Below are 56,955 nucleotides of genomic sequence, written 5' to 3' on the forward strand. Positions count from 1 at the left end.
AGGCTGGCCTTGGACTCCTGATCCTCCTGTGTCCATCAACCAAGAACTGGGGTTACAAGTGTGCATCATCACACTGGAGTTATTTGGTACTGGACACTGTTCAGTCCCTGCAGATGCTAGGCAAGCATTCTACTGCGATAGGTGGCCCTGGATTCTGAAGAGATCTGAGTGCCAAAACAGCATTCATTCCTCTTATCCATATCATACCATACGTTTTCTCACATTATTAAATGAAAGTAGTTTTGCACCTAAACAGTCCTGGCCTGGTATTAATTCTGGAGAGGGAGAGAGAGAGAGAGAGAGAGAGAGAGAGAGAGAGAGAGAGAGAGAGAGAGAGAGAGAGAGAGAGGAGAGAGAGAGAGAGAGAGAGAGGGCCCCAACCCTGGTGCTTGTGGGCCGCGCATTGATACCAAAAATAACCACAAGGGGGCGCGACGCCACTTCTGATGTCTGACGGGCTTTTGGTTTTGGTTTTAATTTTTATTTTCTCCCCTGAATTTGCTCCTATGGTTAAGGAAAATCCCCTAGATTTTTGCAGGATTCAGAAATAATTTCACTTCTAGCCTGGGTTTCTTAGTAATAACTGTAATGTTGTTATCTCTGGCCTACACAGGTTAGCCATTTACTCCAGGTCACTCTAAGGAATGAGAAGGAATTCAGTTCAGACTGATCCATTGGGATATCTATTAAAGCACACCCCTGAGAGTAGAGTCCAGCCAAGTCTGCAGATAACAAATTGAGAGTCCATCTGTGTCCTGTGGCTAGACTTTAGGGGCTATGACCCTAGCAGGGTCTTTCACTTAATCTTCAGCAACCAGGGTGCAGGCCCTGAACAATGGCAGTAGATCACATGGGCCCCAGTGCTGGCTCAGCCCAGGATTTGTGGACTCTTACAGCCTTGGCGAGCAGCAGAGATGTGCTGCACCGATGTCTCCTTGGAGGGGTTATACCAGAACCGTGCTGCCTTCAAGTGCCAACACGTTTTCAACTGAGATTTACCTGCCACGTGCTTGTGCTGGGACCCTTGAAGCGGCAGTCAGGGCCCTTGGGAAATGTTAGGGATGTGAATAGTCCTCTTCTTTTGAGCCTGACAGGGCCCCGTCTATTGACCCTGGAAGCAGTCAAGGTGCCTTGGAGGTCTGGGGCCTTGGGATACCCTCGGAAGTAGAGGTATCAGGCTTGGTGCAAGAAAGCAGTGTCAAATCCCCAGAGCCTGCACGGCTGTTCAGGTCACCTGTAGGGGGCTCTGGCTTCCTCTCCTGTGATGGTACAGTCAGTTGTAAGGATGGCCCTCCCGCTCTGGCTCAAGTTACCCTCTCCCGGCTCCCCTCCCCCATCCCTGATGAGCATGGTCGGTTGGTTACTCTGTCTCTTTGTTCCTTATGCCTTTTTAGGCACCGCCCCTGTTATAGGACTCGGCCTTCTGGCCCCATAATCTGTTTCCATGAATGTCATTCTCATTAGATTTTGAAGTTTAAGTCCCAGTAGGTATAAAGGGTCTGTTAGTTATAAACACTAGCATTTTATACTTTTACTAACTAAAGACAAATACATGTGAATTCATGAACTAATTAATCCAAATCTGAACACAGGTTTCCTTCAGTGCTCTGCTCCTCCGAGTGCTCACCTACGTGTGTGTATAGGGGCATCCTTGGCAGGGGTTCTCAACCTTCCTAATGCTGTGGTCCTTTAACACAGTTCCTCATGTTGTGGTGACCCCCAACCATAGAATTATTTGCATTGCTTCATAACTGTAATTTTGCTACTGTTGGGAATTGTAATATGATCTGTGACCCGAAGGTTGAGAACCACTGCCTTAGAGGCACACAAAGACACAAGGAGTGGTCCCCTAATGTCCCCAGAGGTGACTTACTACTATTTCATCCCACCCATTGCCATGCTATACTGGGAGATATTATGGTATTAGCCCCACCAGACACCTTTTCAAGCCAAACCCTACCTCCTAATGTTAAAACATAGTCATCCAATACAGCTCTCTTGGAGACAGATGAGACACACATCCATAAAACAAGAAACGGTCAAAACACTCCCTCTGAGATCCAGAAGATAACTTTATCAGCAATATCACAACATCTGAAAACACTATTTATTTATTTATTTATTTATTTATTTATTTATTTATTGGAGCTGTCGTCTGAGTCCCTCCACATAATAGGCCTACAAAAGTTCTGCATAGAATCTGGTTCAGCAAGACCACATACTTCTCTTCCAAAGGAATTCAAGTCTCTGGAAGCTAGGAGGGCCACCCACAGCCCTCTGCCATTTTCTTCCCTCCAAGGAGAAGCAAATCTTTGTCAGTCTACAGACAACACGAATGGCTCTCCAAACTCCTGAGTCATCTGGGTGGCTGGAGGCCAGGTGAACCTGCCAGGTTCCCAAGCTTCCTCCTGGGAAACTCCCAGTGTGTGTTAGCTCACAATGGACTACAGGTTGCTCTGCTGGTGACTCCGTTGGAGGCAGGCGGTCATGTATCCCACCCACAGGGAAACGTGCCTCCCTTCAGCTGAGCCTGAGAACTTACGGGTGCTCTTCCCATGAGCAGAGCCTCCAGGGGTGGTGGCTTCTGTATGACCCACAGGGAAACAAAGGACATCGGTGAGGCTGGACTCAGCACAATGCAAGACTCATGTGAGGTTTTTCCCAGCCAGGTGCAGATGAATTCTGGTAAGGGATGTCCCAAAGACCGGGCAGCATTCCAAGGCACACCCAGCTTCATCCCGCATCTGCTTTCTGTCACTGTGAGAAAACACTGGAGGAAATTAACTTTTCTCCATTTGTTATTTGATTAGCATATGGGGTATCACTATGACCTTTTCAGACAGAGTTTTTTAATGAGTCTCTTCCCTCTTCTTCTCCATCCCTGCTGCCTTGATTCCTCCTTGTAACCTTCCTCCTATTGTCGTCCCCTCTTTCTTGTCCCACGAGCCCTCATCTTTCCTCTTCCACTAGTCTTACTCTCTGGTCTCTTTTCTAGTTTTAACCACTAGAGGAAAACATGGGAAGTGAATTTAAAGAATCAGCCTTTAAAGAGGGGGGGTTGTTTGGTCTCAGACATTTGGAGGTCTTAGGCCATGAGCTAAGGCTTTGATAGTTTTGGTCTGATAGGTAAGACAACAAGGAACATAGGAAGCAAAGGCAGGAAGAGAGAACAGGACAGCCCTTAGAAAGAGGAGGAGGAGGGTGAGGAAGAGGGTAAGGAGGAATATGAAGAAGAGGTAAGGGTGAGAAGGAAGAGGAGAAATATGAAGAGGAGAAAGATCTTGAGCAGGAGGAGGAGGAAGAAGAAGAGGAAGAAGAGGAGGAGAAAAGAGAAGTGATGGGAACAACCAGTCTCCTCAGAGGCATGGCCCTCACACTAAGACCCTCTCACAAGGCTCATTATCACAAGGGTCCATTATCTCCCAACAGCATCCCACTGGCCCTGAGCCTTTCTAGCTGTGGGGGAAGCACTAGTCACTCATGGCTTATCTAAGCCCTTTCTGCTACAGCTACTGTGCTAAGTGCTTTCCACAAATCTCCCTCAGGTCATCTACAGAGTGGCATGAGCATGTCCGAAATGCAGACAGGACACCTAAGTTTTAGACATATGAAGTCCCTTACCCACAGCCACAGAGCTTCTCTGTGGGCAAGCTCAGTTCCGATCTGTCAAGGAGTGGACAGGGACTTTTAGCTTGATTACATTAAAGCGTATGTTGAAATCAATTTAACAATATTATGTTTTTAACAATCGGCATGGGACACACTCGTTTATTTCCGTATTGTCTACTGTTGTGTTCATCTTACACTGGCTGAGCCAGGTAGGTACAACATGTGACAGTAAAGACTAAAGCTTTTAGCTCTTTACAGGAAAAAAAAAAAAAAGGCCATAACTTGAGGTACGGGACTTGTCACTGGACATGCTGGCACTCAGTAGATAGAGTTGAGTTGGTAGATTACCTGTGGCTTCTGTATGGTTAAGAGCAGAATCTCAGTTTGAATCTCACTATTACTGGAGGGAATATACTTGTCTAAACCAACCCACAACACACACACACACACACACACACACACACACACACAGACACACACACAAAAAAGAAAGAGAAAGAAAGAAGAAAGAAAGAAAGAAAGAAAAGAAAGAAAAGAGGGAGGGAAGAAGGGAGGGAGGGAGGGAGGGAGGGAGGGAGGGAGGAAGGAAAAAAGACATATAGCTATGACCCTTTGGAAGTCAACGGTGGCCTTAGATAGATGGTCCCTTATGGTGTTTTTTCTCACTTCATAGAACATAAGGATTGCGGTGTCTGTTCTCTTCAGAGATTTCTTAATAGATGGTGATCGTGAAAATCACATGTGTTTGGGGGCACAATGTTAGTGGAAGACTGTGAAGTTCGAATTCTGTTTCATCCATGTGCCTGACTCTGAAGACAGATGAGTCAACGGCAGATTCCAGGGACAGGGAGATGGATGTCTCAGTTAGGAAAGCAGTTCGTGGCTGGGCAGCTAACGATGTTGCAGAAAGGGAGCAGCCTGTCCGCCATCTTCCTTTGGTGGGTGTGTGTGAAAGGACTTTGGTATGTCTGCCATACTTTGGGTGTTTCTAGATTTGCAAGGCTGGAAAGGAGCCTGGAAAGTCACCTTAAGCTGCTTCAGGGTAAGGGCCAAGGAACTCATACACTATCTTGGAAGTCAAGGGGGAAACAGACAGGTCTCAAGGTGGCCCAGAACACTGAAGATTTTTTTCCTGTTATTGCCTGGCAGCAGAAGCAAGTGGTTTTTAACCTAAGCTCCCCAGGCTCGCACAAGCAGCCAGCTCACCCTGACATGTGAGCTTCTAAAGAGGGCTTGAGCCAGTTGCTTCTAAATCTCTATTTAACACCACAGAGGAACTGAAGCACAGACCCTCTGGCATATGCCTGCTGCTGGTGCAGAGCCGATGAGAACACAAGCAGGAAGGACACTGTCCCTTGTCTCTCTCACGTCTTGGGATTCCCTACATATCCATTTTGTCAGTTATATATAACTTCCCCAATATGACCTCTGAAACTCCTCATGTCAAATCCTGCGAAATTCAGTTTTATTCAGTTCCTTAATCAGCTCAAAGCGTTTTAGATTCTTAACCTTCCATATTGTTTATTTCCTGTTGAGGCCCACATTCTGCCTCAACACTTTGCCTCAACACTTTTGGGGCTAAGTGCTCTGGTCAAGAGAGAGTGTGGCTCTTGGGGCAGGAGACGCGAAGAATGGAGACAAGACCGGGTGTCTGATCAAGTCTCTTTTCTATTTTCTCAAGTCTCGTTTATTGAAGGGAATTCTGAGGTATTTATACGCTTTTGCCACGTGCCTTGTAGGCGCGTGGATACCACGTGCCTTGCAGGTGTTGATATGACGTAAGCCTTACAGGCGTCTATAGCGTGGACAGCACGTGCACCGCAATGCCTTGCAGGCGTGGATAGCACGTGCGCCTTGCAGGCATGTATGGCGTGGATAGCACGTGGACAGCACGTGAACTGCATGCCTTGCAGGCGTGACTACCACATGCACCTTGCAGCTGGGGCCAGTAAACAGCAACACAAAATATGTGGGATATCAGAGTGTGCTTCAGCTGTTGTAGGCTATTGAAAACCAAATCTTTCGTCAGGGTATATGGTTCCAGATGGCTGCAAAGTTGATCTAGCCGCTTTCTGCTAAAGTCGGCTCCCAACAATTTCCCAGATTTTGTGCCTCTGTTTCTCATGCCCAGTGTAGTTCTGAACTTTATGATGCATTGGCCAGCCACCCTCCTTAACCTCCTTCCTCAGTGGCTGGCACATACCACAAGCAGCTATCTGCCACCGTGGGCCAGCCGCCATCTGTCCAGAAACCCAGAGTCGGACCATTACATCCTACACTGGGCAGATATTTTAATATTTTTGGACAGAAGAAAAAAAGAAGAAAGAAAAAGGGAGATGAAACAAAGGAAGGAGGAAAGGGGCGAAAAAGGGAAGGAACAGGAGTTGCAAGGAAGGGAGGAGAGGAAGGGAGGAAGAAAAGAAGAAACAATGGGAGTTACACACACACACACACACACACACACACACACACACACACCAGACTGGCATCCAGATGGACAAGACCCTCCAGAATATGGGAAGGGTCGACAAGTGCTGGTTGTCCTTCCTGTGTTCTTGTTGGCTCATTCCCCAGCAGTACAATGAAGGAACCCAAGGAAGAAGTAATGACTGCCAAACCAGGTGGCAGGGAAGCCAATGAGAGGCAGGGACAGCCAAGGAGGAAATGCTCCAAGTCTCTGGAGGATGAACCAGGGTACAGGTTACTATGAAAGTCCTCGAAGGAGACATTTCTGGGTCATAGTGTTTCTCTGCCCTCTTCATTTATAGAGGGAGTGTCTTCTTCTCACTCCTTTCACAGGTGTGCCACCCTCTACGGGGAGGAAGGCCGTGTGGATGTTAGCAACCTGGATGCAGATAAGCACTGTGAGACAGAGTGCAGATCTGGGCCTTTCCCAGTGGATGGAAGGCATTGATGAGTCAACACAGGGCTTCCTGGAATCCACATTTGCCAAACCAGTTGGAAGCCGAGAGTCACGATGACTCCCTCAGTTGGCTGCGCGGTAATGCTTGAGGCAAGGCGTGGCACACGTCACAGGTGAGCATAAACATAGGAAGCAGAAAGTGCCTCGTTTCACTGTGGCCCTCCCCGTGGTGTCACGGGGAGGAGGCTGGAAGGACACAAATTCTTCCTGCCAGCTACTAGTCAAGGCTTGTCTGTCCGCCACTCACACGTCCTCACCCTTCAGAAATCAACTTCCTCCAATGCTGTGTATGATGCTCATCCCATCTTCGAGGCTTTGAAAATTACTATTATGCCCAGTTCCCTTCGCTGGGATCTGACCAATCCACTGGTAAAGCTCCCTTGACTATTTTATCAAGATTCTGGAAAGGCACTAATTTTGTATCTTGAGGTGACAGATATCACATCACCTACGCTGCAGAATCCTGGTTCCTCCCTAGCAGCTTGTGAGTCTCCCTCAGCACAGCTGTTCTGTGACTCACAGGCAGTAAATGGGGTCTTTTCAGCAGCAGCTCTCGGAGGACAATGATAATCATCTCCCATTGCCTCAGTTCCTCAAACTCCCTAACACACCAGCCCTGGACATGCCAGATACAAACAGAAACATCTCCAGCCTTTGCTTAGAGACAGTAAGAGGCTAAAGTCTAGCATATTTACAGTGTCTTTGGATTCTAAAAGCATACACTACACTCCTGCCTGAGCCCTCTAAAAAGCTGGTTTTCCAAGTCGTGTCTGATGCGTCAGGCTCAGTCTCTTGCCCCAAAGCTATCCTCTTGCTTCATTCATTTTCTTTCTCCCATTTACTCCAGGAAGTTCCATTCCTGATTCTATTTGAGAATGACTATCTGAAGATTCTTTTAAATGACCAGACTGTGTCACTCACCACAAGGAGCAGCAGAAGAGTTGAGGGTGTGTAGTGATGCCTGTGTCAGGGAGGCTGAGCGTGACGGGACTGGGAGTTTGATGGCACTCTGTCTATAACAGCATTGGCCCAACATCTTGGGCTCCCTCCTATGTGCTTTCTAGCATGAGTGTGGATAATCTCATTTGGTTATATTATAATTATGCTGGGCAGAGTGTTTGTATCGCTCTTTAGGATGGGTGTTTGCCTTTCAGGATAGTACAGCTGTAATGAGGATGATGAGGGGGATGGTTCCCTCATTGCTAAGCCATTCCTCATTTCCCAGAGCCTGGGAAATGCATTTCGTGTCTTCCCCATTCCACCTTATAATCAGCGGGGACACTTAAAGACACACTGTTCTTCTCTTTGTATTTGAGGTGGTGATGTTGATTTGTCCAGTTAGGAGCCAATGAAATGGTTGCATCTCCCTGAGGAAGGTGAACAGAGGTAGTTCAGACATTCAGAAAACAGTAAATAAAATGTAGGGCATAAAATAATCTACCACCTTACTTATTTAACTAAATTAAAATAAAATATGTAGATAGATAAAATATAGAAATAAAAACATGTGTAAAGGAAAAGGCTTTTCCCTTTGGGTAAAGCCTGTCTCCTCATGATAAGGGGAGCTCTGTAGTATCCTCATGCTGGTGTGAAAAATGGCCAGAGCTTGAGAGGGATGTCGAATTATTGGTTCCCACCCCACAGCCTTCTCCTTAAAAGGCAGAACCCAGTATATTTTGGAGAAAAGCTAAAATATGGTTTTGGCTGCTGGCATGTCTGATGGTATGAGTAACTCATAATTCTAACATACAGAATTTACCTAGCATTGAGATTGGCTGATTACTGGCATGTGCCACTCTCCCTAGCTTTTGTGTGGGTTCTGGGGATTAAACTCAGAACTCGAGTAAGATAGCGTGGTCAGTAAAGTTCCAGTGAGGCCCCTGATTGAGGGAACAGAATATATAGCATAGATACCAGGTGGCAAGGCTACTGAAACCATCATGGAAACTGTGTGCCAGACCCATTCTCTCCTGAATGTACACCAGAGTTTAGCAAGCCACAGCCCAGCAGCTAAATCCAGATGCCACCTGTTTATGTAGATAGTGTTTTATTGGGATGGAGCCATAAGGATTTGCTTCTTGTTTCTGACACATTTTGCATTATACCTGTAAAGTCAAGAAGTTGTAATAGAAGCTGTGTGACCAGCAAAACCTGAAAGCCCTTACTGTCTAGCTTTGATAGGGAAGACTCACCAATTCCTAATGGATGAAATTGCTCAACTGTAAAGAATACAAAAGAGAGGCCATCTCCTGGTTGAGATGCCATGAGTCAATTTCTCTTCAGGGCCAGCATCCAAGATACTACAGCCTGCACTTCCATAAAGGGTTAGCTGTAAATTCTCAAAACCAGAGTTGCTCTGTGGTGTATTGAATATGTGAGGCATGTCTTCGGGTCCTGAATCTTTTTCATTCATAGTTCACCACTCATAGCCACCAGTCTTTCCATTGAGAAAATGAACTTCTGGATGTGTGTGAAAACAAAAGGGAGCTTGAGCAGTAAAGGAGGACTTTAGGACAACAGTATGTGAATCAGATGGCTTGGCCTCCAAGTTTGAGCTCAAAACTATAGTCCCATTCTTCTTACAATGCAGATTATAATACTATCTTCACATCATTTGGGTCAGTAAACAACACCTTTAAGTTCAAATTAAAAAGAAAGTTTCAGCTACAGTGCTGGGTATATAGTCACAGATCCACTGGGTAACAGCCATCATAAACAGTCAATGTGTTGCCCTTGTCTGTTGTACCATTAGCCAATAAGTTCATTTTAATAACCAGTTCTAATTACATGATTATGTCAGACATCCTATTAAAAATAACCCCTGAGGATAAGAATAGGAAAACAAGTCAAATTATCTCTATTTGCTGATAACAGAAAACAAATATCCATAAGATATAGATGTAGAAAAAAGATTTTCTGAAAAAGACTCCATTAACCAAGGGATTTCAGCCAATAGTTGACAACCCAGTCATCATAGAACTAAAAGCTTCTGTACAGCTAAGAAAACAGTTAGTAAAGTAAAGAAGAAACTCATAGAATGGAAAAGGATCTTTGTCAGCTATATATCCGCTGGAGTATTAATATGTAGAATATACAAAGAACACAAAAAGATGTCAAGGAAACAAACGACCCAATTAAAAAAATGAGCCATGGATCTAAATATAGAGAGTTCTAAATAGAAGAAATAAAATCTGCTTAAAAAAATACATTTAAAAGTGTTCATCATCCTTGGTGCGATAGTTTGAATAAGATGCTCCCCTGTCCAAAGGCTCATTATGTGTGAATATTTGATCCCTAGTTGGTGGAACTGTTTGGGAAGAATTAGAAGATGTGCCCTTGTTGGAGGAGGCATGTTATTGGGGGTGGGCTTTGGAGTTTCAAATCCCATCCATCCTCAGATAGCTCTCCCCTCTCCCCCAACCCTACTTCATGTTTTAGGGTTACATGTGAACTCTCAGCTACTGCTCCAGGGCCATGCCTGCTTGCCTGTTGCCATGTTCCTCCCCATGATGGTCATGGACTCACTCCCTGAAACTGCAAGCCCAATAAACTTTTTCTTCTAAAAGTTACTTAGTAACTAGAGAAACTCAAAATAAAACAGCTTTTTAAGAATTCATTTCTGCCCCACCTGGGGATCCATCCCATATACAACCACCATACACAGACACTATTGTGGATGCCAAGAAGTGCATGCTGACAGGAGCCTGATATGGTTGTCTCCTGAGAGGCTCTTCCAGAGTCTGACAAATACAGAGGTAGATGCTTGCAGCCTACTATTGTACTGAACATTGGTCCCCAATGGAGGAGTTAAAGAAAGGACTGAAGGAGCTGAAGGGGTTTGCAACTCCATAGGAAGAACAACATCAACCAACTAGACCCCCTGGAGTTCCCAAGGACTAAACCACCAACTAAAGAGTACACATGGAGGGACCCATGGCTCCAGCCGCATATGTAGCAGAGTATGGCCTTGTTGGGTATCAATCGGAGGAGAGGTCCTATGAAGGCTTGATGCCCCAGTGTAGGGGAATGCCAGAACAGGGAGGCGAAAGTGGGTGAGTGGGTGGGGGGAACACCTTCATAGAAGCAGGGGGAGGAGGGATGGAATAGGGAGCTTCGGGGGTGGGCCAGGAAAGGGGATAACATTTGAAATGTAAATAAAGAAAATATCCAATTTCTAAAAAAACAACAACAAAAAAAAAAACTCAACAGTAAAAAAAACAAAAGAAAACAATACAAAACAAATGAAGAAACAAACAAAAAAAGAACTCATCTAACTCCAGCCATAATGACCAACAAAACAACCAGCAATGAATGCTGGGGCAGATAGGAAAACGGGAACCCTCATTCACTATTGGTGGGAATGCACATTGGTATAGCCACTTTGGAAAGCAGTGTAGAGAATCCTCAAAAAACTAAAACTAAATCTACCATATGACCCAGGTATACTACCCGCTGACATATGCTAAAATGGTGTGATATCCTACCCCACAAATATTTTCTTAGGCGTATTTGTTGCTGCTCTACTCCTGAGAATAGCTAGGAAATAGAAACAACCTAAAGGTCCTTCAACAGATGAATGGATAATGAAAATATGCATGATTCAGCTGCAAAATAAATAAATATAAATAAATAAATAAATAAATAAATAAATAAATAAATAAAATTTGCAGGTAAACGGATGGACCAGAAAAAACACTGATATTGAAAAACCAAGATCTAGAAAGAAAAACACCATATGTTCCTTCTCATTGATAGTTTCTAGCTCTATATTCTTGGATGTAAATATCTTTGCTAGGCTTTCTATTGCTGTGGTAAAGCAACATGACTAAAGCACAACTTGGAGGAGGAAAGGGTTTATTCAGATTACTTCTACATCACAGGTCATCATCAAAGCAAGTCAGGACAGGAACTCAAGCAGGGCATGAACCTGGAACCGGGAGCTGATGCAGAGGCTAGGTAGGAGTGCTACTTACTGTCTTGTTCCTCATGGCTTGCTCTGTCTGCTTTCTTATAGAATCTAGGACCATCAGCTCATGGATGGCTCCGCCCATAATGGGCTGGGAACCTTTTATAAATTACTGATTAAGAGAATACAAGCTCAACTACAGCCTAATATTATGGAGACATTTTCTTAATTGAGGGTTCCTCCTATGATGACTCTAGCTTGTGTCAAGTTGATAGAAAACTAGAAAACAGAGCACATACAACATGGAGTAACCATAGAAACTAGGAAACTACAAAGCTACTTTAGAGGGAGAGGAGTTGGGAGAGAAATAACAGGATACACTTTTATACAGATGATATGGAAAATGGAAAAACATGAATAGGACTTCATTTGGGGAGGCAGGAAGGAAATAAATATATAAGAAGAAGGAAGCATGAGGGACTAACAAAAACTGGATTATTTAATAAATCCACAAGGAGTCGCATCATTCAATATTCATGTAAAACCAGACTCTGTATAAGCCACTTACTTAGGCTGACGGTGTTCCTTGTATAACAATAAACTAAAAACCCCAGGCATGAGAAACCTACTTTCAAATGGTCAGTGAGGGCAGTCCAAGTGATTCCCAAAACATCTAGATTATAGATGTACACCTTGGTTGAAGGCCTATCTATACCTATCTTCAAGACACTACATGCACCGAGGCCACTGGAGGACATGGAATGATTTACGCTGGATCTGAGCTATAAGTCTCTTTTCTGTGGTCTATCTTCTATGATTCCAGAAAATACTATGCAAGCTACCAAGAGAGAGAAGCAATTATCCAGCTGGAACATCTATGAGCTATGACAATTTCCAGCATGGCAAGATATGGACGAATGTGCAATAAGCACGTGTAAGCGAAAACCAACAGCTATCTGATTGGACTTTAAGGCCCACTTACCAGGAAGGAATGATGCGTGGAAATCTAGCAAGCTTTGCAGAGCTAATGGGCTCACGGACTTCAGAAAAGAACACACTGCTGTCACTTTGCTAGACCAGCGTATTTCCACACTACAATCTAAATCTTATTCGGATACCCATAGATTAGTGCAGCTACCACCCCAACCAGTGAAAAGCCTCTCTTTACAACAGAGAGTGTCACAGAAAACCACAGCTGGATACAGTGCAGACATTTCTTGGGGTCCAGCCCTAATGGATGCATCTGTGTCACAGCCTCTGCCTTAATAATGACCAAGGAACATCTCAGAAGAGAGGCCTGTAAGACTGTAAGTCTGAGAACACCAGGCATCTGCTGTGAAACAGCCTTTCCTAGAAATGGCTGCATAAACAAGACGATCAACGGCACTATCCACAGACATTTTAACACGGAAGGGAGAAGTTCTCTTGAGATCTCTCCACTAGACAAAAACCACAGGCAAGTAATGACTGCTAGGAGAGAATTAAGCTCTCTGAGAGATGCGCCCCTTTATGAGTTAATTAAAGAGCAGAGTGGTCAGCCTTGAACCTTATATACACATCATCAACAAAAACAGACCCAGAGAGTTGCATTTATGTATATTTGTGAACACACACAGACAAGCACACATCTACGTGTAATACATAATAATAGCAATAATCAAATAAAAAGAGGCTGTCAACCCCAAAGTGGGATTCAAAAAAATGTAGCCTGGAGGAGCTGGAGGTAGAAAAGTTCAGGGGAAAGTTATACAATTCTATATTCATTAAAACATATTAAAAATAAATAATTCAAATAAAAATAACCTCAGGGGTCCCACCTTTTGCCTTTGGATACATGATTTTCTTGATCCCAATCCCCAGACTATCAATGAGATGACTTCAAGACCGTTTTATAAGAAATATTTATGCCTTTAAATCTCTTGCCTTCTTGGGAATACACACACACACACACACACACACACACACACACTCCTGCCTTCTTTCAGTGGATGTGTAGGCTGTTGGCAAAATTTGCTTCATGGTGAGGTCTCTCTGGGCTGGGGCTGGATTGCGAAATGCAGCTGGGTGAGAGACAGAGCAAACCAAAAAGCACCACTGTGCATTCATCCCCTTGGGCATGATCCATCCCTGATAGATGTATAGGATGTCCTTGGGTCAACCTTATATAGAATTAGATGTATTATCCCTCACTTGATTTCAGTCTTAAGAGTCAGGAGTCAGCCCCTTGGGGGTTGGATGTGATTTTGAAAACTATGACAGACATACTTAATCACTGCTAAGTTTCAAATTCTTAAACTAGTTTCAGCATGTTAAAAGTGGCTGTGACTGCAAACAGAACGCAATGCAAAATCAAGCCAGACAAAAAGAAATCTCAGCATGTCTGAGCGAGGCAGTCACTAAGTTACACCTGGAGCTGACATGCTATTGGCGGTTGATGGCTACAGGAAGAGCTTGCCAGTTATCTTCAGAGTTGGGGCACGGAAGAGAATAACTGTGCTCCAGTAGATGGCGGTTTTCCCCATGCACATACTGGCAACACTGAGTGAACTCTGTGATTTTTGAAAAACAACAAACAGATGAATTATAGTGAGGGGATGATGGGGATGGAGTTGATCAAAATACATTCTATGCCAGTGTGAATTTATCAAACAAAAAAGGAGGGTGTCTGCATCCTAGCTCCCTTCCCTTCCCTTCCCTTCCCTTCCCTTCCCTTCCCTTCCCTTCCCTTCCCTTCCCTTCCCTTCCCTTCCCTTCCCTCCCCTCCCCTCCCCTCCCCTCCCCTCCCCTCCCCTCCCCTCCCCTCCCCTCTGCTCCCCTCCCTTCTCTTTTCTTCTCTTCTCTTTCCCCCCTCCCTCCCTCTCCCTTTCTCTCTGTGTCATATCTTCCATTACTATTTGCCAAGTGTCACCCTAATTTTCCGTAAAGGTACCATCATCTCTTTACGGGGTCCCTGCGGTTATTCTGGCCAGCAGGGAAACAAAACTTGAAGAGATGAGAATGAAAACTTGGTGCAGCTTGACTTTGGTCAGTCAGACTGGATCAAAACTTCTTGAGAGTCTGATCCTATGGTTTTAATCCTTTTACAAGTTTAAAACACAGTCAGACTTTGGAGTCTCATAACAAAACTTTAGGCATAGCGATCTAGAAACCTCCTAGCAAAGTCCCTGTGAACTTTACAGTAAGAATGAGTTCTATTGGCAGACAAACAGAACTCAGGGCAAGGGATGTGGGAGGAAGGATTTGTAACGAACAGTATAGATTCTATTGGTGGAGGATGCAAAGTATGTGAGGCCTCTCATAAAGATGGTTTTTATTCACTGAGAGACAAAAATCTCAGGATCAGGGCCTGAACAATGCTCAGGATATTTGAAGACTCAGGAAGGTGGACTCTGTAGAGTAGCAAAATGATCACTGGGTTGTCAGACAACATCCACTCCAACCGACTGGGTGATCAGGCGCCATTCATCTCCTATCATTGCATGATTGACATCCTGGTTTCCCCAGTGCTTACTCTAAGCAGTACTTCCTACACTCATCTTCCCTGTGTTGTGACTAGAAGCCAGGTAGTCTTCATAGCTAGCTTCTTTTCATTACTTCCTTAACTCAAGCTTCTTCCTTCTAAATGACTCCAACTCTCATGTTCATGTGTTTGTTGCATTGGCATTGGAATGGGACAACTACTCTTGCTTGGTCTCCTGGTCTTCATTTCCACAACCATCTAGCCCGCCTTCTGTATCAGTTTATCTGTAAACTTATTTCTACTTGATGTACTGCTGTAAATATTTTGTGCAATTTTAATTATCCGATTAAGGTCCCTTCATTTACCCTCCCCCTGTCCCCACCCCTCCCTAGGAATTAGTTGTCTTTAATAATATTTTTCTTGGAGTGTCTGAGGTTTCAAAATGGTCCTGAATTTCAGAGTAAGGGGAAAAAAAATAGGACATTACTTTCTCATGAATCCAAGGAAACAAAGACGGAATCTATACAGATTATCAGAAATGGGTACAAGTAACATAATATACCCACTGTGCAATTGGCAAAAAGTCCAATTGCCATACAAGCTGCATTCTGAGTCAGCTCACAGTACTAAGTGGTTCCTTTTAATCACAATGACAGGGTCGTTAAGACTTGATATTTCAGACAGACTCTGAAGATTATGCAAACCACCCTGTAGAAACAGTCCTATGGATACAGTAAGTGATTGCATTTGAAAAATTAGAAAATAAGAAGGATTTTTAAAAGGACTTGAAGTTCAAGATTCCATAATCAAGAAAACTGGGAAGTGCAGATGAGAGAGGTGCCAAATACTAAGCCATGCTCCTCAAGTAGGTGTGAAAGCCAGCCAGAAAGGTTGGGAAACAATCTCTCCCATATGCTAATATGTGTGTGGTAATAAGAGGGGGAGCAGAGAAAACCTCATCTCCAGTTGAGAGTGTGGGGTATTTTATCATCTTCTCTAAGTCTCCATTAACTTATCTGTAAAACACATATAAATCTATCAACCTACTGAGTGATTCCAATGGAATCTAGGCGTTTATACTGTTTAACATTGTGTGTGTACTTGATAAAGACTGACAAGGATGACAAGACCATGAGGAAGAAAGGGATTCAAATTCTTAAAGATGTTAATGTTTCTAAAGATTGTCGATAGGAGAAAGAGGAGACAGTCCATGAAGAATTAAAATCAGCAACCAGGACTGGAGAACAGGGAAAGTGTACTGCCTTACCACATCAATCTCTGCGAGTTTTCCATCATCTAACTTGGAAACAGTGATGGACACAGATCCCAAACACCGAATACTGTTTATGTTCGATCCTTGTACAGTCTCAGTTCCTAAGATCCCAAGAGAGAGTGTGTTAAATGTTTTCTGGGTGTTGAGTTGAAGTAGAGGGCACGAATATATTCAGGCACAAATATACTCCCATAGGTCATATGACGTAAAGAGACCATGTAAGGTGCTTAGGCAAAAATTCACTGGATTGAGTATGTAAAAACACTGTTGAAGTTTAAAAAGAAAACTTGGGTGGTTTATTGAGACAGATGCCAGGAAATAGTAGGTTTATGGGTAGTTGAGTGAGTACACAATAGGTATATACATATGAGTAAAGCCTCTATTGTGGGGAGCCGACAGAAGGCGACTATTATCCTTGCAGCCATCTTGAGCCATATACCCTGACCAGAGACTTGATTGCATTAGCCTACAACAGCTGAGCACACTCTGATAACATCTTGCTTTAGATACCCAGGATTTTCCCTTGAGTGTGTGAGACTTAAAGGTGTGTGACTTAAGGGTGTGACTTAGAGATCAGATTTAGAGACAAGACCTAAGGGCATGATTAAAGGTGTGACTTAGAGGCATGGCTTAAAAGTGAAACATATAAAAGGTGAGAGGCAGACAGAAGAGAAGATCAGAGAATCAGACACTTCACAGAATACAACTTGGCAGTACAACTTGGAACTAGGAATTAGGTTAGAGAGTACAACTGGGAGTACAACTTGGAGTAGGAATTAGGCATTGAGGAAGAAGACACTTGGACTAGAGAACTCGGAAGAACTAGGTAGTAGGCATTAGGCACTAGAACTTGGAACTGGAAACTTGGAAGCACTAGGGACTAGGAACTAGGGATTTGAAGAGAAGAAGAGAGACTGAATAATAAATGTGATTGAATCACACTCTGTCTGGTCTCCATTTCTCGAGTCCATCCTCACTCTCTCTCTCTTGCTGAACCCTGACCCACAGACCGGAGCAGCTTGGGGCAGAGCAGGCTCTAACAGTTTAGCCCCCAAGGCTTTTGGCAGTGCGGTTCCAACACTGACAGAGTGGCCTGTGACATTTTGGCCCCCAAACATAGGGCAGCTCGGGCCGTGACACTCTATAGATGCAGAGAGAAAGTGATGGGGGGAGGGGAGACTGAACAAAGAAGAAATGGAGCAATGGTTTAGAGTTGGATTCCTGGGGTACAAAAACACATCTGCAAAAGGAAATTATTTTCTGAGACAAACAGAATAAAGAATGGGTAAAAAACAATTTTTTTTTTGAGCAAGAGCCCATATGGAGATTTAACTGGGCACAGTGGTGGGTTCTGGCCCCATTAAGCTAAACCACTTAAAAGAAACTGTGCTTGGAAATGCAATCAGGCTATGGATGCATTCAGATATTTCAGGACTAGCTACTTATACCAAGAGTGAGAAATCCTGGGTCCCTGGGCAGTGCTTCTCTGAATCTGTTCTTTGTGCTTGCATCAGGAGCCTCTGACATTCACCAAGGTCTCTGTATTTCAGAATCTATCAGTAGGACCCTGTCTCTTTCACTCTTACAAGAAACAGTGCATGACCAGCTGCTGCAGCATGAATCTGGAGCCTGGCGCCACTTCATCTCCCAGTATTTTGAATCATGTATGCTTTATCTCTTTTCTACCTGGCAGACCTCTTCATTTTCATCTTAATCACAAGTCCTGGCCAGTGAACAAACAGGAGGAAGCAATTTTTAGAAGCCTGTATAGGCCCTTCCCATCTTTTTTCAAAATTATGCCCTGTGGATTAACTGTTTCCTCATATAAATCATAGTCTAGATTACCCAGGGAACCCTGGGCCTTCTCTACAGTGATCTGGTCTCTCATCTCTGTACATAGTATTTACCTCTGGACAGCACAGTCTTCAGATTCCACTCCCTGTAGTCCCTGGAGGGCCCATCTCTCCATGCAGTTTTGGCTTCCCCCATTCTTCCTGTAGTGACTTGTTCAGGAAATATAAGCTAAGCATGACACTTTCTGGAAAGGCAGCCATAGAGGGCAATGTGAGGGTTTGGACCAATGATCTGGCACTCTGTGGAGTTGGTGACCAGTAGGAATGTTTTGTTAATCTTATCGCTCATTTGAAAGCCAAGCAGCATGTGTCTGCTAAACACCAGAGTAGGATTGTGGGTGCGTGGAAATTTAAAAGGAGACTTTTACCTTAAGCATAATCTTTGTTCTAGAAAGAACACAGAAGCTCTATCAATGAAGCCTCAACAATATAGCTACCCAAACAAGATCTGAAGAAAAACAACACCAACACACATGCTAACATGCAAGGGAAAGGGAAAAAATCTCACTGGGATCCAACCCTAGACCAAGAACTACAGGCAACTAAGGGATATGCTAGGCATAGAAGAAAGTAGTCTTCCTTGAATAAAAAGCCGTCTACTTGGTTATCCAATTCCAAGTGGTCAGCTCTGAAAATATCAGCTCTTCAGATAAAGCACATTCACTCTTCTAAGAAGAGGATCAGAAGTGGTAGTGGAGGGAAACTATAGTATTCTACCAAGCCTGAGCTTTGTTGACTCCCTGTGAGACCACTGCATCACCTGAATGGGCTAGAACACATCCTTAACAAGAGCTGGGGCCCCGCCCTGCTGGCATAGGGTTGTTATCACTAACAGAAGTACTTTTTTTTTTTTTTTAAGTATAGAATAGAGTTTATTCAGGGCATGGGGAGGGGGGGCCAGGAAGGTAGTAGAGGGAGAGAGAGAGAGAGAGAGAGAGAGAGAGAGAGAGAGAGAGAGAGAGAGGCCTGCCATGACCACGTGGAGAGAGGGGGAAGGGAAGGGGGGAGGGGACAGAGAGGAACTAGAGGCAAGAGAGTAAGAGATTAAGAGAGTAAGAGAGCACAGAAGTTCTTAAGCTGTGGACTCTGCTCTGGACCACGTCTTTGCTGTGAGGACTGGACGGCGAATGTTCCAGACCAAGTGAATGTTTCTAGGTTGAATAGAACATCCCACAGTGGTCAAGCTCCAACAGCCATTGGATAGCATTATATACAGGGAGACTATGTAAACACAAGTCTTTTTTTTTTTTTTTTTTTTTTTTTTTTTTTTAGATTCATTAGCTAAATTGTGTGCATTGTTCCAGGCCATCACCTCTGTCTTTATTTAAGAAGTTATTGGTTAGGTCAGAGTTTTAGGTAACTTGAATCTTAGTTTTAGTCCCACCATACCAAGCTTCGTTAATTAAATCAAACACAGACTTGTCCCAAATCTTGGCCACTATTTACTGTTTCCCAAATGCTTCTGCACTTTCCACCTCTGATCTTGCTTCTGGGGACAAATCATGTCTGTGTGACTGCTTGCACTATTGACTCTGCCATAAGGTGAGTCCTATGACTCAGGAGAAGCCAAGAATCCTTTGTGGTAAATTTTTATCCCTGCTTTGGACACTCCACCCTCACCTTCTCTCTCTGCCTCCTCATCCTGATGTAGTGGATGAAGAATAATATCAGCGTTCAAGTTTCAGAGGTGTTTAAGCCATAGAGACTTCAGTGTGTATCCCTACATACAAGATACAAAACCTCGGAAAAGCCTTCAGTCTGACAATGGCACAAGCTGTTGGTTAATATAGCCTGGTGTTGTCACACAACTCAGTTACCCAGTGTGAAGCAAAATCCATGATCTCCCTAGTTTGCCTCTGCTATTGTGAGTTAGCCTTCCAACTTTGCCTTAAAGGGAGGACAGTATCTTCTAAAGCTTGGAGCACAGCCAAGATGTCATTGAGAGATATGAAACCACAGGAATACACACAGCAAAACAAACAGAACTTGTAAGGGGGTTAACAAGGAAAAGTGACTTCTATTCCTGGTGAACCTCTTCTGAGACAATGGCGGAACCTTATAAAGGCCTCTCAGCCTTCAGTGGCCCATGTCATAGCCAAAGGTTTGCCTGTGGAATCTGTTTTCCACATGGAAAAGCAAGTCACCTCCACTTTAACGGAGTGATAGGATGTCCCTGTGACACATGGTTGAGATCTGGTGGTTTTCTGACACCCAGGGCAGTCACTGTATCTTTTGTAATATACAAGATATAGTATGCTGCCAAGACAACACCCAGCTCACTCCACACTCATCTACTTCCTCCATTCCAAAACATTTCCCACTGTCTCTACAGCTGTGTCACCGTCAGACCAGAGACTCTTTAGAGGTTTTGTATCTTGTATGTAGAAATACACACTGGGGCTCTATGGCTTAAACAACACTGAATTATTGCTCTCCATCCACTATATCAGAGTGAGAGAGGCAGCGAGAGAAGATGAGGGCAGAATGTCCACCATGTAAGAGGAAAACTAGATTTTAAGAAGACAGGGTCTATAAGCTCCTAAAGTATTCCTAAATCCACAGCTCTGAATCTACTTCTCAGTATGAGCCGCTAGTTTTTACATTTTTACAGCCCTGTGCTTGAGTATATTCTTACTTGTCAGCACCTATGCTGAGTGGAACATCTGCTCATAGGCTTGAACCCACTTTAAGATCATTGAGAAAAGAAATCAAACTTTGTCCTTCTTCCCGTCCTAGGTATCCCAGTATTTTGGACCCAATCCACCCTAGAACTAACATACCCAGGACCTTGAATTCACTATAGTTGCATTAACACATTGCAACAGCTGGTGTATGATGACTTGACCACCTGACTGAATAAACAGATTATCAATAAACATAAAATGGTAATAGAATTCCTCAACATTTAAGTGTATTAGTCAAGAGTCTATTGACTCTTCAGCTACTGAATTGATACCTAGTAGAATTAACTGAACCTTGGTCTTCTTTAACAGCTCATGGGTAAAGAAAACCCCAAAGTCTTCAGTGTCTTTGTAAGCCTCTCTGGTACAGAGAAAAGATGAATATGTATCACTATGGTTTCTCTCTCTCTCTCTCTCTCTCTCTCTCTCTCTCTCTCTCTCTCTCTCTCTCTCTCTGATAAAATGAAACACCCCAACTCATGAATCTAGGTAGTTTTCAGACAATGATGAAGTATAAGACAGGTTTTACTTAAACTAAAGAATATCTATAGCAAAGGCCTTTCTATATAGTCCAAGTTTCCTCTTGTCTTTACTACCTAAATTCTAGTTCTGTCTCTCAATTATGAATATGTCCAAAGTTTAACTGATTTGGTTCTCAAAAGACTCTTAAGTCTCTCTTGGGATTTTAGATAGCTACAGAAAGCATAAAATTGTATTCAAAGTAAATTTAGTCCTAAGCTACATGTCCTGGGGCTATCCCCCAAATTAATGTTGTGTTCATATCGGTTCTCTCTGTACCCACAGCCAGAAATTGATCTGGAAACATGCTCAAGATGACCTCAAGAGAGTCCCAAGAAGCTTGACTACACCCATTAGGCTTGCACCCTGGGTGAGTGGGTGTATTCTTTGCGGTGAGAGACACTGGAAAGACACATCAGGAAATATGTCATACTGTCATCACAGTGACATTACAAGAATTGTAATCATAGCTTACCTTGTTATATAGGTGGACAAGCACGCGTTTTGGCCCAGTCTCAGCTTGTTGGGAAGCAGTCAGCTATGAGGCTTCATTATCTGCTATTTGTATTCCTCGTCTTGTTCTTGGTGCCTGCTCCAGGTAAGAGGGGTTGGGAAATAAGGGGTGGAAAGGGTTCATAACATATAATTTAGTCTGATCTTCTCTGTTCTTCTGGGTGAGCATGAAATCAGGTGGATTTGCGGAATGAAAAACAAACATCACCAATGGTTTCCTCCAACAACAGTCAGTAAGAGTCTTAAAGCAGGCTTCTGTGTCTGTCCTGTTCCACTCTAAAAAGACTAACAACTTCCACAGATGCCAACTCTCCACCCACCTCATCACTGGAATACAGTTAATGAGACCATAGAGAGCTGATGTGTAATTTTAATTCTGACAGAAATGAACAGTTTGATCTGATAATCACAGATATCTATTCCAATGGGCTTAGTGGATGGAGGTAGAGAGAGACAGGCTGGGCTGCTTGAAAGGTACTAGGGACGATGGTAGACTCAATCCCCAGTCCTTATGTGAGGATTAGAGTCCAGGCCACTGTGTATGTTCACAGCTGAGATACAGCCCATAGAGACATTTGTGTGTTTCCTGCTTAGACCTCCTTTTAACTTTACTTGAGATTTTATAGAAAAAGAGAAACAAATAGAAAACGAAACTAATTTGGTGATGCAGTTTGCTAGATCCAGTGTCTCTCTAATACTCTTTTCCTAAAAGATTCTTTTCTTTTTCTCTTGCAGGGGATGCATTTATCCCGAAAAGCCTTCGAAGATTTTTCTGCAGAGTAAGAGGCGGTCGGTGTGCTATACTTAACTGTCTTACATCGGAAGAACAAATAGGTCAATGTTCTAAGAGAGGTCGAAAATGCTGCCGAAAGAAGAAGTAGAAGACCCAGATTCAAATCGAGAATGCCACCACCGTGCAGGGTGAGGGTGGGGGAGGTCTTCCTGGGAATGTATAAAAGTAAAATCAAGTTAATATATATTTTTTAAAAAACTAGTAGCTTAATCTCTTCGAATGTTCTGTTCATTGTTAATAAATAGGCAACTCAGAAAGTCACTAGACTCAGTATGATTTGAATGAAGTGGCATCTCTGCAGTGGGTCACAAGATACCTAAGCTTATTTCTGAAGGCCAAGGATGTCAATAGGATCTGTGTGCATATGTGTGTGTGTGTGTATGCATGTGTGTGTATGCATGTGTGTATGCATGTGTGTGTGCAAGACTGTTTGCATGAGTGTACATGTATGCATGTGTGTAACATGTATATAAATATTGTGGATATATGGAATGTACATACATATAGACAATCTATAATTTGTACATTTTATGCTCTATTGAAAGTGGAGTTATTATCTCTCGAAATAACCCCTTTGGGTCTTACTATAGATATTTTGAACTTTCTGGCCTTCTCCCCTTCTCCCCAGATGCATTTTCCTGAAACTAAAATGTTAGTTTACCCCAGGTCAACCTTAACCCCGTCTGAAACTTTTGCTCAGAGAAATGGGATTTCCTGTTGCCCTGGCCTTTACTCTGGTGCTTTCTGCCTGGTCACACTCCACCCACACATTTCTCAATTATAACGTACTCCCCAGGAGCTGTCTTGTAGTCCCTTCTTCCTCAAAACAGCAAGCTTCCCAAATAGGAGCAGTCTTTTCCTAGATGTGCCTGCCACAAAGTCTGACTATGTCCTCTATACGACTTTTACTTGTTTTTTTCCAAGATAATGAGTTTATTGATTATTTGGAAATTTCACATTATGTACCCCAATCACACTCACTTCCCAGTCTTCCCAGGTTTGCTCCCACCCTTTTGATCCCTCCAAAAAGATGGAGGAGGAGGAACATGATTAAACTCCTAGTATCCATACCCTTAAAGAAAAGCAAGTCCTCCGCCACTCATACCCCCACCAGAGCCTTCAGTTGTTTTTGATCTGTGGACATTCCCATATTGCCACCTTTCACATTTTGTTGTATGATGCTTAATTTGTTACAGTGTGTCCTTGGTTTCTATTTCTAGACATTTAGTACCTTGTCCTGACCATGCAACTGGTTAACAAATGCTTTGAGTCGAAGGACATTCATACAGCTTAGGGCTGCTTTCACTTTATTTGCCGTTCTCTAGATGTTGATACAGAGTGATTCAAGTACACCCAGTCAGTAGTCTTCCCTGACAGCAGCACACAGTTACAGGAGTGTACAGATTGCATAGCTGGGCTCTCAGTGGGGAGCACCCTCTGTTAGAGGATGCACAGACAGCATAGTCAAGATCTTAGTGGGGACCACCCTGTTAGAAGGGTACAGACAGGATAGCTGGGCTCTCAGCAGAGGTAGAAGAACCACCATGCCTCACAAAGTTTATAGAACTCATCTTCCAACAAAAAAGGAAGACGAGAAAGCTGTTTCCAGACTAAACAATGACCAGTGTAGACCTGTGATAGAAAGAAAGAATGATAGGCACCTTTACCACAAGGGCAGTTTCTAAGCCAAGGTGTAGGGAGGCAGAGTCCCACGATCAGCAAGCTGTGCTGTGTCAGGAAGCCACTGAGACAAACTCAGATTATGATATACCCCCAGTTCCCTTCAGAGGTTGGGAAAGGAGGGATAGGGCCTCAGGTGGACACAGTGTTTGCAAGCTACAGTGGAATGGAAGAGGGGACTTCAGGCCTGGTTTGAGTGGTGACGTGGGACACTTAGAACAAAACATCATATGCCAGAACAAAATAAAAAATGCATGAAAGGATGAAAGGGAGTGTGTGAATTTCCTTTCTTGGAAAGAGCAGCAGGATCCCGTTTCTGGAGAGTGCTGGGCTGGAAAATGCATTCCCATCAGCAAAGTGGAGAGAGGAGAAGGAGAGGGAGAGGGAGGGGGAGGGAGAGAGGGAGAGAGGGAGAGAGGGAGAGAGGGAGAGAGGGAGAGAGGGAGAGAGGGAGAGGGAGAGAGGGAGAGGGAGAGGGGAGAGAGAGAGAGAGAGAGAGAGAGAGAGAGAGAGAGAGAGGGAGAGAGGGAGAGAGGGAGAGAGGGAGAGAGGGAGAGAGGGAGAGAGGGAGAGAGGGAGAGAGGGAGAGAGGGAGAGAGGGAGAGAGGGAGAGAGGGAGAGAGGGAGAGAGGGAGAGAGGGAGAGAGGGAGAGAGGGAGAGAGGGAGAGAGGGAGAGAGGGAGAGAGGGAGAGAGGGAGAGAGGGAGAGGGAGAGAGGGAGAGGGAGAGGGAGAGGGGAGAGAGAGAGAGAGAGAGAGAGAGAGAGAGAGAGAGAGAGAGAGAGAGACCTTGCTAAAGTAGTGCAGGTCACTACCAAGTTCTTTACCAAGATTTCCACTGCTCACTGACAAGTTTTCAGAACCACTAACTGCCATGGAAATGACCAGATAGGCAGAGAAGCAGGAGAAGGATACAGTCTACTACCAGAACAGAAGTTGTGCAGTAAGATGGACCCACTGAAGCTGAGACACTAGAATTAGCCAGCAGAGATGTGAAAGAGTTACTGTAAGCAAGACCTAGAGTAAAAAATGTTTCTGTGGAAGAAGATGAAGCATATAAAAGATCAAATGGAGCTTCTAGAGATGAATAAATATCTGAATAAAAACATATGCTGAATTACAGCTGTAGAAGTAGCTCAGTTGGGAGAGCGTTTATCCGGCATGCATGAAGCCCTGGGTTTGATCCCCAACACTGACTAAACCTAGGTGTGTCGGCTTGTGCTTGTAATCCTAGCACAGGGGAAGTGATGGCAGGATGATTCAAAGACGAAGGTCATCAAACTTGGTAAGCAGCCAAGGATGACCTTCATCTTAAGGGGACATGGACAAAGGTTCACCACAAGGTGGCAGTAGCCTGCAATCTGACTCCTGGCAAATTCAGTCTGGCTTTCTATTCTCTCAGGGGACTGGTGGATGGCAGTGCCAGGTAAGGGTGGTATTTGGTAGAGTACCCATCCAGCTCTGTGCTGCAAATGAGGGCGTAAGGTCACCAGGACACCTAGGTCATTGAATGGGGGATTAGCAGCAAAGACTTTGAAGACAGGTTGACTTTGTTTTCCAGTGGCAACCTGTCACTCAGTCTTAAGTCCTGAGGTTTTCCCGTGGGAAGTTGAGTCCTTCTTCTCTGACAGGTTTGTGAATGAGGATTAAATGGCATGACTCATATTCAAATGGTCCGAATAGAGCCAGCTACAGATTGACAATGCTCAGTGTTAACCAAAATACAGCCATCTAGGCAAGGGTCCAGGGAAGGAATTTATAGCGAGAACAAGATGATAAAAAAAAAAAACCAAAACTTTATTCTTTATTAACATTTTATAACTTGTGAAATGTAATAAAAAGTAAGAGCTTCGGGGCACTAACAGCAGGGGCTTGTAAATGACTAACTATTCTAGTTACAAATTTGTTTAAAAAAATGTCCTTAGTGAAATATATTAATTATTGATGTGTGATGTTTCTTAGATTATCTACACATACTTTGAATCATTTATACATACTCTGAGCAACTTAGCTGCTTTTCTATTAGGATCAGGTGATGTACTATGGGGGAGTGAAGGGTATTTTTCAGGCTATGGAAATATTAGGACAAGTTATTATGAAACAAGGATATTTCTATATCTAGAGATGTTGATTATTTTTTTAAAAACTAATCTAAATTTCCTTGATGATTTTATATGTAAGTACTGTATTTACATCATTTCCATTTATTCCTATGACTTCTCATAAAATTCATAACTCCTTTAATTATTAGTGTTAAATAAATATACACACACACATATGAATGCAGCCATCTGGGTTCATTTGATGTTGCTCATGTGTGTGTGTTTAGAGCGAATGACTTGGAACTGGATAACCTATAAGAAGATTTATTTCTGGAGAAGATTCTGTCTCTCTCAGCAGCCTCTTGAGATTTCCCACATCCATATTGAAATGCTAATTAGTATTGTCAGTGTGCAGCACTTGTTTAGGTAATCATATTATTGAGATGTCCTGGGTGCAGCTTCCTTGTCACATATAGAAAATACAACTAATAGCTGATGTCCTGGCCCTCTGGTTCTCACAATCTTTCCACCACTTCTCTGGTGATGATTCCTGAACTTTAGGTGAAGGAGTGGTGTTGCAGGTGTATCAGTCTGGCATGCAAACATTGCACATACATCTTGAAGATGGCGATTCTTATAAAGATTCTAATATTTAATTCTTTAAACGCCTCAATTTTGTGTAAATTTGAATTTAATTTTACTTATTTTCTTTTAAGACTCATTTATTTTATGTTGTGAATATTTTACCTGCATGTCTATCTGTGCACCATGTGACCACAGAGATCAGAAGGGTGGATTAGATCTCCTAGAGTGATGGAGGTTTGTAAGCCGCCATATTGGCGCTGGGAACCAAACCTGGGTCTTACACAAGAGATAGACAAGTGCTCTTAACCATTGGGCCACATCATTGGCTCTTGAATTTAATTTTAAGTGAAAACGTACATCGTGGGGTTCTCACATTTCTGCTCGCTCTTTGTGTAGGTAAGGTGGTGAACTCAACTCCCTGCTATAGAATAGTTTATTCCCCATTTGTTGCTGGATCCAGTTGCTTCATTCTCTCCGTGAAGGAAAAGTGACAGTTAGAGTCATCATTCTTGTTAACAACGGAATTATCTGAACTGTCATAGATAAGAAAACATTCTTCGATGTTGACCATCTCCATACATTTAATTTCCATTTCTAAGACTGTACTGAGCTCTTGAAGTTTCTAAGATCTTGTAAGAGTTTTAACCGTGCTGTTTTTTTTCTGTCCCTTTATATAGTCACATCTGATTTGAGTTCATTCCTTGACTGTTGCTGGGACCTTTGGTATTCCAGCCTAGAGCTCGGGTCAGAAATAACATTTGTGTACATATTCTGGGACATTTCTATTAATGGATAAATAAGTAAACTTTCCAAAGTTGGCCCACATGGAGACCATTTTTTTTTTTTCCAGAGCTGGTGTCACAACTACCATGACCATCACCAGTCTGGACCCTGGCATTCCTAGGCTGTTTCTGAGATGCTCAGAACAGCCAGCTCAGCCTTGCTGTCTGGGCTCGAGTCTGTGTACTCCATCTCCAGAAATGTCCAGTCTTGGCAGTGCTTCTCCATTGTCTTGTACTTCACTTACAAAGTGTCAAGTTAAGAGAAAAGAAATAGGCTAAAATGACAGCAACACCAATGAGTGTCACACCAAGCACCACCCTCCTTCCATTCAGGGGAACTTTTAAAATGGTGAGACCTTCTCTTTGATGTATTTCTAAAACCACTTTTAAAAAGGAAACACTGAAACCATCGTGCTGAGACATTTTATTTTCTGCGATCAAATCCAGGAAAGACTGAAAGCCCATCAGTAGGTTTTTCCTTTACTGGGTGGCTGAGCCACTTCCTATGGAGATGTAGACTCTGTTTGCTTTTGCCTGGTGTCCATGAGAAGTGTGGGGTGTGGTCTTTATCTCCCTTTAAAAGAGAAAGGTCTGAGTCTACTCTCCCCAAGCTCGAAGCTTTGACGGTTACTATTGTACTCACTGCATGAAGCTCATAGAAAACTAAAACTTTAGTTCACACATGTCCTCACTCCAAAAGCCGCGCCATCTCATCTCCAGGTTTTGGTGAGGAATCCTTGTTTATGATGGTTGTGTGGTCTTCCAGAATGACCACTGGTCATTCTGCCTTTGAGAAGAAAAATCCATTCTGGAGGTCTCTTTCAAGTGGACTTAGGAAGAATGCAGCCACAAGAAGTCACCTTAGCCCATGGAAAGTGAGAAGCATGAGATGCAGCCACAGGAGTTCCTGGGGGACATTCAGCCCCACTGTCCTCAACAGCTCTGCTGATGTCTCCATCTCCTAGATGAATTTGTCCTCAGAGGAAGAAGGGAAGGGGCAATGCCTGCTCCCTCCCTCCCCGTCTCCTCAAGTGTTTCAGATTATCTTTGCTCCCTTTTGAAATCAAGTCCTACCTCATTCAATGAGTTCAAACCAGGATAGGCATCATCCAGGAAAGTGCTACTGGCTGCTCCCCGGGATTGCAACAGGACTTTATGGGAAAATTGCATCCTCGTGGATGGATCTTTAAATGACAGAGCATTGTTTTGATAGTAAAGGGAGGCAGTTGAGTCATCCGGAAAAGGATGAGTTAGAATTAATGCTAAGCAACCACTACCTTCTCTCAGCCTCTAAGCCCAATAAAGCCTCTCCCTATGTACCAGAGTTCCTTAAGGTTGCTTGTTCAAAAGTAGAGCAAAGTCAATGCACAAATGGTCACACTAACCTAATTCAAAGTGTGTGTTTAGATTTAAAATGACCCAAGTGGAAAAATCAATAGCTCATGAGATCCTACTTGTAACACCGGGAGGTACAGGAATACGGACCAGATACTTCTTCATGTACATAAATACATGTACAAGGGAATTTTCCCTAAAGAAACATATGATGAGATGATTAGGGAAAGGTTTGATGGAGTTCCGTGATTCAGGATTTAAAAAAAACAAATAAATAAATTCACCAGGTGGTGGTGCACACCCTTGATCCCAGGACCTGGAGGGCAAACAGGTGGATCTGTGAGTTCCAGGACAGCCTGGTCTACAGAGTGAGTTCCAGGACAGCCTGAACTGCACAGAGAACCCTGACTGAGAAAAAAAAATGTTTTTTCTCATGGTACTAGGGAGTGACAAATAAGCCTAATGTGTGATAGACAAATGCTATCCAACAGGAGGGCCGCTTCCAGAATGCCTTTTCCTCATACCAGTTTGAGACATGATTTCTAGAGGTTGCTCAGGCTGGCCACAAAGGCTGGCCACAAAGGCAATTATGTAGCTCAAGTGGCCCTCCTGCTTTAGGACCTCTGAGTAGGTTATTCATTGCTATACCTGGCTTGGCTGAGATCCTACATGCTCATCACCTACCTGGTGGCTGGAACCAGTTACTCATGAGTTTTTTTTTTTTTTTTTTTTTTCAGGTGGGCATGAGGTCCCATGTTCAGGTAACATGTTACCAACTCATCGCTTTCTCTGAGACAGGAAGCTGAACATCTATCTGACTCCATGTGCATCACCCTGGGTGGATGGTGAGTCGCTGGAGGTTTTTAATAGTAAATGCATTTCACCATTGTGTAGTAACTTGTAGAAATCTATGAGATTGAGGCCCATGTTCTGTCTTCAAGAAGCTTGTGAAACAGTTACTTGGTTCATTCTGTTGAATTTAGCAGCTAAGTGTGCCCAAGCCCAGAGGGATCGAGGTGGAATTAGCTCCCATTGAGGCCTCAGCCTGTTGCCAGAGTCTGAGATGACTAAGTCACGTGTCTGAGGTACAGGCAAGTAAAGTCTAATTGTTATCAGTAAGTCTGTCCCAGGACTGCATGGAAGCCTTGCACCTAAGAAGTAGAGCAGAAAGCTGCTTTTGGTGAGCAGTGCAGGAAGAAATCATGAGACTGAGTGTGCTCTTAAAGGGCCACTCCTTGACAAGAGAGGTAAAGTGCCCTGTGTTTCATAATTGTAATTCCTGGGATTCTAGTCAGTGTAGAATCCTATGCAGGAGGCAGCTCCTGGCACTATATAAGACACCAAGCTCAAGTCCCTCTGAATCTCTGCACCTCACCAGCTTCAGTCATGAGGATCCATTTCCTTCTCTTCTCATTCCTCCTGGTGCTGCTGTCTCCACTTGCAGGTGAGGCTGGGAATAAGGTGGTTCCAAAGTGAAATGAGAAACATCTCCCAACCAAGTGTGTGTGTGTCTATGTGTGTGCCTTTCTGTCTCCTTCTCTGTGTCTGCCTGTCTGTCTCTGTCTACCTCTGTCTCTGTCTCTCTCTAATCCACTTATTGCCTGCCTGCCTTCCTTCCTTCCTTCCTTCCTTCCTTCCTTCCTTCCTTCCTTCCTTCCTTCCTTCCTTCCTTCTTTCCTTTTAAGATTATTTTAGACAATATTTATTGTGTGACTGCTAACACAAACCAAGGACCCTTCCTTTTTACCTCGTAGGAGCCTAACATAGACTCACATTGAGCTGCTCTGCAGTACCTGACTTCCATTTCCTAACTCCTGGTGCTAAGATTAAGATTATGAAATAAGTTTCTTATAGGTAGCTTAAAAATAGTAACATGAAGAATGTTTGATTCATATCTGAAAAATATATATTCAATTAGAAATCTTTATATTTCAGGAGTAGAGTCTCTGCTTACTCTAGAGAATCCTTCAGAATAATCAGCCCAAGCTCTATTTGAGAACTTCTTCTGTGCCTATCCATAGAGAAGACCCTGAAGCACACATTGTCTGCAGGGATAATGACGCTCAAGCTCAGGGAGGCTATGGATCACAGCTTCCCAAACTCTGTCTAAATTTTATTTTTTAGAAAAGGTTTATATGTTTTTAAATTATGTGTACATATCTGGATCTGTGTATGGGTATGTGACAAGCACTACAGTACCCACAGAGGCCATAAAAAGACATCCAATCTCTCAGAGATGGAGTTGTAGCCACCTATAGGCTACCTGATATGGTTCTAGGAACTTTTCTCGGCTTTTCTGCAGGAGCAGTGTGCACTCCTAACTGCTGAGCCATCTTTCCAGGCTCCAGGTTGTACTTCATCCTTGACATTAGGCAAACAGAAGAAAAAGAGATACACAACTCAAGAAAGGGAGCTAAAACCAGGAAGAGAGAACATGAAATGAATGAATGAAGCAAAGGCCTCAAACTTTATCCAACAGAAATTATGGAGAGAAAAACATAATTTCACTAATTTTATTGATGGGTTCTGGTTTACAGAGGACCATCTTTGTTCTATGAGATACCCAAACATTTAATCCATCTGACATTTAGATGAATGTGAAGAAGGAGGGAGGGGGGAAGAAAGAAGGATGAGATTAAGACCTGGTTTTAGACATTAGAACCTATCAAAAAAGTTTGTTTTTACTTTTGATTTTCATTGTAAGTTACTTAGGAATCAAGTTATCATGAAGCAAGTCCTATACCCTGAACTTGGGGTCCAATACTTAGTTTGAAATAGGTACCTGGAAGTTAAAATACCTTAGTGAAAAACAGGAAGATGGCTCAGTGATCAAAAGTAATTGTTGTACAAGTATGAAGATCTGAATTTGTATATTAGTATCCATGCAGAAGCAGAGAGAGTTTCTGGTGCACGTTTGTAATACTAGCACTAAGAAGGATCCCAGAGGCACACTGTCCAGACAGACAGACAAACCTACTCAGTGAATTCCAGGTTCAGTGAGAGACTCTGTCTCTAACAATGAAGCAGAGAGCAATTGATGAACACATCCTATGCCAACCTCTCTACCCTCTTTATGTGTCTGCACGCATGTATGTACACATTCATACCCACTGGCTGTTTCTGATACAGGAACAAGGGACTTGTGTGTGGAAAAGGAGAGTAAGGCTGCGGTGAGGGCGCTGAGGACTCACACAGAATCTTTCCTGAGATCTAACCTGTTGGGCCTGAAAGTTCCAGTCAGTCAGGGGTGGAGCAGACCCTTCAACATTTGGGTCCTAGGAAAACCAGAATGCTTTACATAGCAGCTGTGGCCAGAACTGGATTCAGTCCTGCTAAAACAGACATTGCAGGTTTGGGGATGGGGAAGCCTGCTGGGATTTACTCAGCATAATAGCACAGTGATCTGTCTTTATGACCTAATGCTTTCACATCTAACATGTGTTTTTCTTATTTATTCCAGCCTTTACCCAAAGAATCAACAATCCAATAACATGCATGAACAATGGAGGCATATGCTGGGGACCATGCGCTCGTGGTTTTCGACAGATTGGCAATTGTGGCTTTTCTAAATTCAGATGCTGCAAGATAAAACAGATAAAAAGACCAAGAACCAGTGAGACAAATAAATCGCCAGAATTTGCTCTTCCATGAAGATGCACAAAATAAACCAAATTAATGTTCTTTGATTACCTTCTCTAACTCCAGTTCCAGGAGACACAGCGGCATCTTTTGACCTTATGGCAACCATTTACGCAGTACATACAGAAAAAATATCATACAAATAAATTAATAATAGTAGTAATAATTATAATTTTAAAAATAGAGTCATTGAAGAAAACACTCAGCCTTTACGTACATGAATACATGTATTCACCTGACCAAGCCAGCTTAATCAGTCAACAGGTTCTCCAGGGCAGGAGTGAGGACCAAAAAGAAAAAAAGATAGATTTCAATATACTAATACGATTAGAAAGTGTGCAACCAATACAACTTACATTAAATACCGCAGAAGAAACACAAAAGTAATGTTAACATGGCCAATTATTAGAAGATTGGGAGCCTTAACACATGCACTAACACTTGTTCGAAATCCAGATCCTGTCACAATTTTCTCTATAGCCAATGTAACTTCACAGAGAGGTACAGCTAACTTCAAGATGTGCTGTTGGAAATGGCCTGCTTCTGATTGCCAAAGGCCTATCGACATCTCCCTTTGTCCAATGTTTGATTGATTGATTCCTGCCCAATCAATAACTCGCATTTTATTAGAAGCATTAAACTACATTGAAAGTTGACTATAACATTCTTTCCATCTAATAACTTTGTTAAATGCCAGTTCCACATTCTCTGTGGGTTCAGACCCACAAGGTCACATCTCATGAGGATCAGGGCCAGATCCTTCATAATGTTTAGCCATGCCTGTCTCTATGCTTTGAGTTAAAGTTTGTGAAATGTTTTTCTTCCAAATTTGAGGAAACCCTGAAATACACCCATACTATTCTCCACAAAGCAAACAGGAATCACATCACCAAATGAATTGAAAGTCATTATCTTATTCTAAGTTGCCTCCACTGTCCGGGGAGATCCAAGAAGTTGAGTATTATTACTGGTTATGAGAATCTTCAGTCTGAATCCCACTGCTGAATGTATCAGTGGAGGGTCAGGAACACAGGTCCAGTGGTCTTCAGAATGTGAGATAACCATCATCATTTCAGAAAGGGAATCAGCAGGAGGGTGGGGTTGTTTCATTTGTTGCACTGACCTTTCTGGCAGACATCGAACCCCATGTTCTTCCTGTGAAAAAACACAAACATGCCCTCTTCCCCATATGAGTACAGGGTCGGGTTCATGTCATTGGCCTGTCACAGGATCCTTCCGTTTCACTGAAGCACACGTAGTGGAAGTGTGAGGATGCCAAAAATACTTCGCAGCCGAACATCCATGAAAATCTAAATTTTAAAAATTTAAATAAAAAGAGCATGATTTACATAGTTTCATGGTGTATGGGAATATAACTCCTTTTTTTTCCCCCAAAGATATTGTTTTAAAGTTCCATGGGCTTATTCCACAATACCTTGTCCTTGAGGATTATAAGGAATCCCAGTAATATGGGTAGTATTAAATTGTTGGCAGAAAGTCTCAAGTGCTCTGCTGCAATAGCCAGTTCCATGATCTGTTTTAATCTAATTTGGAATACCAAGCATTGAAAAACTATGTAGCCAATGACTAATTACATTTTTAGTTTCTTCTCCTGTTAAAGAGGTTGCAACTAGAAAGCTCAAAAAACGTTATCAATAGTCACATGTATATATTTTAATTTTTCAAAATCAGAAATATGAGTAACATCCATTTTCCATAATTAATTAGGTACCAGTCCTCAAGGATCTACACCATTATGTGGTATAGGAAGAAGCTGAGGACAGTGAGGACAAGTCTTTCCAGTTTGACCTGTGCATTCTCTAGAAATAACAAATAGTTGTCTCAAGCTGTTACTATTTTGATGATGCAAAAATAAGAATGTTTGGCTAATTGTTCCTGTGTAAAGCCTATGATCTGCCTTTTATGCAAATCTGCTGTGGCACTGCCCTCTCTATGGGGTCCAGGAAATCCAGTATAAGCTCTTAAATATCCTATAAAGTAAGGGACAGTATGTTCTCTCAAATTAAGTTGTATTTGTATAAACAATTGCAAAGTTTGAGAATTAGTATCTAAAAAAGGAACAGTTTCAAGCAATTGTAAACATACTGGCTATCAGTATACAAATTTAAACCTTGATTTTTCAGCATTTCAAAAACAGCAGCAAAAGCACATAGTTCAGTTATCTGTTCTGAAGCAGGGAGAAACTCAAGAGAATGACCATGTGATCCAGTTACATATTCTGCCCTCCCATTAGAGGAGCCATTTGTAAATAGAGTAAGTGCATTTTCTATGTGCCGAATGAGACAATTTAGTAAATTTAAAGGAAATACAAAAACATGCATAGAGGCAAATTGTAACAACTTGTCTTTTGGATAGTGATTATCAATTCTGCCTGACAAGCTTGCGCTTGCAATAGTCTGGATATCAGTACTCTGCATAACCATTTAATGCTCTTTGGAATAAGGAACACATATTTCATCAGGTTCTGTCCCAAAATACTTTGGAGGGTCTATCCTACAATCCTGTATCAACATGGCGACAGCTTCATAATAGGGTGTTAACACTTTCTTTGGGGAAGAAAGATGAATCCATAATAAAGATCCCTTTTGCCAGAGAACTGCTGTGGGCACACAAGTTGCAGCAGGGATGCAAGCAGCCAACATGTGATTCTAACTTATATACTGTATCTGTTGTTGACTAATATCTTCCTCTACTTTCTGAAAAGCCATTTGTTTCTCAGCAGTTAATTAGGGAATTAGGATTTACATCCCTCTTGAGGAATATCAAGCAGAGGCTTAAGCTCTCCTGTGGTGAGCTTAAGGTGAGATCTTAGCCAATTAACATCTCCTAACAACTTTTGAAAATCATTTAAAGTAAGTATGTTATCTTTTCTTATTTGAATTTTCTGCACCATGATCTGCTTAGGATATAACTGATGATCCAAATATTGAAAAAGATATTGTCTTCGAAGCTTTTCAGGAGCAACAACTAATCCCCGAGGTTTTAAAGCTTGTTGTATAAGAGCAAAGGACTGTAGTAAAACTCAGTGATCAGCTGATAAAATATCTACATAACGAATAATATACACAGAAGTGCTTAAGTCCTAACCTCTTGTATTGAAGCAGCAACACATCTTTGGCACAGTGTAGGGCTATTATCCATTCCTTGAGGCAAGAATTTCCAATGATATCACTTCATGGGTTCTTTAAAATTACAAGCAGGCACACTAAATGCAAAACTTTCACAGCCATCATGGTGCAAAGGAATAGTATATAAACAATCTTTCAAATCTATGACAATTTTATACCTATGTTTTTGGAATGGCAGCTGGAGTAATTAAGCCAGGTTGTAATGCCCCCATAAGTTTCATTAACCTTTGATAAATCTTGCAATAATCTCCACTTGCCTGATTTTTTTGTGAGTTCCAGGAGCAACTACAAGATTCAATGTGGCCAGCTTGCAATTGCTCCTGCACTAGCTGTTGAGTGGTGAGAATTTTTTTCTGAACTGAGAATCCACTGATCAACCCATAGATAAACATCACCTTTCCAAGTAATCTTATCTGCATGGAGGGCAGGCTTGTCAATGGTCTCCACTAAAAATACTCTAGACCTGTCTTACCTTTTCTATGGGTAGCGATAACAGGCTCCAATACTCCCTGATTTTGCTTTCCCAACCCTTGGTTAGGCAAACAAGCACAATCAAACATCTGTTGTGTAACTTTATTTTTGGAGTGTACAAAATCCTCCCATGTCCTTCAGTATATCTCTTCCCCACAAATTAACAGGCAGGTTACAAACAATATAAGGTTGAAAATATCCTGGCGACCTTCCTTGTCTCCCCAATGTAAGAGATCATTGCTGTGCTCAGGACTCTGACTTTTCCCTATCCCTGCTAATTAAATAATGGTAGTTTTTTGGGGCGCCAATATTCAGGCCAATGAATAGAAGTTATTATGGACACATCTACTGTATCCTGTATCCAGCAGCCCTGTAAAGCCATTTTCCATTTATTCTTAAGACTAGTTCAGGTCTTGGCAAACTGGCTCCAAACTTAGGAATGTCACACATAGGTGACATCTGTTTCCATGACAACCCTGCATACCTTTTTGGAGCCCACTGCTCACACTCACCTATGAATAGACTAAGTCACAGCCTAGATTAAAGGCCAACCTTTCTCCACCTTCGACCCTTTTTTCTCATGTCTTTTCTTTTTCTCTCCTTTGTCCAGTTCTTCCCTAATAAAACCTCTGCCATGTGGATCTTCTTTGGCCTGGTGTAGTCTGTCTGGACACGAGCTGCCATCCAACACAACACTGGTGCCAAAACCCGGGAACTTAGCAGCAGCCACTAGCAACTGTGGCACCAGTCGTTGATGCCAGGAGCAGGCCGGGGAAGACTGCGGCCAATCGCAGCCACGTGGACCATCGCAGGCTGGCTGCTACAACTGAACTGTGAGCGAACTGATCAGTGAGCAAGGGCTTGCCACCGCTGCTAAGCTACAGCTGCTCTGGTGGAACTCTAAGACCCTTACTGTGGCCACAGCTTCAACCAGAGCTCAGTGGAACTTCTATCCCAGTCTGAAAAGCCACCCTGCCAACTGGGAACAGAGAGCATTGCAGCCCCTCAGCCTAGTCCATAGCTTGCCAGGACTGGCAGGAGGGAGTCGGGAAGAAGCACTCAGATCTGCTTTCTAACTGCTATGATTGACCAAGGCCACTGTCCGACTGGCTCCCAGCCCTACCATGGCCCACTGCAGAACCACTGCCACCTTCTGGCCACTGCAGGATTCACAATCTTCCACCATGTGAGCTGCTGCTGCTGCTGCCCCTGTGGGACATACAAACTTCTACCACGTGAGCTGAGCTGCCCCAGTCCACCCCTGTGGGGCTAGCTTCTGCCACGTGGGTTACTCAGTCGTTGAGGCCCACACCAGCCATTCAGTTCCAAGTTTTTCTGCTACCAGATTGCTAAAGTCTTCATACAGACACTGACTTATTGGAAGGTCAGTCGGCCCAGAGGACCCTAATTTCCCAGGTACAGCCTGACCAGCCTTTCTTTTGGGATAAAAGGTTGGCATTTCACAGCCACGGTCCTTATGACTAGCCTCCCAGCTGACATACAGGATAGGACATCAACCCTTGGGTGACCACATCCCTCGAAAGCGACTCTCACACCCCTCCCCCTCCAGGCTCTTGCAGCTGTTTAAAAAAATCCCTAGGCCTGTGGTAGAGAAGTCTTCTAGTAAGACTGGGTCTTACTGTGTATAGCCTCTAGGTCTTCGTGATGTCTTAGGCCTCCAGCCTGGCTGGAATTTTTGGTTATTGAATTATTCTTGGGACACCGGTACAAATAATCCAGTAACTCCCCAGTGGGTACTTCAATGTCTTCCACTGGGATATCTCCTAGGAAATCTCAAATCTCTAAAGTTAACACTGACTTGAAGGCATCAAAGCTAGTTCACCTCTGCAATAAGGTCTGGGTTCAGTACCCATTAGATAATGGTTTCAAATGCCCACACAATGGCACACTTGATTCAGTCATTTTAAGGGATCTTCATACATACTGCCAGTGCTCTGGTAAATGGAAATAGGTTTCATATATTCAAGCATTCATCTATCTTCGCTCTAATCCCTCCATGTGCTCCTCTTGTTCCCCACTTAACTTCTCTTAGCCATGAAACCTCCACAACCTCCACTAGATGACAAAACAAACCTGGATCCAGGTAACGAACTGCCTCCCTTCCGTGGCAGACCTGTTTCTATGCTGCTGAAAACCCAAATTGCTGCCTCAGTTTCCCCTTCTCATCGAGATACACCAGAGCCTACTAGCTCAACTTCTCCTACCCCTTCCCCTCCTCCTGTGCTAGCTGCAGGTCTCTCCAATCGCCCTGCATTGGCACCAACTTTTACCCCTCTTATCACATTCTCTAAGGCCACAGACAAACCCCCAAGTTTTCCTTCAGGGACACCTGACCCAGCACCAGTCCTTCCTGTAAGGAAAGTTGCTGGGGTAGATGGCTTTGTCAGAGTACATGTTCCAAGGGGGCCATGCCCTAGGTGCCTGAAGAGTTGTGAGCTCCCTTGTCCCAGCTACTTCCATCACCAGCAAGGAGCCCCAGGTAGCCATCGTGGTGTGTGGGTGGCTCATCTCTTCCTCTTGGACATTGGGGACACTTTCTTGGCCTTGATGGAGTTTTGGGGACCCACTTTCCCCACTCATTTTCCTATCATCAGGGTAGGAGGACAACTTTACCTTCCTGTTCCGCGCACCTCCCGTGTCCTCCCTCACCCGTGGGAGAGAAACACGAGAGACGTAATTCGGGTAGTTACTGCAAAATGAGGCTTTACTCTGAATCAGCAAACGTGGAAAACGTGGAAGGACGCGGAAGGGGTGAGATGCGGAAGGGGCCTAGCTTAAATACACCCTAGAGTGACGTATTCACTTCTGATTGGCTGTTCGCTCACCACCCAATATTACGCCTCGGGATTGGCCAGTGACTTGGTGGGCTCTCTGCCTTTGCAGCTGCGCAGTTACTTGTTTACTGCTGGGAAAACACGAGGCCAGCGCCATCTTGGAGTGGCAACCACTGACCACGGCTTCCTACACCTTTCTCACCAGACCCCAACACTTAATTTTATTTTTAGGGGTATGCCTCTTACCCATGCCATTTTGGTAGTACCAACATGTCCTGTCCCCTTATTGGGACGGGATCTTCTATGGGAGCCTCTATTTCCTTTGCTCCCCCCACTTGCCTAAACCCAAGCTTACCAGCAGTTCCTCTGCTCCTTCTTCTAGCCAGTCAACCTACTAACACTAACATGTTGTTTGCTTTACCAGCTTCTCAGGTAGATCCCTGAGTCTGGGACGTCCAGAATCCCCCTGTTGCTAAATACCGTTCTCCTGTTGTCATCCAATTACTAGACTCTACCAGGTACACAACCCAAGTTCAATACTCCCTCTCTCTCTCCAGAGCCTCAGGGGACTTAAGCCTATCATTTCTATCATCTTGAGGAAAAAAACTCTTTCACCCCACCTCTTTCCCATTTAACACCCCTATACTAGCAGTTAAGAAAGCTAATGGTACCTATCGCCTGGTTCAAGGCCTCAGATGCACTAATTCTGCAGTGATCCCTCTCCATCCTGTGGTGGCTAACCCTTATACACTTCTTTCCATGATACCCTTGGGAACGTCCCATTTCTCAGTCCTAGATCTCAAGGATGCATTCTTCTCTATCCCTTTAGATGCCAAGTCACAGAACATATTTGCCTTTACCTGGACAGATCCTGACAGCCACTTTTCTACCCAACTTACCTGGACTGTTTTACCTCAGGGATTCAGGGACAGCCCACACCTATTTGGCCAAGCCCTGGCTTCTGACTTACAGTCTCTGTTTCTCCCTAAATCTAAGATTATACTTTATGTAGACGATGTCCTTCTCTGTATCCCTTCTCTAGAAATTAGCCAAGCTGAGACTTCTGTTCTTCTAAATTTGTTTCCAGTCAAGGTTACAGGGTCTCACTTTCTAAAGTCCAACTGTCTACTCCTCAGGTCACCTATTTGGGACTAACAATTACCCCAACACACAAGGCTATTTCCATAGACAGAATCTAATTCCGTCTCTAACTGTTCCTTCTACAAAGGAATACCTACTCCTAGGATAGCCAGTTTTTTACATTCCTGGGTTCCTTTCTTTTCCCTCCTTTCCAGTACCTTATATGAAGCAGCATAAGGCCCCACCCACGACCCTTTTCTCAAACCTGTTACTATGCCTTTTTAAAGGCTCTAACAGGCTCTTTGTTGTTGTTGTTTTCAAGACAGGGTTTCTCTGTGTAGTCCTGGAACTCACTCTGTAGACCAGTCTGGCCTCGAACTCAGAAATCTGCCTGCCTCTGCCTCCCAAGTGCTGGGATTAAAGGCGTGTACCACCACTGCCCGGCTTAACAGGCTCTTCTTAAGGCCCCGGCCTTATACCTCACTGACCTGACTCATCCTTTTTCCCTCTATGTAACCAAAAAAAAGGGATTTGCCCTCAGCATCCTAGGTCACCATCTGGGACTCTCTTTTGCACTTGTAGCATACTTGTCAAGCAGACTAGATCTAACCATCCAGGGAGGGGCACCTTGTATTCATACCTTAGCAGCTGCTGAACTTCTTATTTGAGAGTCAAAAAAACTAAACTTGGGGTCGCCTATAACTGTCCTCTCTTCTCATAACTTGTCACAGGTCCTAACTTACAAAGGCTTACAGACTCTACCTCCCTCCAAGGTTCTTTTTCTTGAGGTAGTGCTAATAGAAGACCCCATACTTACCTTCTGATAGTGCCTACCTTTTAATATTTCCAATCTCTTTCCTTGACCTAATACTAACTATTCCCTAACTCACTCCTGCCCTGAAACTTTAGAGGAACTATTACCTCATGTGTTTGTGTGAAGGTCACACATACAGGAGGGCATATTATTTCAGGCCATCTATACTTGGTATACAGATGGCAGCCCCTTTCTACATGAATGGGCCAGAAGAGCTGGCTATGCTATAGTGTCAGACACAGAGGTGGTTGGGGTATAGGACCACCAATCAACAGGTTGAACTCATAGCCCTTACTTGTGCCTTCCAACTGGCACAGGGACAATCCTTCAACATCTACATAGACTCCCAATATGCTTTTCATGTCCTTCTGTCCCATGCTGCTATCTGGAAGGAGCACAGGTTACTTATGACAAAAGGAAGATCAGTAACTAGTGAAAACAAAATTATGGCCATGCTAAAGGCCTCTCATCTCCCCTCAGCTATTGTAATTGTCCACTGCAGATCCCAACAGATAGATGAATCCATTGTATCCAAGTGAAACAACCAAGCCTATGAGGCTGCTAGAGCTGTGGCCCATAGGGGCTTAGGCTCCTCTTACCCTCCCCAGGACATCTTTACACTGCAACCCACATCCCCACCTACACCCCCTGACATTCATCAAACTCTGTCCTATCTTCACCAACTCTTTCATCCTAACAGCCAAGCATTGTCTTATTTTGTTAAGACCTACATATAGCCTACTCCTGAGGACTTAAGTTTCTTAAAATCTATCACTGCTTCTTGCAAAATCTTTCAGCTGTCAGACTCCAATTCCAGGTATTTTAGTACCCTTTTTCCTACCCATCAGGCTAGAGGTTCCCTTCCTGAAAATGACTGGAAACTTGACTTTACCCACCTGCCCACTGTCAAATGTGTCTTGGTGGACACATTCTCTGGGTGGGTGGAGGAATTCCCTACTACCAACAAAAGGGCTCAGACTCTTGAATGTTCTCCCCTGAGAGAGCATTCCCTGGTTCAGTGTCCCAGTCTCCTTCCAGTTACACAATGGTTCTGAATTTACCTCCTGAATTTCTTAAACTCTATCTAGAGCCCTAGACATCCCCTGCCATTTTTATATTCCCTACAACCTCCAGTCTTCAGGAAAGTTAGAACTAATCACTCCCTAAAAACCACTCTTGTCAAACTGTCACAGGAACTTTATATCAATTAGCTAAAACTCCAACTGCTGGCTCTTTTTAGGCTACGAGCTCTCCCCAAGGGATCTCTTTTCATCTCACCTTCCAAACTCATATCTGGACATCTGGTCCTAATTCCTAGACTTTCACCTAAACGCTCTCCTCTCCTTGATCACCTACTAATCCCACTACTTTGCCACCTCTCCTCTCTTCTATGTAACTTTGCTGACCACCATCTACAAGACTATATGCTGTCCCCTGCCCACTGCCTGTCAACATTGGAGATGAAGTTTTCTCTCCCCTGTAGATAATCAACCCTCATCTCTCTCTCTCCTCATTGGCAGGGCCCTTTCAAGGTGATTCTCATGACTCTCACAGCTGCTAAACTTGAGGGACTTTCTCATTGGGTCCACCTGTCTCACCTTTCACTCCTCAACCTCAAAATGACTCTTCTTCCTACACATTGACCTCAACAGGACCCTGCTTTCTTAAGCTCCAGAAGATGTTGAGACCACTCACCTGGTCCCCAATTCCAGAAAAATGAGACTCCATTCTGGCAGCTGCACTTGACCCCATTGGTTTAGATATGGGCTTCTCATTCTCCGCCTGTTGTTCATTTCCATCCAGGACAGCCCTTACATCTGGAGATTTGAGGTTTGAGAAAACCCCCACTGATGACAAATAGTCTTCCAAATAGGGTCAGGAAACTGCTCATAGCTGGATGCCAGGGGCCAATCCAAATTGCTATCATCCCTATATTCACCATTTCATCTAAATATTATGATCTCTTTGTTTGCTTCCTATTTAACCAGATGGAAGATAATTGTTAAAAAAAAATAGCCAGATAAATATGGGGGCTGCACATATTGGTTTTGCCAGATACATATGCTTAGTGTTGGGGATGAGTAAGCAGGCATTTTCAATACAGACCTGCATTGCACAGGGAAACAAAGTAGGGGAGAGGGGTGAGAGAGCATGTGGTAATCCTCCAATCCCAGACAGAACTTGTTTATAACATTCAACATTACCCTAACCTAGCCTTGCCATTCCCTCATCCAGCACAAGCTTCTTCTTTGGATCAAACCATTATTACAAATCAATCACTGGCTACTTTTAACAACCCCTCAAACTGCAGAGTAGGCTAATAATGACCATAGAAAGGCAGGGGGTAAGAAGAATAGAGGGAAGTTGGTGGTTTAAAAAAAAATCATGCCTGGTTTCTACTGCATCTATTCTATATTAGTAATACTGAAGCTAATGAGAGGGGATTGGCGCTACACTTAGTATCATAAAATTATGCAATTTGAAGTGATGGGTATACCAATTATCCTGTATTGATCATTGCCTACCCTACTTATATACTGAGAGTACATAATTCCCCACAAATATATATACTTACTGTGTCTGATTTTCTTTTAATATCTCTTCTGTATGCCAGTTTAAAAATCTGTCTACCAAGCTTACTATTGTGGATTTTCACAGCACAGTGGTGGGAGTGAGGCATTCTAGTGTGGGTTTGAACTCTTCATTCTCCAGCCTTAAATATCTTTGCTGGGAACTCTATAAAACAGCCTTTGTCAAAACTATTCTTAAATTATAGATTTCTGCTTATCTGGTTATTTGTATCATCTTCATGTAGGGAGGAAGAAATTCTGATTTAGGTAATTTACTTTCCCTTATAAAAGCCCCATCTCTCAGTTCTTGCCTTGGGTTGTATCTTGATAATTGTCAATGGTTTTCTAGGATAAAAATGAACAACTGGGTTATGAACTTTACAAACAATCTCACTCTGAGGCGAACCACATGGCCTCCCTCAGAACAGGTCCCAGCTAGAGCAACAGGGAGATGGTGGGAAAGACTGGAGTCCTATTCTCATGGATTCTCAAGATAGACTCTAAAAGGTAACTTGACAACTTACTGCTGATATGCGCATTGTTTCAGAAACTGGAGAACAAAAGATCCAAAGGCTAGCAAGTCCCACAAGTTGCCCATCATGTGGTGGCTAGAATCAGCTACTTGCTGGTTTCTCCTAGGTGGACATGAGGCCCCATGTTCAGGTAACATGTTACCAACTCATTACTTTCTCCAAGAGAGGAAACAGCACACCTATCTGACTCTATGTCCATCATATTGGGTGGATGGTGAATTGCTGGAGGTTTTGAGTAGTAAATGAACTCCACTACTGAACAGTAACTTGGAGAAATCTGAGATGAGGCCCATGTTCTGACCTAAAGAATCTTGGGAAACCTTGAGTTGGCTCACATTCTGTTGCATCGAGCAGCTGAGTTAGCCCAAGCCCAAATGGATCGGGGTGAAACTAAGACTAAGGCCTAAGACTGTTGTCAGACCCTGAGAAGACCACATCAAATGTCTGAGGTACAAGCAAATAAGATCAAATTGTAACCAGTAAGTCTGTCCCAGGACAGCATGGGTCCCTCCCACCTAAGAAGTAGGGCAGGAATCTGCTCGTGGTGAGCAGTGTAGGAGGGAATCATCTGGTACTCACCGTATTTCTATAAGAGACACTAGTGTGCTCTCAAAGCACCACTCCTTGACAAGAGAGATAAGGTGCTCTGTGTTTCATGACTGTAATTCCTGGGATTCTAGTCAGTGTAGAATCCTATGCAGGAGGCAGCTCTTGGCACTATATAAGGCACTGAGCTCAAGTCTCTCTGAATCTCTACACCTTACCAGCTTCAGTCATGAGGATCCATTACCTTCTCTTCATATTTTTCGTGGTGCTGCTGTCTCCACTTGCAGGTAAGGCAACAGAATAGGGTGGTCACAAAGTGAAATGAGTGACAGCTTCCTATAGCATGTGTGTGTGTGTTGTTTTGTATGTGGGGTTTTCTGTCTCCTTTCCTCTCTCTCTCTCTCTCTCTCTCTCTCTCTCTCTCTCTCTCTCTCTCTCTCTCTCTGTGTGTGTATGTCTCTCTGTTTCTCTGTGGGTGTATCTGTCTGTCTGTCTGTCTCTCTGTATATGTGTATGCCTTTCTCTCTGTGTATGTGTCAATCCCTCTGTCTTTATTTCTGTCTTTCTATCCTTTTCTTGCCTATCCTTCTTACTTTCCCTTTTTTTTTCTTTCTTTTAAGCACACTTTAGAAAATGTGTATTGTGTGATGGCTAACACAAACTAAAGACTCTTTTTCCCTTGAAGGAGCCTAAGGTGGACTCATTCTCAGCTGATCTATAGCACGTGACTTCCATTTCCTAATTGCTGGTGCTAAGCTTAAGATTATGAAATGAGTCTCTTATAGATAGTTTAAAAATAGCAACATGAAGAATTTTGGATTTTTATCTGAAAAAAGCCATTCATTTAGAAATCTTTATATTTAAGGAGTAGATTCTCTGCTTACTCTAGACAATCCTTCAGAATAATCAGCCCAGCCTCTATCTGAGAACTTGCTCTGCCCTACCCCTATGCAAGACCATGAATCACACACTGTCTACAGGGGTAATGAGGATCATAGCTCAGGGAGGCTATGAAACAGAGCTCCCCAAACTCTACCTAAATTGTATTTTGTGAAAAAGGTTTATATTCTTTTAAATTATGTATACAGATACATATCTGTGTATGCGTACATGCCAAGAACTACAGTATCCACAGAGGCCATAAAAGGACATCCAGTCTCTCAGAGATGGAGTTATAGGCACATATGGGCTGCCTGATATGGTACTAGGAACTTATTTCAGGTCTTCTGCACAAGTGGTATGCACTCCTAATGGCTGAACCATGTTTCCAGGCTGCAAGTTGTATTTCATCCTTGACATTAGGCAAACAGAAGAAAAGGGATACACAACTCAAGAGAGGGAGCTAAAACAAGTAAGAGAGAATGTGAAATTAATGAATGAAGTGAAGGCTTCAAACTGCATCAGACTGAAGTTATAGAGAGAAAAACATAATTTCACTAATTTTGTTGATGGGTTCCGGTTTACAGAGGCGCATCTGTGTTCCATGAGATACCCAAACATTTACTCTGTCTGACATTTAGATGAATGTGAAGAAAGAGGGAGGGGGAAAGAAGAAAGGATGAAATTAATATCTCATTTAAACATTAGAAACTATTTAAAAAGTTCATTTTTACTTTTGATCTCCATTGTAAGTTACTTAGGAATCCAGTTATCATTAAGCAAGTACTATACACAGAGCTTTGGGTCAAATACTTAGTTTACAATAGGTACCTGGAAATTAAAATACTTCAGTTAAAAATAGAAAGATGACTCACTGATCAAATGTGCTTGTTGTACAAGTATGAAGATTAGAGTGTGGGTCCCAGTATACATGTATGTGATGGTTTGTATATACTCGGCCCAGGGAGAGGCATGATTAGAGGGTGTGGCCCCTGGTGGAATAGTTGTGGTCTTGTTGGAATAGCTGTGTCACTTTGGCTTTAAGACCCTCATCCTAGCTGCATGAAAGCAAGTATTTGGCTAGCAGCCTTCAGATGATGATGCAGACCTCTTAGCTCCTCCTGAACCATGCCTGCCTGGGTGCTGCCATGTTCCTTCCTACCTTAGTGATAATGGACAGAACCTGTAAGCCAGCCCCAATTAAATGTTGTCCTTATGAGAATTACCATGATCATGGTGTCTGTTCACAGCAGTAGAACCCTAACTAAGACAAAAGTTGGTACCAGGAGTGGGGTATTGCTGTGATAGGTCTGACCATGCTTTTGTTTGGAAGAATGTAGATTTGGGGACTTTGGATTTGGAAAGCAGTGGAAAGCTTTAAATGTGTCATAATGGGTTATCCTAGGAGGAATATGGAAGACTTTGTTACTGAGAGTGATTTGAATACTATAGACCTTGTGAGAGAGGTGTCACTAGGAGAATTTCAATATGTGGCCTAGAGACAGTTTTCATGTTATTTTGGTGAAGAATCTGGGTGCTTTTGCCCCTGACTGAAGAGTCTGCCTGAGGCTAAAGTGAAGAGAGTCCAATGTTTGCCTTGACAAAGAAAGTCTCAGAAATGCCCATCATAGACTTTGTTCTCTGGTTAAGTTTCATGAAGAGCATTTTAAACAAGCATAGCAATCTGAGAAAAGAAAGATAAAAAATATATGGATTGAGTATTAAAGGGGTACCTACCAGGAAGTGAAAAGGAACTGAATCCTATGTTGAAGGAGATAGCAGATTAAGGGAGGTAGGACTTTGAGGCAAGATCCTACCCAGCTAAGTTTATGTTCAGGCATGGTGCTACAGACCTTTAATCCCAGGAGACAAAGTCAAGCAGATCTCTGAGTGTATGGTGAGCCTGGGAACGATTGAGTTCTAAGTGAAGAAAAGTTTAAATCTAGGCATGGTGATACACACTTTTAATCCCAGGAAACAGAGACATGCAGATCTGTTTGAGTTCAAGGTCAATCTACAGAGCAAGTTCCAGGACAGCCAAGCTTAGGCACTGAGGAAGTTGGAAAGCAGAAAGCTGGTAATAGAACAAGGGGACCATGTTCTAGCAAGCAGCAAAACTTGGCAGCTTCAGCCATGTGTGTCTGGAGTTTTACTCAAGAGTAGAAGGAGACTACTGGGACAACTGATGATTCTGGGTAGCTGGAGCTAAGAAGTTAGTGGTGATTGAGAAGAGACCAGCATCAGTGAGGTGAACTCTTCTAGGGAGTGTTTCTGAGAGCACAAAGAAGCTGTGTTTCAGAGATAGCCAAGGTTGTACCTCATGCTGCAGCTGGACTTGATAAAGTGTAAGAGTCACCCAAGTGGTACTGGTTTTGAAGAGATGAAGGGGTCATGAAGGGCAGCTGAAGCTTGGCAGTGTGAGGCCATGAAGGCCATTGGTGAAGTTGCAGCCTCAGTTGCAGGAGATAGCCCAGCACTGAAGGGGTTATATAAAGGATTTGAGGTTAGCATCCTGAAGAGAGCCTATGGGAAGCTATTGGTGAAGCCTTGTTGAATGGAAGACCCCAGTGTATTAGAGATCCCAGTATCATGAGATGATAACCAAAAACAGCAGCAGCCATGGAGTGAAGTCAACCAGACTCTAGAGTGCTACAGAGAGCAGAGCTGAAGAAGTGATGGCAGCCCTTTGGAGGAGCCCAGAATATAATGTGTGGATCCCAGACATTAAATAAGGATCAGTAACATTGAAGTTCTCTTGGAGACCCCAAGATGTTCAAGATGTTAGAGCCCTGGGCTATTTGCTGAGCAAAGCTGCTAACAGGGAGTGGAACCAATCCATGAGATAGAAGTTTGTTGTAATCAACAAAAATGGAAAAGAAGTTAGAAATCTGAAGACTGCTTTGACATTAGACATGGAGATGCAGAGTTAGAGTTTGCTCAGCTGGTTTCCTGTCTTGCTTTGGGGATTACAGTTAAGTGATTGGATGAATCCCAGAAGAGACTTTGACCTTTGGACTTTAAACATTGTTGAAATTGCTATAGACTATGGGTACTATTGAAGTTGGTCTAAATGTATTTTTCATTGTGCTATGTTTAGGTATGGCCCCCATAGACTGAAGTTTGAACAAGCCTATGGCAGCCAGGGAGTGGAATGTGATAGTTTGAATATGCTTGGCCTGGGTAGTGGCATAATTAGAGGGTGTGGCCCTGTTGGAGTAGGTGTGGTTTTGTTGGAATAGGTGTGCCACTGTGGCATTAAGACTCTCATCATAGCTGCCTGGGAGTAAATATTTTGCTAATAGCTTTCAGATGAAGATGTAGACCTCTCAGTTCCTGGAAAATATTATCTTGAGTAAGGTAACCCAGTCACAAAATAACACACATGGTATGCACTCACTGATAAGTGGATATTAGCCCAAAAGCTCACAATACCTAAGATACAATGCATAGACCACATGAAACTCAAAAAGAAGGAAGACCAAAGTGTTGGTGCTTTGGTCCTTCTTAGAAGGAGTATCAAAATACTCAACCAGAGCTCCCAGGGTCTAAACCTCCAGCCTGGGAACACAAAGGGAGAAACTCATGGCTCCACCTGTATAGGTAGTTGAGGATGGTCTTGTCAGGCATCAGTGGCAGAGGAAGGCCTTGGTCCCTGAATGTTTTAGATTCCCTAGTGTTGGGGAATTTGAGACCAGGGAGGCGGGAATGGGTGGATGGTGGGGGCACACCCTCATAGAAGTAGGAGGAGGAGAATGGGATAAGGGGTTTTGGGGGGGAATTGAAGAGGGAATAACATTGAAAGGTAAATAAATAAAATATCCAATAAAAACAGATAATGGGTTTGGCAACCAACCAACCAACCAACCAACCAAACAACCAAACAAACAAACAAACAAAAACACCTCTCAGTTCATCCTGAATAATGCCTGCTTAGATGTTGCCATCTCCCCAACTTGCTGATAATGGACTGAACTTGAATTCTAGCCCCAATTAAATGCTGTCGTTATAAGAGTTGCCATGGTCATGGTGTCTATTCACAGCAGTAGAACCCTAATTTAGACAATGGAGAAGCAGAAAGAGCTTGTGTACTAAGGATCTGTAATGCTAACACTAAGAAGGATCCCAGAGGCACACTGGCCAACCAGCCAAACCTCTCAGTGAGTTCCAGGTTCACTGAGAAACTCTGTCTCAAAAAGTAAGGCAGAGAACAATTGATGAACACATCTTCTGCTAACCTTTAGCCTCCTTATCTGTCTGCACACATGTACTTATGCATTTATACCCACTGGCTGTTTCTAATTCAAGAACAAGGAATTTGTATGGAAAGGAAGAGGCAGGGCTGCAGTGAGGGAGCTGAGGACTCACACAGAATCTTTCCTGAGATCTAGCCTGTTGGCCCTGAAAGTTCCAGTGAGGGGTGGAGCAGACCCTTCAACATTTGGGTCCTAGGAAAACCAGCACCTTTTACAGAGGAGCACTGGCCAGAACTGGACTGAATAAAACAGACGTCCCAGGTTTAGGGGTGGGGAAAAGCCTGCTGGGATTTAGTCAGTATAATAGCACACTGGCCTGTATTTCTTAACTAATGCTTTCAACTCTAACATGTGTTTTTCTCACTTATCTTCCAGTCTTTACCAAAAAAACCTACAATGCATTGTCATGCCTGAGCGATGGAGGCATATGCTGGGTTAAATGTGGTGGCATTTTTCGAGAGATTGGCAATTGTGGCGAAGGTAAAAGTAAATGCTGCAAGACAAAAATAGATAAGAAAACCAAGATCCTGTGAGACAAACAACACACCAGAAATTGCTCCTCCGTGAAGATGGACAAAACTTAAACCAAATTAAAGTTCTTTCCTTAAATGCAAATATGTGTTGCCTGGTACCTGAGCGATCTTGCACTTTGTTTTCTCCTGGGCTGAATTCTAAAATCCTTGCAGAAGTCAATCAGTGACCCAAGCAGGTCTCTCTTAATTTTCTGAGTATATGGATATCTGTTCCTGTCTTTGATATGCTGATTGATTTCCTATAGCCATAGCCGGCAGACATAGCCATTCTTCTCACATGCTGTGTCCGTTTGTCTCCCTAACCACTTTGACTTATCCATTCAATCCCAATGCAAGGCAAAGAAGGAGACCCCAGCTTCCCTTTAACTTGTTCCTCTTAGTCATTTATGCCTTGAGTGGTTGTGGTTAAGACTTTATTGCACACTTTGGCTATGAGAGATCTTGGGTGTGGGTTTGGTCTTCTTCATTTATGCACTGGCCACTGATGGGATATGTTGCATCATGTTATTTTGAATTGAGTGGCCAAGTTGAGTCAGTAGGGGGGTTCTTATATGTAGATATAAGACACAAGGAACTTACAGAAAACACTACTTCATTGAAAGCAATACCTCATTGAAAGCAATAAGAAGGAAGAGCATGGTAAAGATCAATATTATTGGTTAGTAAGGTTAGTTTTCCCTTACTATGGTTAGTAAGGGAAAGAGGTCAGAGTCTGTCCTAGGCCTGACCTTTCCACTGGGGTTTTACAGTATGATGGGCTCCCGTCTGGCTTGGCCAAGGCTCTTCAGTTAGTGCTCAAATAATTTATGTCCATTCATAAATCAGCACCAGCATGATACATTAGATTTTCTAAACTCCCAGTCTGAAGGAAGGAATGAGACCCCAGAGCAAAGATATCTCACCTGGATAGATGCAATTGCTAAAAGAAGTGCTGGTCAGATGATTGACATGTAACAAGAGAATGTTGGCTGAAGATACGTACCGTAATGCAGTGTATCTTTAAGTTTAAAGTAGGGCTCTGAAGACAGGGCACAGTCAACAAGAAGTGCCTGCTGTGCAAGCTTGCAGATCTGAGTTTGATTCATAGCATCCATGTAATAAACCACGGACCACAGCATGTCTGTACTCCTAGCACTGGGGGTGTGGAGGGGTGGGATGGAGACATGTGGATTCCCAGAACTCACTAGCTATCCTGCAGCACCAAGTGCATGAGCCACAGGCTCAGTAAAAAATCCATCTCAAAAAATGAAAATAAAAGGTGGACCTGCTGGAGAGATGGTTTCTCAGTTAAGACCACTGGCTGCTCTGGAGGACCTGGTTGGATTCCCAGCACCTACATGGTATCTCATATCCTTCTGTAACTCCAGTTCTAGGGAACCCAGCCCCTTCTTTTGTCCTTTATGCCACCATATACACAGTACATACAGGGAAAAATCTCCAAACACATAAAATTAATGCTAATACTACTAATACTAATACTAATAATATAATAGAAAGTGATTGAAGAAAACACTTTACATTCAGCCTTCACACACATGTATACATGTATTCACACATATAAACAAGTGATGTGTGACACACATACACACACACATGAAAGTGATTTAAAATATCCACCAATAATGAAGATAGCATTTGACCTTTTGACTGCACAGTGAAACCCATACGCTTCACTTTGATACTTGTCTCCTCAGGCCCTGTCCTCAAAGAACTACTTTTAACAATCCATCCCTTTATGTATTATGAAGTTGCTGTTTGGCTGATGCTCAAAGTCACTGTTGACTGTTGCAGAAATGAGATGAAGTTTCCTGCAGCAAGTGAAGCATCATCCCAGGTCTTTAGAGGATGGCAGGACTTGCAAGGTTTTCTCAGCCAATTTCCTCACCTGAGAAAAGACTTTAATGGCTATTTTTTTTTGCAGGCAAGTCCCTTGAAATCATAGGTAAAATGGATAAAAGCAAGAAAAGGCTAAAGTGTTTTGCACTTCTAAAATAAATGGGCTCTCTGGTTTTCAGATAGAACCATGCCGGAGGGTGCACGCAGAGCACTACACCACTGGAGCTGGGGTACACACAGAGCAGGGCACCACTGGGTTGAGGGAGCACACACAAGTGCTCTACCCACGCTATTCACTACCACACTTGACTTGGTTGAGATCCTAAATATCCACAAAGAAGAGCAATGTTAACCTTTTGGTTAGCCTGGACACCTTTGGAGGATGGTGGGAAATTCTGCAAATGGGCCTAGTATTTGCGAGCTAGGGTTGGACACACAGCACAGCGAGAGTTATTGGCATGCCAACACCCTCCCTCCTGCTTCCTGGCTACCAGGAGGTGAGAGACTTTACCTCAGCACATGCTCCTTGGCATTTATGTCCCTGCTTACGATAGACCATAAAACCGTGGTGCCCACTGGCCACTGGCCATGGATTGAATTTCTAAGCCTTGACCCAAAATAACTTTTCTTCCATCAAAGTTGGTTTGTCGAAAGTATTTGGCCACATGGATAAAAAATGAATACGTTTGCTTTTTACTGTGGGAAGTGAGGAAATTATGCAAATAGAGAGGGAGGGGTATCAATTCAGGCTGAGCATTTACCAACAATTATCTTCCGTAATTATGTTTTCATCTGTGCTTAGTGTTGCGGAGGAGTGAGTATTCTTTTTCAATATATACCTGCATCGCATAGGGAAATGAAGTTCCAAAGAGGGATGAGATGGCATGTGGCAATCTTCCAATCCCAGACAAAACTTGTTTATAACATGCAACATTACCCTAACCCAGCCCTGCCATTTCCTAATCCAGTAGAAAATTTCTTTTTGGATCAAACCATTATTACAGATCAATCAACAGCTACTTTTAAGAAACCCTCAAATTGCACAACAGGCTAATAATGACCAAAGAAAGGTAGGGGTAAGGAGAATAAAGAGAAGTTAGGGTTTAAAAAATATAGGAGAATTATGCCTGGTTTCCTCTGCATCTATTGTATATTAGAATCACTGAAGATATGAGAGGGGATTGGAGCTACTCTTAGTATTGTAAAATTATGTAATTTGAAGTGATGGGTATACTAATTATCTTGTATTGATCATTGCCTACCCTATTTATATACTGAGAATACACAATAGTCCACAAATATGTATACTTACTGTGTCTGATTTTTTTTTAAATCTCTTCAGTATGCCAGATTACAAATCTGCCTTCCAAGCTCACTACTGTGGGTTTTCACAGCACAGCGGTGGGAGTGAGGCATTCTAGTGTGGGTCCAAACTCTTCATTCTCCAGTCTCAAATCTCTTTGCTGGGAACTCCATAGAACAGCCTTTGTCAAAACTGTTTATACATTAGAGATTTATGCTTATCTGGTTATTTGTTTCATCTTCCTGTAGGGAGGAAGAAATCCTGATTTAGGTAATTTACTTTCCCTTATAAAATCCTCATCTCTTTGTTCTTGGCTTGGTTATATCCTGTCGATTGTCAATGGTTTTCTAGGATAAAAACAAATAGCTGGGTTGCCAAATTTACAATTTCCCACGGTCACAGATTCACATAATAAAATCCAACAAGCAACTTGACCCCTAACCTCTGATACTCACATCATCTTAGACAGAGGAGAACCACAGACCTTAAGGCCAGCAAGTCCTATGAGTTGCCAATCACATGGTAGCTATAACCAGCTACTTGCTGGTTTCTTCTAGGTGGGCATGGGGCCCCATGTTCAGGCAACATGTTACCAACTTTTTGCTTTCAGAGAGCAGAAACAGCACACCTATCTGACTCCATATCCATCCCATTGGGTGGATGGTGAGTTGCTGGAGATTTGTGGTAGTAAATGAACTTCACCATTGAATAGTTACTTGGAGAAATCTATGAGACAAGCAAGGCCCAAGTTCTGACCTGGACAAGCTTGAGGAATCGAGACTTGGCCCACATTGTCTAGTATCCAGCAGCTGAGTGTGCCCAAGCCCAAACATGTCTTTATGAAATGATTCCCCACTAAGGCCTAAGCCTGTTGCCAGACTCTGAGAAGACCAAGACAAATGTCTGAGGTACAGACAAGTAAGGTCCAATTGTAACCAGTAAGTCTGTCCCAGGACAGCATGGGTCCCTCCCACCCAAAAAGTAGGGCAGGAATCTTCTCACGGTGAGCAGTGTAGGAGGGAATCATCTGGGATGCCCCGCATTTGTATAAGAGACACTGAGTGTGCTCTCAGAGCACCACTCCTTGACAAGAGATAAGGTGCTCTGTGTTTCATAATTCTAATGAATGGGGTTCTAGTCAGTTTGGAAATTTACTCAGGAGGCAGCACCTGGCACTGCATAAGACACCGAGCTCAAGTCCCTCTGCATCTCTGCATCTCAGCATCTCACCAGCTTCAGTCATGAGGATCCATTACCTTCTCTTCTCATTCCTCCTGGTACTGCTGTCTCCACTTGCAGGTGAGGCCGGGAATAAGGTGGTCCGTCAATGAAATGAGACAGCTCCCTACAGTGTGTGTATGTGTGTGTGTCTTGGTGTCTCTATGTTTCTCTTTGTGTGAGTGTCTGTCTCTTTATCTGTGTGTATCTGTCTGACTCCCTCTCTCTGTATGTGTATGTTTCTTTCTGTTTCTCTGTGCATGTGTCTGTCCATCTGTCTCTCTCTATGTGTATGTCCTTGTCTCTCTGTGTATGTGTCCATTTTCTGTCACTGTTTCTATCTCTCTCTCTTTCTCTCCTACCCTTCATACTTTCCCTTTTTTCTTCTGTTCTTCTAATCACATTTTAGACAGTGTGTATTGTGTGACTGCTAGCACAAACCAAGGACTCTTTTTTTCCCTTGAAGGAGCCTAAACTAGACACTTTCTCAGCTGATCTGCATCACATGACTTCAATTTCCTAACTCCTGGTGCTTAGCTTAAGATGATAAAGTATGTCTCTAAATAGGTAGCTTAAAAATAATAATGCAAAACTGTTTTTTATTGTCTTGCTTGTTCTTTGACTATTTGTGTTTATTGTTTTGCCTGTTCCTTGACTATTTGCATTTATTGTATTGCTGGTTCCTCAACCTAGAACTGATCTTAATACTTGCATGTAATTAAAATGTTATAAAAGCAAAAGGGGGAAGGGGGATGGGATAGGGTTTTTTTGGGGGGGGGATGGGGAAAGGGGATGACATCTGGAATGTAAATAAATAAAATATCCAATAAAAATAATAATAACATCAAGAGTGTTTGATTCTTATCTTTAAAAAGGTATTTATTTAGAAATCTTTACATTTAAGGAGTAGAGTCTCTGCTTACTCTAGAGAATCCTTCAGAATAACCAGCCCAGCCTCTATTTGAGAACTTCCTCCCACCCTACCCACTTGGAAGACCCTTAAGCACACACTGTCTACAGAGTTAATGAGGCTCATAGCTCAGGGGAGGCTATGGAACCCAAACTCAGCCTAAATTGTATTTTGTGGAAAAGGTTTATATCCTTTTATATTATGTGTACATATATGGATCTGTGTATGTATGTGTAGTGCCACGCACTACAGTACCCACAGAGGCCGTAAAAGGACATCTAATCTCTCAGAGATGGAATTATAGGCACATATGGGCTGCCTGATATGGTTCTAGGAACTTCTCTCAGGTCTTCTGCAGGAGCAGTGTGCACTCCTAACTGCTGAACCATCTTTCCAGGCTGCAAGTTGTACTTTATCCTTGACATTAGGCAGACAGAAGAAAAGGGATACACAACTCAAGAGAGGGGGCTAAGACAAGTAAGAAGAATGTGAAATGAATGAATGAAGTGAAGGCCTCAAACTGCATGAGACTGAAGTTATAGAGAGAAAAACATAATTTTACTAATTTTGTTAATGGGTTTTGGTTTATGGAAGAGCATCTGTGTTTAATGAGATATACAAATAACTTAGTCTGATGTTTAGATGCATATAAAGAAGGAGGGAGGGGGAATTATGAAGTATGAGGTTAAGACCTGATTTAGACATTAGAAACTATCAATAATCTGATTTTTACTTTTCATCTCCATTGTAAGTTAGTAATCAAGTCATCATTAAGCAAGTCCCATTCAATGAATTAGTGTCAAATATTTCATTTAAAATAGGTATCTGGAAGTTAAAATACCTTAGTTAAAAATAGGGAGATGGCTTGTAGTAGTTCAAAAGTGCTTGTTGTGCAAGTATGAAGATTGGAGTTTGGGCCCCAATATACATGTGTGGTGGTTTGTATATGCTTGGCCCAGGGTGTTGCACAATTAGAGGATACGGCCCATGTTAGAGTAGGTCTCATCTTGTTGGAGTAGGTGTCTCACTGTGGGCTTTAAGACCCTCATCCTAGCTGTCTGGTAGTGAGTATTTTGCTAAAAGCCTTCAGATGAAGATGTAGAACTCTTAGCTCCTCTTGAACCAGGCCTGCCTGGATGCAGCCATGTTCCCACCTTGATGATAATAGATTGAACCTGTAAGCCAGACCCAATAAAATCTTGTCCTTATAAGATTTGCCTTGGTCATAGTGTCTGTTCACAGCAGTAGAACCCTAACTAAGAAGTTGGTATCAGAGACTAGGGTATTGCTGTGATTGGCCTGACCATGCTTTTGTTGGAAGAATGTAGATTTTCGGACTTTAGATTTGGAAAGCAGTGGAATGTTTTAAATGGAGCATAATGGGCTGTTCTAATAATAATATGAAAGACTTTGCTACTGAGAGTAACTTGAATTGTGCAGACCTTGCCCAAGAGGTGTCAGTGAAGAATTTCA

The 56,955-nt window shown here is 43.0% G+C and overlaps 2 protein-coding genes across 2 annotated transcripts in view; both read left to right on the plus strand.

Moving 5' to 3' along the window:
* The window catches only part of LOC117722059 (beta-defensin 14), a 23,144-nt gene extending 353 nt beyond the window's left edge, over positions 1-22,791 (plus strand). The window contains exons 2-4 of the mRNA XM_034521008.2: positions 21,510-21,594; positions 21,712-21,822; positions 22,473-22,791. Coding sequence (XP_034376899.1) covers positions 21,765-21,822; positions 22,473-22,618 — 204 coding nt within the window. The 5' untranslated portion in view covers positions 21,510-21,594; positions 21,712-21,764 and the 3' untranslated portion in view covers positions 22,619-22,791. The remainder of the gene's footprint in view (positions 1-21,509; positions 21,595-21,711; positions 21,823-22,472) is intronic.
* Positions 22,792-30,292: 7,501 nt separating this feature from the next.
* Positions 30,293-33,254, plus strand: LOC117721925 (beta-defensin 4-like). The gene is made up of 2 exons (XM_034520802.2): positions 30,293-30,397; positions 32,414-33,254. Exons 1-2 carry the CDS (start codon positions 30,340-30,342, stop codon positions 32,602-32,604), a joined length of 249 nt encoding a protein of 82 aa, XP_034376693.1. The 5' UTR covers positions 30,293-30,339; the 3' UTR covers positions 32,605-33,254.
* Positions 33,255-56,955: the final 23,701 nt, after the last annotated feature.

This window comes from Arvicanthis niloticus, chromosome 16 (assembly GCF_011762505.2).
Source record: "Arvicanthis niloticus isolate mArvNil1 chromosome 16, mArvNil1.pat.X, whole genome shotgun sequence".
NCBI lineage: Eukaryota > Metazoa > Chordata > Mammalia > Rodentia > Muridae > Arvicanthis > Arvicanthis niloticus.

Coding starts and splice junctions, on each gene's coding strand:
- LOC117721925 (XM_034520802.2), top strand. CDS start 30,340: ATGAGGATCCATTTCCTTCTCTTCTCATTCCTCCTGGTGCTGCTGTCT. Junction 30,398..32,413: donor GCTGCTGTCTCCACTTGCAG/GTGAGGCTGGGA, acceptor TATTTATTCCAG/CCTTTACCCAAAGAATCAAC.